Genomic DNA, 72,089 nt, shown 5'->3' with positions numbered 1-72,089 from the left:
GGTGTCTGCACAAAAATATGACGGTAATGTAATTCATGGCACGATTTCTAGTAAAATTCAACTTCAAAAACCGTTGCAAATCAAAATTACATGATATCACATATAGGAATTTATTTATAAAATAGTGAAATACCAGTAATCCTACTCAATGTGAGCTGATTGGAACACCAGGTCCCCATTATTCACCATTCGAAATGTCATCACTAGGATTCTCTTCTGGAATTACGTGATATGTTTTGAATTGGATGTTGGTTTTTGTAGTATCTGCCTACAAGGCCACACTTCAGTATTCCATTTGACACATCCACTATTGGGCATTCACACCTTTTTCTTGTACATGAATCACGATTTCTGACAGAAATCTGTCTTGCGGCATTGCTACTCTGTTGAATACCTATTATCCGAGGTAGCGGTTTTGTTCTTGTATTGAGGAGAACCAGTACGTTGGTTAAGGGCTTGTTTTTTGTTCTCTGTGATCTTCACTATAACATGCTACTCTCAGGCTTTTGTTAATTGTAGTATTCCCGACGGCGCCAAAAAAGGCGTCCTTACTGATGGTGTTTTGAATGCCATTTCTTCAGCTACGCATTGCCCGCCTCTGATCCCGATTGAACTATTAGCGAATAAAAGATTTGGGCCATGGAAGAGGTCACGGTATGTACATGTCAAAACCAGGATTTTCGAACCAAACTTCAGATCTCGACTTGTACTCTTGAATTTACGATAGATCTATAGTTACTCTCCCTTTAACTGTGATTTTTGTTATTGAAAGTTGGAAAAATTAGTTTCAAATTTAGAAATGCTGTAGTACAAAACGTAGATTTTTTTGGCAGATTGGAAGCACATTTCAACACTAACTACCTAGCACATCAGAATTTTAAGCAGAGAAAATATGGAAATCTAAGAGTTGTGTGCACGTGTACATAATTAAGAAAGCAACTCTTGAAAGTTTGCATTGTGTTAGATTATGTATAACTTGTGATAAGCATGTTAGGTTGAGAATCGTGCTGCCTTTTACCAAAATGTCAACTTAGAGCTAGTAGTGCGATGTAATTTCTTTTTCTCTTTTTATGACATGATTTTCAGCTATTTGATTGTGATATAAGATAGGTATGATTGAAGAATTTGACAATATGTAAGAGGCAACAATAGCTGATTGACTATGTATTTTTAAAAGAGTGTACGCGCTAATTCAAACAAGCTTATAAAGGAAATTGAAAAGGCAGGCTGCTCGCATACTTCTAGATCAACTAAAACTTACAAAATCTTATCGTTTAATTTTTCATTAAGTATCTGCACGGCGTTTCTTAAAGCTTTGGAACAATCTGCAATAGCATTAGCAGTGCTTCTCATTTACCTGCGTATATAGCTGTTTGCACATATAGCGTCTCATCAGAAAGGTTAACCTCCAAGTAAATAACTCGACTAATGCGGAGTTGTTAGCTTACAGTTTGTTATTATTTTTTAATGGATATGTCCAAGTTTGTGTTTTTTGCTACATGAGATTTACTAATTAATTTACCGCATTGCTATTCTACAACAACTCTTTTTAAATTTCAAATTATTAAAATGATAATTCAGCATAAGAACAATGCGACTAGGACATTAGTTGCTTCTGAAGAAACTTACTATTAGCGCAACCCTAAATATGATATGCTTGTGCATTTTTCATAATATGCCAATATGAAGTTGCAGCCTTATAGGAAGCTCAGTTATGAAGCCATTAAATAAAAAGCTGATTAGGATGATTTTGAAAATATGGTGGTTGTGCACTCTTGTATCCACCTGTGCCTATTATGAGGAATCGCGATTCCAAAAACTTGAATGAGTGGACAATATTACATTATTATAGAGTGCCCACAAATAGTGAAAAGAAAAGTATTGCTGGTACTATTTCATGTATCTAGCAAGTGACACTGTGATGTGGCAGATCAACCTCGATGTTCATAATTACTTTGTTAACAGGTTGTTGCCATATTTAGTTTATACTCATATTTGCTTTGTTTGTATTCTGTACTTTTTAGCAGTTCTCATCTGCTAATATAAATGCTTCTTCACATTTCAGGGCTTAAAGGATTGTACTGTAATCTGAATTGTTTGATGAAAGAACAGCTTTCGCCACCACAATCCAAGGACGGACGAGCTGGAAAAACTTTAGTCTAATGTGGTAAAGCATTTGGTGGACTGTAGCATTATTCACAAATATGATCATAGCTTTGCTTGTTTGTCTCTGTGTATCATTGATATATAATTTATTCTGGTGTAAAGGTTGTGGTATTTTTCTGCCATGTTTTGATGATGACAATATATATAGAGTTTAGTCATTTTATAGCTATATTTTTATTGTGTTTCATATTATTTTTTGTTATTATATCATGCAACTGTTTGTACCAAAATATACAGCTTCGGAACCATGCCCTAACTATTGAGATGCTCACAAAGATTATTTTAAGAATAATCTAGTAAAAGTCTTTGTATATATCTAAAGTGCAATATTTGTTGAATGTCCGTCAGCCTTGAGAAGAGATGTTGTGTGAAGGTCAAGCATGGCACATTATAGAAAAATTAGGTTGCTTCGGAGACGTAATGTTGGCGGAATGTTGTATAGCTTAAGGAAAGAATATTGTCGACGGTTATGCTCGGTACATTATAGTAACATTGTACGCAATTCATTAGAGGAACATTCTGTGAAACATCAAAATGTTAGAAATTGTCTACACAGTTACATCCCACTAATGTTCTGCACGAAAACGTTCCTGGGATGTTGGCTAATATCTTTGAGGCAACATCATGAAAGGCATGCTTGTGGAATGTTCTGTAACATTCTCCCCATGTCGCAGGAATTTTGCACCAGATCATCTGCTGAATGTTCCATAATGGTGTAATGCCATACTGTTCCGAATATATTAGAAGACAATATTATGTGAATGCTTATACCCAGACATTTCAAAGTAGCAATCCTGTAACATTGCTGGGACATTCGATAACAATGTTTTGTAACAACGTTATAATAACGTTAGCAAACCTTTTCCTCGTTCTAACGTTCTAGCTAGAATGGTACAAAACGCATGATTCATTTTTTGGAAGTTGTCCCCCTTTCATAACAAAAAATTATTTAAAATGTAACAAATTAAAAATGTTATAGATTTTTTATTACAGATATAAAAACAAACAAAATAATGAAAAAAATTAATGATAAATTTGAATGATTTATGTAAATAAAATGAAAATTCACTACAAATTTCAATTTTCGCACTTCATTAGACATATCGCAAAAATGACTAGGGTCCATTAGCTCTGTCTATCCGTTAAACGGGTCAAAGTAAGACGCGCCAGTGGGAACTCATCGCAACTGACCAAGTCGCCACACATACATGTTGTGTCAGATGGTTGGTGGTAGTCTATCTACCGATTGACTAACGCTCCGTGTCGTCTGACAAGCCGATGCGTATGTAAATCATTTCGTTAGTAGAGCGAAGCCAATGCCCATATACTTGTTTGCCCTTATAATTATATTTCGTTTTAGCTCAACGAGATTACCGCGGCATGGAAAGCGATTCTCAGTAGCTTGGAATATTGTACAATAAAGATGGAAATCCCTACGCATCAATGTCCCACCAATGTTCTATGCGTAACCTTCCTGGGATGTTAGCTAATAGCCTTGAGACAATATTATGTAAGAAATGTTCGTGGAATATTATGCAATGTTCTCCCAATATTGTGGGAATGTTATGCAGGATCATTTGCTAACATTCCAGCAACGTAATTCCCACATCGTTGCTGGGACGTTGTGGGAAATACGTCCCAGCAACGTATTTCCCACAACGTTGTAGGGACATTATGGGAAATATGTTCCAGCAAAGTAATTCCCACAACATTGATGGAACGTTTTGAGAGTTACGTTCCAGCAATGTTTTTCCCACAACGTTGCTGGAACGTTGAAAATGTGTCTACAAATAATCTTGTGACAACGTTACGATGTAACGTTTCTGGGACTTTTCGGAACCTCCCTGGAACGTTCTGGGAACGTAAAATTGTTAGTTGGGTCTGTCATACAGAGTGATCACTCTGTATGACAGGCCTTAACTCACTCTGTATGACCGGCCTTAACTTACTCTGTATGACAGGCTTTAACTTACTCTGTATGACAGGCTTTAACTTACTCTGTATGACAGCCCTTAACTTGCTTCGTATGGCAGGCCTTAACTTACTCCGTATGACAGGCTTTAACTTACTCTGTATGACAGGCCTTAACTTACTCCGTATGAAAGGCCTTAACTTGCTCCGTATGACAGGCTTTAACTTACTCTGTATGACAGCCCTTAACTTACTCTGTATGACAGGCTTTAACTTACTCTGTATGACAGGCTTTAACTTACTCTGTATGACAGCCCTTAACTTGCTTCGTATGGCAGGCCTTAACTTACTCCGTATGACAGGCTTTAACTTACTCTGTATGACAGGCCTTAACTTGCTCCGTATGACAGGCTTTAACTTACTCTGTATGACAGCCCTTAACTTACCCTGTATGACAGGCCTTAACTTACTCTGTATGACAGGCCTTAACTTGCTCCGTATGACCGGCCTTGACCTACTTTTTCTGCCCGCAGAGATCTAGAACGGTATAGCTGTGGCACTAGTGGTGATAGTTCTGTGCAAACACTTCCTACTGAAATGGATAACAATTCCGTTTCTTCAATACCTCAGGTAATACTGACCTTTATTGATTTATTGAACAGGCATTTATTATTAATTTCAATAACTCTGCACGCATTGTTCAATCATTGTTAAGTGTCAGTAAGATGCGAATGGATATTTGAATAAATTACAAAGACAATTTGAATCAATGTCGTTGTTTATTTGGCAAAAGACAGTTTTGTTAACCTAATAATTATATTACAGGTTTTATATAGAATGCTTTTAAGTTGTTGTTTTGTTAAGGCAGAAAAAAACTAGCTGGATTCTGTAAAGTCTGACCTTTTTAACCAATCAATTTATTCTCTCTCAAAACCAACAGTAAAATTTACACAACAAAATTTCCTTAAAAACGCTAATAATAACAACTAATGATAATAAAAAATCTAACAAGAATGTCATGGCCTTCGCCTGGTAAAGGCTAATTCGCACTCGTCCATTTATTTGTCAATGTGACGTGTTATTTTGTGTGTCTAGCCACAACAGCCTCAACTCTTACACATTTTGACACATTTTTTAAATGTAAGTCAGTGGCTGTCATTTGTTGCTTTTCTTCTTAACGCCGCAAAAAACGTAGCGTTCATGTATCTTTTGTAATTAACTTGAAACTTTCAGAGCTACAAACTATTTGATACATTTTACATGATTAACTTATGTTTTAGCTCTGTCACAACTGCTAGTTACATTTTTCTTCGTCAAATAGTATTTGAACATTGTGCTTTACCAACTTATGTAAACTTTGTTGAACGCAAATAATATTGAAAGTTAGCCTATCTATAAATTATTTATCTGTAATTTTTAAAAAAGAATTGAATTCTATGTTAGAGTATTAAATGAGGTGTCTCTAGACTATTGTTCACTTGGGGGCAAAATCTGAGTTTTTAAGAAGTATTAAAGACCACCAACTAAGGTGAAATCTACAGTTTGTTAACAGTAATGGTATACAACTTGTTAAGTGAGTTATTGCCATAATAAGTCTATGCCATAATAAGCTAAGGCGGGTAAGGTATATCATGTAACAATTAATTCGATAATGTTTTGCTAGACTAACACAAGGAAGAGCAGCTCGCTAGAAGCAGTAAGCGTAGTGTGCAAGTCTAGATTACTTTCATTGATCGCTTACTAGCATCATATTTTGACATATATAACAGCTGCTATATCATATATAACAGCTACTATAACATATATAACAGCTGCTATAACATATATAACAACTGCTATAACATATATAACAACTGCTATAACATATATAACAACTGCTATAACATATATGACAGCTGCTTTCAGTTAATTTCTTTTGCCGCCTTGATCAGTTGATCACCCTTGGTTGATGCAACCGTTTAAAGGTCAAGGCCAAGATTACCCATATAGATACTATTCTACCCAGTATCTATACTAGGTAGAATAGCACCCATATAGATACCGGTACAATTCTACCCATATACGTATAGATACCGGTAATATTCTACCCATATACGTATCTACACTGGTAACTATTCTACCCATATACGTATATACACTGGTGCTATTCTACCCATATGAATACTGGTCGAAAGCATTGCTAAAACCTTCATATGCTCATCAGGACTTGATATAATCAGCTGGTTTTTATCATTTCTAATTCTTGTAGAGTCTGACCATCTTCAAGAAGACCTGGCAGAGCTGTCAGGAGAGATTTCACTTAAACAAAGAATGATTGAAGAACTCGAAAGGAGCCAGCGACAACTGCAAACAATTCGTCAGCATTACGAGGATAAAATGCGCAACTTGCAGGACCAAATAATGGCTGTTGGACGAGAACGAAACCAGGTCCTAAGCAGCTTAGGTAACCTCCTGTTATAGCTAGTATATGTTAGATCAGCTGTTATAGCTAGTATATGTTAGATCAGCTGTTAATAGTTAATCAGCTAGCTCTTAACAAGTTATAAAGTTCAGTCCATACAGTGCTATGGCTTCGGTGTAATAATCTGTCATTTAGATAGTAATTGGTATGAGTTTGATAATCTTAACGTGTAGCTAGCTTTGCAACCAGCTAATTCGTAACCGGACAGCAGTTACCAGGATAGCAAATACAAATGAAATAAACTGTTATGTGAGTTCTGTTTTCAGGCAGCAAGAAGCAGCAGTCGGAGGAGCAGGTGCGCAAAGTTAAAATGGAGTTTGAGAAACGGCTGGATACCATGCAACAGGAGCTCAATAAGGTAAATACTGCCAAAAAGGAGCACGCCAAAATGATGAAGAACCAAGTTGTCTACGACCGGCGCATCAGGGACCTTAGTACTGAACTGAATGAGATGAAGAAGATAAAGGTAGGCTTGCTGACCGATACAAAAGCTGTGTTAGTTAATCCTACAAAGAGAGAAATCTCCGCTATATTTATACCTGTGTTAGTTAATCCTACACAAAGAGATATCACCACTATATTTATATGTGTTAGTTAATCCTACACACAGAGATATCACCACTATATTTATATGTGTTAGTTAATCCTACACAGAGATATCACCACTATATTTATATGTGTTAGTTAATCCTACACACAGAGATATCACCACTATATTTATATGTGTTAGTTAATCCTACACAGAGATATCACCACTATATTTATTTGTGTTAGTTAATCCTACACAAAGAGATATCACCACTATATTTATATGTGTTAGTAAATCCTACACACAGAGATATCACCACTATATTTATATCTGTGTTAGTTAATCCTACACAGAGATATCACCACTATATTTATATGTGTTAGTTAATCCTACACAGAGAGATATCACCACTATATTTTTATGTGCTAGTTAATCCTACACAGAGATATCACCACTATATTTATATGTGTTAGTTAATCCTACACAGAGAGACATCACCACTATATTTATATATGTGCTAGTAAATCCTACACACAGAGATATCACCACTATATTTATATCTGTGTTAGTTAATCCTACACACAGATATCACTACTATATTTATATGTGTTAGTTAATCCTACACAGAGATATCACCACTATATTTATATGTGTTAGTTAATCCTACACAGAGAGATATCACCACTATATTTATATGTGCTAGTTAATCCTACACAGAGAGACATCACCACTATATTTATATGTGCTAGTTAATCCTACACAGAGATATCACCACTATATTTATATGTGTTAGTTAATCCTACACAGAGAGATATCACCACTATATTTATATGTGCTAGTTAATCCTACACAGAGATATCACCACTATATTTATATGTATTAGTTAATCCTACACAGAGAGATATCACCACTATATTTATATGTGCTAGTTAATCTTACACAGAGAGATATCACCACTATATTTATATGTGTTAGTCAATCCTACACAGAGATATCACCACTATATTTATATGTGCTAGTTAATCCTACACAGAGATATCACCACTATATTTATATGTGCTAGTTAATCCTACACAAAGAGATATCACCACTATATTTATTTATGTCTTACTTAATCCTACACAGAGAGACATCACTACTATATTTATATCTGTGTTAGTCAAGGAAAAGTTTGAATGGGAAATAATTGTTTGGCGTATGAGTTTTTTGGGATCTTCGTAATGTGTTGTGTTGACTATTGCACCACCACATGATCTTGGTTTTGGAGATCTCGACAACTATGGTGATGCTATTGCAGGTGCGACTGATGGCACAAATGAAGACGGAATCAGAGAAGAATAAGATTAGTGACCAACGAAAGAATAAGGAGCTGCTACAGCTGAAAAAAGAGAAGCGGCAACGAGACAATCAGGTGCGCATGTTGGAGTTGCAAAACAGACAGAAAGATGCCATACTCAAGGTTGGTCTTTAACAACACTCAAATGTTGGTCTCTAAGTTTTCAAAGAGTGCCTTCATTAATTACAGGACGAATATAACAGTCTACTGATGTTTTAATTAATTCTGTCGTAAAAAGTAGGTGGCTTGGGATAGCCATCGACATTTTATGTATCCTTGACATATAAATCATTTTTATTTTATCCTAGCGTTTGCATAAGTCAGCGTATTGTGTTGCCAGCGCAAGCACGAAGAGGTCAGTCAGTTGAGGAAAAGACAAAGAGACTCGTCCGCCTCTTCCAGGATGATGGCCAAAAATAGGGCAAACCTCTCCCATGAAAATTCATCTGGCAAGACTTCATCATCTTCTGCTTCTAGGCACAAGTCAGCAGCTCTTCTCTTCTCTCCCAAGGTAACTGTTTGCATCGTCTTTTTTAACCTCTTTGTCCCAATCAATCTGCCAAATTTGCTTCAGAATGATTTTCATTTTTGGACAGTATTCTGGTAGCGAATGTTAGTTACTGAAGAACAACTTATAGCTGGGCCATAGCACTAACTGGGTCGTAACTTATAGCTGAGATAAAACTAGACAATGTTAAATGAGCAATTGCAGAGTAGATAACTGCTTGTTGCTCAGACGGCGATTTACTATTTGCCTTTTGTTGATACGTCTAGCACATGTTATCTCATGTTATCTCATGTCACCTCATGTTATCTCACGGCACCTCATGTTATCTCATGTCACCTCATGTTATCTCATGGCACCTCATGTTATCTCATGTCACCTCTTATATCAAAGTTTCTCACAGCCTGTTGTTATAATCTCAACTTACTAGTGACTTTTTCTACTGATTACAGCTAAACCTAAAGTAATATAAAATAATCTGCCACTTAAATTGGAAGAGTATTTTTTTTGTGTATGGCATGTTTCTTATATATACACATATTATGTTGTCTTGTCCTCTGTGCTAATGGACACTACGTTTTACTCGATTACTCTAACTCAGGTGGCGAAAAGCAAGTTGGACAAGCTTGAGCGGTACATTACATCCGTTGTTGTGCGGAAACAGACAATTGCCAACATGGAAGCTGAGATGGATCTTCACATTAACAAGCGAGAACAGCTCAGCAAGAAGATAGATGCGTACAGTAAAAGGCTGGACACTGCCATTAGGAGAAATGAGGTCGGACACATGTATAGTCATTACTCTTAGGCTCTTAAAATGGGCAAATTTCTTAGCTGACATGTGGCATAAACATCTGCTGCGACTACACAGATCGAGACTACTGAATAACTAGTTATGTTTTACAAGTATCAACCTAGGTCAAGTAAAGATCAAAACATCTATTGGATGTTGTCATTACCCTTATTGGAACATGATTGTATTAATTATATATATATATATATATATATATATAGTAGATATGGGTAAACCATAGTTTATCATTGCACTAATGTTTGTACAGCTATTTACACTTGTGTTTTCTTAAAAAAAAGATCCATCAACTTATAATCTAAAATCGTCCAACTACAACTTGAACTCAGGCTGATGAATTGTATCAAACTGCAAGTAAAACTTAGGTCTTTAAAATATTTAATCTAACATATCCTGAAAATTTATGCAAGCAGTTCCAATTTACACCAGTGTTCATCACATATCTTTTACAGCAAGTAACAGCCTTTTTCATATATAAATACTTGTTGGTCATCGTTGTCACTAGTTCAAAGCAACTTTAAAAAAAAATCGGTTTACTGTGAAAATGAACAAATTGGTGTCATGATTATGTTAATCAGGGATCAACACTTTTAACCAATCACAAATACATCAGTTTCTTCTATTACTACACAGCCATCAGGGGTGTGTGGTGTCTTTGCAAATAATAATTTTGCCAGCGTAAATAGCCAATGCCTTATTCCTTGTGTTTCTCTAATGTTTTCTGTTCTGTTGAACAGAAAACTCTCTACAGACTCTTATTTGATAATTGCTGGCATAATCATTACATTGCATAGAGTAATCAGTAATGTCACGGTTACACTATATTGCGCTGAAATTTTGTTGATGATATGTTCAACTCATCTTCATAGCTGCTAAAGTCTGGTTTCCATATCGATTGCGAGACTCCGGCGGTAACTTGCGCAGCAAAACGCTTGCGACGTTAGGATCGGCAGCTTCTGTTCACATCTAAAGCTGCATTGCTAAACATAATCGCAGCTTCACATAAAATGTTCGCTCGCCACGCCATTTTGATAATGGTGATCTTTACCTGTACAGTGCATTTCAGGAAGGTTTTGCTTGCGGCTATTTGCGAAATTTGAACAGCGCTAAACTCTTGTGTTAACTGCCGGCAACTACCGGTGGTACTCGGCGGTACCCGGCGTGTAGGCTCACATTTCACCGCCATAGCCTGCGGTGCTGTTGCCGGTGCTTTGCGGCATATATGAGAACCACGCTTAAGGTAGTCGTTGTGTAACTCCTATTCATTTGCAGACGACTGTCGCCATGAACCTAGAAGATCAGCTGGAGACGATGAGCACCAATATGACATACATTCAGAGTAACGTGTCTGAGTGCCAAAACAATATCATGCAGATGGAAGAGGAGGCGAAGGTTTGTTCATTTGCTTTTGCTATGCGTCTGCTTAGGCTTGTAGTGGCTACTGCTAGCATTTACTAACTTTGCATTGTTTCCTGTCTAAGCATTTACTAACCTCGCATTGCTTCCTGTCTAAGCATTTACTAACCTCTCATTGCTTCCTGTCTAAGCATTTACTAACCTCGCATTACTTCTTGTCTAAGCATTTACTAACCTCGCATTGCTTCCTGTCTAAGCATTTACTAACCTCGCATTGCTTCCTGTCTAAGCATTTACTAACCTCGCATTGCTTCCTGTCTAAGCATTTACTAACCTTGCATTGCTTCCTGTCTAAGCATTTACTAATCTCGCATTGATTTCTGTCTAAGCATTTACTAACCTCGCATTGCTTCCTGTCTAAGCATTTACTAATCTCACATTGCTTCCTGTCTAAGCATTTACTAACCTCGCATTGCTTCCTGTCAAAGCATTTAGTAACCTCGCATTGCTTCCTGTCTAAGCATTTACTAACCTTGCATTGCTTCCTGTCTAAGCATTTACTAATCTCGCATTGATTTCTGTCTAAGCATTTACTAACCTCGCATTGCTTCCTGTCTAAGCATTTACTAACCTCGCATTGCTTCCTGTCTAAGCATTTACTAATCTCGCATTGATTTCTGTCTAAGCATTTACTAACCTCGCATTGCTTCCTGTCTAAGCATTTACTAATCTCACATTGCTTCCTGTCTAAGCATTTACTAACCTCGCATTGCTTCCTGTCTAAGCATTTAGTAACCTCGCATTGCTTCCTGTCTAAGCATTTACTAACCTTGCATTGCTTCCTGTCTAAGCATTTACTAATCTCGCATTGATTTCTGTCTAAGCATTTACTAACCTCGCATTGCTTCCTGTCTAAGCATTTACTAACCTCGCATTGCTTCCTGTCTAAGCATTTACTAACCTCGCATTACTTCTTGTCTAAGCATTTACTAACCTCGCATTGCTTCCTGTCTAAGCATTTACTAACCTCGCATTGCTTCCTGTCTAAGCATTTACTAACCTCGCATTGCTTCCTGTCTAAGCATTTACTAACCTTGCATTGCTTCCTGTCTAAGCATTTACTAATCTCGCATTGATTTCTGTCTAAGCATTTACTAACCTCGCATTGCTTCCTGTCTAAGCATTTACTAATCTCACATTGCTTCCTGTCTAAGCATTTAGTAATCTCGCATTGCTTCCTGTCTAAGCATTTACCTAATATATTTCATCAGTGTGTTGTATGTTTAGTAATTATTCATTGCTTTATTTATCCTTTTTAATGTTACAGCGGGCTTAGCTAACAATTCCCATTTATCGGCCCGTTCCCATAGATGGCTATACTCGAATTTACGTAAGCGCATGTAAATCAGTAAAGTTATCTTCTACAGTCATGCAGCAACATTTGATTTTGTTAATTCAGAATCTATAATCTTTCACCTTTATTTGACATCCACAATGAGTTCATCTCCTATCGACTGGAAACATTTTCTCAATAATTCACTAGAAGCAGTTCATGTTATGTTTAAAACGCTACCCCTCTAACAACCTCTAAACCTCATCGTACGACTTGCATGCCCTTTCATATCTATCTTGTCTCTCATATAAAATATTATTATGAGCCAAGATAATCTTTTAACCTGTCGTTATTCACTAGAAGAAATGACACTTTTATTCCTATATCAATAATTTTATTATGGCTCAAATTCTTCTCATAGATTCAAGAAACAGTTAACATGTTATATATTCTTATAGAATGAACCCCTGCTGTTTTTTTCTTGAGTCCTTTTTCATTAGTTTTTATCAGTTTATATTACGACAAAACAAGTTACATTTACATATTGCGATAGCTCTTTGGTTTGAGCATCAAATTTGGTCATTGCTTTTGCAATCACAACGCAACTCGAAGAACTGGTTGTTATATTGCTTGTAATGATGTCTCTGAACCATATTACAAAATGTGCTCATTACACATACTACCTTACTTGTTAGGATGAGACTAGTTTGACAAAAGCTTTGGATGTCTCCTCTGTTGATGAAAGCAAGTATCTGTTGGAGCACCTTCTCTCACTCGCTCTCACTCAGGGCTTTGCTTGTACTCAGAAAGAATCTCAATTCAAGGAGTTGACTGCTCGCTACGATAAAATGCAGATGGATTACAGGTTACGGGATCAGCTTTTAGACCAGGTTTTGCAGGATTCCGGGATAACTATACAGTCGCAACAAGAATGTAAGCCGGCCAAATATTTTAAACACTCTACGTTTACTACCATAGTGTTAAGGATTATCAAAGAGAATGTGAAATGTCTTGCAGATGGTTGTAGTTATAAGCTGTGTTACCTTCTCTTGTGTTAAGGTCTACCTGTAGTTATAAGCTGTGGTACCTTCTCTTGTGTTAAGATCTACCTGTAGTTATAAGCTGTGTTACCTTCTCTTGTGTTAAAATCTACCTGTAGTTATAAGCTGTGGTTCACCTTCTCTTGTGTTAAGATCTACCTGTAGTTATAAGCTGTGGTACCTTCTCTTGTGTTAAGATCTACCTGTAGTTATAAGTTGTGTTACCTTCTCTTGTGTTAAAATCTACCTGTAGTTATAAGCTGTGGTTCACCTTCTCTTGTGTTAAGATCTACCTGTAGTTATAAGCTGTGGTACCTTCTCTTGTGTTAAGATCTTCTCTTGTGTTAAGGTTAATGTGATTGTTTCTATTTGCATCAGTTTACTGGACATTTAATCTTTTTCGAAATTTTTTTAAAGCACTAGTGCAATAAAATGATTATTAAAATACATGACTACGGACATTGCATTAATTCATGTTTGTGAATGCAAGTAAAATTTTATAAGGTGAGCTCCAGCAAATCTATCTATGACAGCTACAGGTTCACATACACAGTAAATAGTATTTATAGTAAATAGCTACTATCAGTTTTAGTAGCTTTTAGCTCTCTGTATGACAGGCCTTAACTCACTCTGTATGACAGGCCTTAACTCACTCTGTATGACAGGCCTTAACTCACTCTGTATGACCGGCCTTAACTTACTCTGTATGACAGGCTTTAACTTACTCTGTATGACAGGCTTTAACTTACTCTGTATGACAGCCCTTAACTTGCTCCGTATGGCAGGCCTTAACTTACTCCGTATGACAGGCTTTAACTTACTCTGTATGACAGGCCTTAACTTACTCCGTATAAAAGGCCTTAACTTCCTCCGTATGACAGGCTTTAACTTACTCTGTATGACAGCCCTTAACTTACTCTGTATGACAGGCCTTAACTTACCCTGTATGACCGGCCTTAACTTACTCTGTATGACAGGCTTTAACTTACTCTGTATGACAGGCTTTAACTTACTCTGTATGACAGGCCTTAATTCACTCTGTATGACAGCCCTTAACTTACCCTGTATGACAGGCCTTAACTTACTCTGTATGACAGGCCTTAACTTGCTCCGTATGACCGGCCTTGACCTACTTTTTCTGCCTGCAGAGATCTAGAACGGTATAGCTGTGGCACTAGTGGTGATAGTTCTGTGCAAACATTTCCTACTGAAATGGATAACAATTCCGTTTCTTCAATACCTCAGGTAATACTGACCTTTATTGATTTATTGAACAGGCATTTATTATTAATTTCAATAACTCTGCACGCATTGTTCAATCATTGTTAAGTGTCAGTAAGATGCGAATGGATATTTGAATAAATTACAAAGACAATTTGAATCAATGTCGTTGTTTATTTGGCAAAACACAGTTTTGTTAACCTAATAATTATATTACATGTTTTATATAGAATGCTTTTAAGTTGTTGTTTTGTTAAGGCAGAAAAAAACTAGCTGGATTCTGTAAAGTCTGACCTTTTTTAACCAATCAATTTATTCTCTCTCAAAACCAACAGTAAAATTTACACAACAAAATTTCCTTAAAAACGCTAATAATAACAACTAATGATAATAAAAAATCTAACAAGAATGTCATGGCCTTTGCCTGGTAAAGGCTAATTCGCACTCGTCCATTTATTTGTCAATGTGACGTGTTATTTTGTGTGTCTAGCCACAACAGCCTCAACTCTTACACATTTTGACACATTTTTTAAATGTAAGTCAGTGGCTGTCATTTGTTGCTTTTCTTCTTAACGCCGCAAAAAACGTAGCGTTCATGTATCTTCTGTAATTAACTTGAAACTTTCAGAGCTACAAACTATTTGATACATTTTACATGATTAACTTATGTTTTAGCTCTGTCACAACTGCTAGTTACATTTTTCTTCGTCAAATAGTATTTGAACATTGTGCTTTACCAACTTATGTAAACTTTGTTGAACGCAAATAATATTGAAAGTTAGCCTATCTATAAATTATTTATCTGTAATTTTTAAAAAAGAATTGAATTCTATGTTAGAGTATTAAATGAGGTGTCTCTAGACTATTGTTCACTTGGGGGCAAAATCTGAGTTTTTCAGAAGTATTAAAGACCACCAACTAAGGTGAAATCTACAGTTTGTTAACAGTAATGGTATACAACTTGTTAAGTGAGTTATTGCCATAATAAGTCTATGCCATAATAAGCTAAGGCGGGTAAAGTATATCATGTAACAATTAATTCGATAATGTTTTGCTAGACTAACACAAGGAAGAGCAGCTCGCTAGAAGCAGTAAGCGTAGTGTGCAAGTCTAGATTACTTTCAGTGATCGCTTACTAGCATCATATTTTGACATATATAACAGCTGCTATATCATATATAACAGCTACTATAACATATATAACAGCTGCTATAACATATATAACAACTGCTATAACATATATAACAACTGCTATAACATATATAACAACTGCTATAACATATATGACAGCTGCTTTCAGTTAATTTCTTTTGCCGCCTTGATCAGTTGATCACCCTTGGTTGATGCAACCGTTTAAAGGTCAAGGCCAAGATTACCCATATAGATACTATTCTACCCAGTATCTATACTAGGTAGAATAGCGCCCATATAGATACCGGTACAATTCTACCCATATACGTATAGATACCGGTACTATTCTACCCATATACGTATATACACTGGTAACTATTCTACCCATATACGTATATACACTGGTGCTATTCTACCCATATGAATACTGGTCGAAAGCATTGCTAAAACCTTCATATGCTCATCAGGACTTGATATAATCAGCTGGTTTTTATCATTTCTAATTCTTGTAGAGTCTGACCATCTTCAAGAAGACCTGGCAGAGCTGTCAGGAGAGATTTCACTTAAACAAAGAATGATTGAAGAACTCGAAAGGAGCCAGCGACAACTGCAAACAATTCGTCAGCATTACGAGGATAAAATGCGCAACTTGCAGGACCAAATAATGGCTGTTGAACGAGAACGAAACCAGGTCCTAAGCAGCTTAGGTAACCTCCTGTTATAGCTAGTATATGTTAGATCAGCTGTTATAGCTAGTATATGTTAGATCAGCTGTTAATAGTTAATCAGCTAGCTCTTAACAAGTTATAAAGTTCAGTCCATACAGTGCTATGGCTTCGGTGTAATAATCTGTCATTTAGATAGTAATTGGTATGAGTTTGATAATCTTAACGTGTAGCTAGCTTTGCAACCAGCTAATTCGTAACCGGACAGCAGTTACCAGGATAGCAAATACAAATGAAATAAACTGTTATGTGAGTTCTGTTTTCAGGCAGCAAGAAGCAGCAGTCGGAGGAGCAGGTGCGCAAAGTTAAAATGGAGTTTGAGAAACGGCTGGATACCATGCAACAGGAGCTCAATAAGGTAAATACTGCCAAAAAGGAGCACGCCAAAATGATGAAGAACCAAGTTGTCTACGACCGGCGCATCAGGGACCTTAGTACTGAACTGAATGAGATGAAGAAGATAAAGGTAGGCTTGCTGACCGATACAAAAGCTGTGTTAGTTAATCCTACAAAGAGAGAAATCACTACTATATTTATACCTGTGTTAGTTAATCCTACACAGAGATATCACCACTATATTTATATGTGTTAGGTAATCCTACACAGAGAGATATCACCACTATATTTATATGTGCTAGTTAATCCTACACAGAGAGACATCACCACTATATTTATATGTGCTAGTTAATCCTACACAGAGATATCACCACTATATTTATATGTGTTAGTTAATCCTACACAGAGAGATATCACCACTATATTTATATGTGCTAGTTAATCCTACACAGAGAAATATCACCACTATATTTATATGTGCTAGTTAATCCTACACAGAGATATCACCACTATATTTATATGTGTTAGTTAATCCTACAAAGAGAGAAATCACCGCTATATTTATACCTGTGTTAGTTAATCCTACACAAAGAGATATCACCACTATATTTATATGTGTTAGTTAATCCTACACACAGAGATATCACCACTATATTTATATCTGTGTTAGTTAATCCTACACACAGATATCACCACTATATTTATATGTGTTAGTTAATCCTACACAGTGAGATATCACCACTATATTTATATGTGCTAGTTAATCCTACACAGAGATATCACCACTATATTTATATGTGTTAGTTAATCCTACACAGAGATATCACCACTATATTTATATGTGTTAGTTAATCCTACACAGAGAGACATCACCACTAAATTTATATATGTGCTAGTAAATCCTACACACAGAGATATCACCACTATATTTATATGTGCTAGTTAATCCTACACAGAGATATCACCACTATATTTATATGTGTTAGTTAATCCTACACAAATAGATATCACCACTATATTTATATGTGTTAGTTAATCCTACACAGAGAGATATCACCACTATATTTATATCTGTGTTAGTTAATCCTACACACAGATATCACCACTATATTTATATGTGTTAGTTAATCTTACACAGAGAGATATCACCACTATATTTATATGCGCTAGTTAATCCTACACAGATATATCACCACTATATTTATATGTGTTAGTTAATCCTACACAGAGATATCACCACTATATTTATATGTATTAGTTAATCCTACACAGAGAGATATCACCACTATATTTATATGTGCTAGTTAATCCTACACAGAGAGATATCACCACTATATTTATATGTGTTAGTCAATCCTACACAGAGATATCACCACTATATTTATATGTGCTAGTTAATCCTACACAGAGATATCACCACTATATTTATATGTGCTAGTTAATCCTACACAAAGAGATATCACCACTATATTTATTTATGTCTTACTTAATCCTACACAGAGAGACATCACTACTATATTTATATCTGTGTTAGTTAATCCTACACACAGATATCACCACTATATTTATATGTGTTAGTTAATCCTACACAGAGAGATATCACCACTATATTTATATGTGCTAGTTAATCCTACACAGAGATATCACCACTATATTTATATGTGTTAGTTAATCATACACAGAGATATCACCACTATATTTATATGTGTTAGTTAATCCTACACAGAGAGTTATCACCACTATATTTATATGTGCTAGTTAATCCTACACAGAGATATCACCACTATATTTATATGTGTTAGTTAATCCTACACAGAGAGATATCAACACTATATTTTTATGTGCTAGTTAATCCTACACAGAGATATCACCACTATATTTATATGTGTTAGTTAATCCTACACAGAGAGACATCACCACTATATTTATTTATGTGCTAGTAAATCCTACACACAGAGATATCACCACTATATTTATATCTGTGTTAGTTAATCCTACACACAGATATCACTACTATATTTATATGTGTTAGTTAATCCTACGCAGAGATATCACCACTATATTTATATGTGCTAGTTAATCCTACACAGAGATATCACCACTATATTTATATGTGCTAGTTAATCCTATACAGAGAGACATCACCACTATATTTATATGTGTTAGTTAATCCTACACAAAGAGATATCACCACTATATTTATATGTGTTAGTTAATCCTACACACAGAGATATCACCACTATATTTATATGTGTTAGTTAATCCTACACAGAGAGATATCACCACTATATTTTTATGTGCTAGTTAATCCTACACAGAGATATCACCACTATATTTATATGTGCTAGTTAATCCTACACAGAGATATCACCACTATATTTATATGTGCTAGTTAATCCTACACAGAGATATCACCACTATATTTATATGTGTTAGTTAATCCTACACAAAGAGATATCACCACTATATTTATATGTGTTAGTTAATCCTACACACAGAGATATCACCACTATATTTATATCTGTGTTAGTTAATCCTACACACAGATATCACCACTATATTTATATGTGTTAGTTAATCTTACACAGAGAGATATCACCACTATATTTATATGTGTTAGTTAATCCTACACAGAGAGATATCACCACTATATTTATATGTGCTAGTTAATCCTACACAAAGATATCACCACTATATTTATATGTATTAGTTAATCCTACACAGAGAGATATCACCACTATATTTATATGTGCTAGTTAATCCTACACAGAGAGATATCACCACTATATTTATATGTGTTAGTCAATCCTACACAGAGATATCACCACTATATTTATATGGGCTAGTTAATCCTACACGGAGATATCACCACTATATTTATATGTGCTAGTTAATCCTACACAAAGAGATATCACCACTATATTTATTTATGTCTTACTTAATCCTACACAGAGAGACATCACTACTATATTTATATCTGTGTTAGTCAGGGAAAAGTTTGAATGGGAAATAATTGTTTGGCGTATGAGTTTTTTGGGATCTTCGTAATGTGTTGTGTTGACTATTGCACCACCACATGATCTTGGTTTTGGAGATCTCGAAAAACTATGGTGATGCTATTGCAGGTGCGACTGATGGCACAAATGAAAACGGAATCAGAGAAGAATAAGATTAGTGACCAACGAAAGAATAAGGAGCTGCTACAGCTGAAAAAAGAGAAGCGGCAACGAGACAATCAGGTGCGCATGTTGGAGTTGCAAAACAGACAGAAAGATGCCATACTCAAGGTTGGTCTTTAACAACACTCAAATGTTGGTCTCTAAGTTTTCAAAGAGTGCCTTCATTAATTACAGGACGAATATAACAGTCTACTGATGTTTTAATTAATTCTGTCGTAAAAAGTAGGTGGCTTGGGATAGCCATCGACATTTCATGTATCTTTGACATATAAATCATTTTTATTTTATCCTAGCCTTTGCATAAGTCAGCGTATTGTGTTGCCAGCGCAAGCACGAAGAGGTCAGTCAGTTGAGGAAAAGACAAAGAGACTCGTCCGCCTCTTCCAGGGTGATGGCCAAAAATAGGGCAAACCTCTCCCATGAAAATTCATCTGGCAAGACTTCATCATCTTCTGCTTCTAGGCACAAGTCAGCAGCTCTTCTCTTCTCTCCCAAGGTAACTGTTTGCATCGTCTTTTTTAACCTTATAACAACTTAATAACAACCTAATAACAACCTTTTAACAACTTAAAGCTGGGCCATAGCACTAACTGGGTCGTAACTTATAGCTGAGATAAAACTAGACAATGTTAAATGAGCAATTGCAGAGTAGATAACTGCTTGTTGCTCAGACGGCGATTTACTATTTGCCTTTTGTTGATACGTCTAGCACATGTTATCTCATGTTATCTCATGTCACCTCATGTTATCTCACGGCACCTCATGTTATCTCATGTCACCTCATGTTATCTCATGGCACCTCATGTTATCTCATGTCACCTCTTATATCAAAGTTTCTCACAGCCTGTTGTTATAATCTCAACTTACTAGTGACTTTTTCTACTGATTACAGCTAAACCTAAAGTAATATAAAATAATCTGCCACTTAAATTGGAAGAGTATTTTTTTTGTGTATGGCATGTTTCTTATATATACACATATTATGTTGTCTTGTCCTCTGTGCTAATGGACACTACGTTTTACTCGATTACTCTAACTCAGGTGGCGAAAAGAAGGTGGGACAAGCTTGAGCGGTACATTACATCCGTTGTTGTGCGGAAACAGACAATTGCCAACATGGAAGCTGAGATGGATCTTCACATTAACAAGCGAGAACAGCTCAGCAAGAAGATAGATGCGTACAGTAAAAGGCTGGACACTGCCATGAGGAGAAATGAGGTCGGACACATGTATAGTCATTACTCTTAGGCTCTTAAAATGGGCAAATTTCATAGCTGACATATGGCATAAACATCTGCTGCGACTACACAGATCGAGACTACTGAATAACTAGTTATGTTTTACAAGTATCAACCTAGGTCAAGTAAAGATCAAAACATCTATTGGATGTTGTCATTACCCTTATTGGAACATGATTGTATTAATTATATATATATCTATATATATATATATATATATACATATATATATATATATATATATATATATATATATATATATATATATATATATATATATATATAGTAGATATGGGTAAACCATAGTTTATCATTGCACTAATGTTTGTACAGCTATTTACACTTGTGTTTTCTTAAAAAAAAGATCCATCAACTTATAATCTTAAATCGTCCAACTACAACTTGAACTCAGGCTGATGAATTGTATCAAACTGCAAGTAAAACTTAGGTCTTTAAAATATTTAATCTAACATATCCTGAAATTTTCTGCAAGCAGTTCCAATTTACACCAGTGTTCATCACATATCTTTTACAGCAAGTGACAGCCTTTTTCATATATAAATACTTGTTGGTCATCGTTGTCACTAGTTCAAAGCAACTTTTTAAAAAAATCGGTTTACTGTGAAAATGAACAAATTGGTGTCATGATTATGTTAATCAGGGATCAACACTTTTAACCAATCACAAATACATCAGTTTCTTCTATTACTACACAGCCATCAAGGGTGTGTGGTGTCTTTGCAAATAATAATTTTGCCAGCGTACATAGCCAATGCCTTATTCCTTGTGTTTCTCTAATGTTTTCTGTTCTGTTGAACAGAAAACTCTCTACAGACTCTTATTTGATAATTGCTGGCATAATCATTACATTGCATAGAGTAATCAGTAATGTCACGGTTACACTATATTGCGCTGAAATTTTGTTGATGATATGTTCAACTCATCTTCATAGCTGCTAAAGTCTGGTTTCCATATCGATTGCGAGACTTCGGCGGTAACTTGCGCAGCAAAACGCTTGCGACGTTAGGATCGGCAGCTTCTGTTCACATCTAAAGCTGCATTGCTAAACATAATCGCAGCTTCACATAAAATGTTCGCTCGCCACGCCATTTTGATAATGGTGACCTTTACCTGTACAGTGCATTTCAGGAAGGTTTTGCTTGCGGCTATTTGCCAAATTTGAACAGCGCTAAACTCTTGTGTTAACTGCCGGCAACTACCGGTGGTACTCGGCGGTACCCGGCGTGTAGGCTCACATTTCACCGCCATAGCCTGCGGTGCTGTTGCCGGTGCTTTGCGGCATATATGAGAACCACGCTTAAGGTAGTCGTTGTGTAACTCCTATTCATTTGCAGACGACTGTCGCCATGGACCTAGAAGATCAGCTGGAGACGATGAGCACCAATATGACATACATTCAGAGTAACGTGTCTGAGTGCCAAAACAATATCATGCAGATGGAAGAGGAGGCGAAGGTTTGTTCATTTGCTTTTGCTATGCGTCTGCTTAGGCTTGTAGTGGCTACTGCTAGCATTTACTAACTTTGCATTGTTTCCTGTCTAAGCATTTACTAACCTCGCATTGCTTCCTGTCTAAGCATTTACTAACCTCGCATTGCTTCCTGTCTAAGCATTTACTAACCTCGCATTGCTTCCTGTCTAAGCATTTACTAACCTCGCATTGCTTCCTGTCTAAGCATTTACTAACCTCGCATTGCTGCCTGTCTAAGCATTTACTAACCTTGCATTGCTTCCTGTCTAAGCATTTACTAATCTCGCATTGTTTTCTGTCTAAGCATTTACTAACTTTGCATTGCTTCCTGTCTAAGCATTTACTAACCTCGCATTGCTTCCTGTCTAAGCATTTACTAACCTTGCATTGCTTCCTGTCTAAGCATTTACTAATCTCGCATTGCTTTCTGTCTAAGCGTTTACTAACCTCGCATTGCTTCCTGTCTAAGCATTTACTAACCTCGCATTGCTTCCTGTCTAAGCATTTACTAATCTCACATTGCTTCCTGTCTAAGCATTTAGTAATCTCGCATTGCTTCCTGTCTAAGCATTTACCTAATATATTTCATCAGTGTGTTGTATGTTTAGTAATTATTCATTGTTTTATTTATCCTTTTTAATGTTACAGCAGGCTTAGCTAACAATTCCCATTTATCGGCCCGTTCCCATAGATGGCTATACTCGAATTTACGTAAGCGCATGTAAATCAGTAAAGTTATCTTCTACAGTCATGCAGCAACATTTGATTTTGGTAATTCAGAATCTATAATCTTTCACCTTTATTTGACATCCACAATGAGTTCATCTCCTATCGACTGGAAACATTTTCTCAATAATTCACTAGAAGCAGTTCATGTTATGTTTAAAACGCTACCCCTCTAACAACCTCTAAACTTCATCGTACGACTTGCATGCCCTTTCATATCTATCTTGTCTCTCATATAGAATATTATTATAAGCCAAGATAATCTTTTAACCTGTTGTTATTCACTAGAAGAAATGACACTTTTATTCCTATATCAATAATTTTATTATGGCTCAAATTCTTCTCATAGATTCAAGAAACAGTTAACATGTTATATATTCTTATAGAATGAACCCCTGCTGTTTTTTTCTTGAGTCCTTTTTCATTAGTTTTTATCAGTTTATATTACGACAAAACAAGTTACATTTACATATTGCGATAGCTCTTTGGTTTGAGCATCAAATTTGGTCATTGCTTTTGCAATCACAACGCAACTCGAAGAACTGGTTGTTATATTGCTTGTAATGATGTCTCTGAACCATATTACAAAATGTGCTCATTACACATACTACCTTACTTGTTAGGATGAGACTAGTTTGACAAAAGCTTTGGATGTCTCCTCTGTTGATGAAAGCAAGTATCTGTTGGAGCACCTTCTCTCACTCGCTCTCACTCAGGGCTTTGCTTGTACTCAGAAAGAATCTCAATTCAAGGAGTTGACTGCTCGCTACGATAAAATGCAGATGGATTCTAGGTTACGGGATCAGCTTTTAGACCAGGTTTTGCAGGATTCCGGGATAACTATACAGTCGCAACAAGAATGTAAGCCGGCCAAATATTCTAAACACTCTACGTTTACTACCATAGTGTTAAGGATTATCAAAGAGAATGTGAAATGTCTTGCAGATGGTTGTAGTTATAAGTTGTGTTACCTTCTCTTGTGTTAAGGTCTACCTGTAGTTATAAGCTGTGGTACCTTCTCTTGTGTTAAGATCTACCTGTAGTTATAAGCTGTGTTACCTTCTCTTGTGTTAAAATCTACCTGTAGTTATAAGCTGTGGTTCACCTTCTCTTGTGTTAAGATCTACCTGTAGTTATAAGCTGTGGTTCACCTTCTCTTGTGTTAAGATCTACCTGTAGTTATAAGCTGTGGTACCTTCTCTTGTGTTAAGATCTTCTCTTGTGTTAAGGTTAATGTGATTGTTTCTATTTGCATCAGTTTACTGGACATTTAATCTTTTTCGAAATTTTTTTAAAGCACTAGTGCAATAAAATGATTATTAAAATACATGACTACGGACATTGCATTAATTCATGTTTGTGAATGCAAGTAAAATTTTATAGGGTGAGCTCCAGCAAATCTATCTATGACAGCTACAAGTTCACATACACAGTAAATAGTATTTATAGTAATTAGCTACTATCAGTTTTAGTAGCTTTTAGCTCTCTGTATGACAGGCCTTAACTCACTCTGTATGACAGGCCTTAACTCACTCTGTATGACAGGCCTTAACTCACTCTGTATGACCGGCCTTAACTTACTCTGTATGACAGGCTTTAACTTACTCTGTATGACAGGCTTTAACTTACTTTGTATGACAGCCCTTAACTTGCTCCGTATGGCAGGCCTTAACTTACTCCGTATGACAGGCTTTACCTTACTCTGTATGACAGACCTTAACTTACTCCGTATGAAAGGCCTTAACTTGCTCCGTATGACAGGCTTTAACTTACTCTGTATGACAGCCCTTAACTTACTCTGTATGACAGGCCTTAACTTACTCTGTATGACAGGCCTTAACTCACTCTGTATGACAGCCCTTAACTTGCTCCGTATGACAGGCTTTAACTTACTCTGTATGACAGCCCTTAACTTACCCTGTATGACAGGCCTTAACTTACTCTGTATGACAGGCCTTAACTTGCTCCGTATGACCGGCCTTGACCTACTTTTTCTGCCTGCAGAGATCTAGAACGGTATAGCTGTGGCACTAGTGGTGATAGTTCTGTGCAAACACTTCCTACTGAAATGGATAACAATTCCGTTTCTTCAATACCTCAGGTAATACTGACCTTTATTGAACAGGCATTTATTATTAATTTCAATAACTCTGCACGCATTGTTCAATCATTGTTAAGTGTCAGTAAGATGCGAATGGATATTCGAATAAATTACAAAGACAATTTGAATCAATGTCGTTGTTTATTTGGCAAAACACAGTTTTGTTAACCTAATAATTATATTACATGTTTTATATAGAATGCTTTTAAGTTGTTGTTTTGTTAAGGCAGAAAAAAAACTAGCTGGATTCTGTAAAGTCTGACCTTTTTTAACCAATCAATTTATTCTCTCTCAAAACCAACAGTAAAATTTACACAACAAAATTTCCTTAAAAACGCTAATAATAACAACTAATGATAATAAAAAATCTAACAAGAATGTCATGGCCTTCGCCTGGTAAAGGCTAATTCGCACTCGTCCATTTATTTGTCAATGTGACGTGTTATTTTGTGTGTCTAGCCACAACAGCCTCAACTCTTACACATTTTGACACATTATTTAAACGTAAGTCAGTGGCTGTCATTTGTTGCTTTTCTTCTTAACGCCGCAAAAAACGTAGCGTTCATGTATCTTTTGTAATTAACTTGAAACTTTCAGAGCTACAAACTATTTGATACATTTTACATGATTAACTTATGTTTTAGCTCTGTCACAACTGCTAGTTACATTTTTCTTCGTCAAATAGTATTTGAACATTGTGCTTTACCAACTTATGTAAACTTTGTTGAACGCAAATAATATTGAAAGTTAGCCTATCTATAAATTATTTATCTGTAATTTTTAAAAACGAATTGAATTCTATGTTAGAGTATTAAATGAGGTGTCTCTAGACTATTGTTCACTTGGGGGTAAAATCTGAGTTTTTCAGAAGTATTAAAGACCACCAACTAAGGTGAAATCTACAGTTTGTTAACAGTAATGGTATACAACTTGTTAAGTGAGTTATTGCCATAATAAGTCTATGCCATAATAAGCTAAGGCGGGTAAGGTATATCATGTAACAATTAATTCGATAATGTTTTGCTAGACTAACACAAGGAAGAGCAGCTCGCTAGAAGCAGTAAGCGTAGTGTGCAAGTCTAGATTACTTTCATTGATCGCTTACTAGCATCATATTTTGACATATATAACAGCTGCTATATCATATATAACAGCTACTATAACATATATAACAGCTGCCATAACATATATAGCAACTGCTATAACATATATAACAACTGCTATAACATATATAACAATTGCTATAACATATATAACAATTGCTATAACATATATAACAACTGCTATAACATATATGACAGCTGCTTTCAGTTAATTTCTTTTGCTGCCTTGATCAGTTGATCACCCTTGGTTGATGCAACCGTTTAAAGGTGAAGGCCAAGATTACCGATATAGATACTATTCTACCCAGTATCTATACTAGGTAGAATAGCACCCATATAGATACCGGTACAATTCTACCCATATACGTATAGATACCGGTACTATTCTACCCATATACGTATATACACTGGTAACTATTCTACCCATATACGTATATACACTGGTGCTATTCTACCCATATGAATACTGGTCGAAAGCATTGCTAAAACCTTCATATGCTCATCATGACTTGATATAATCAGCTGGTTTTTATCATTTCTAATTCTTGTAGAGTCTGACCATCTTCAAGAAGACCTGGCAGAGCTGTCAGGAGAGATTTCACTTAAACAAAGAATGATTGAAGAACTCGAAAGGAGCCAGCGACAACTGCAAACAATTCGTCAGCATTACGAGGATAAAATGCGCAACTTGCAGGACCAAATAATGGCTGTTGAACGAGAACGAAACCAGGTCCTAAGCAGCTTAGGTAACCTCCTGTTATAGCTAGTATATGTTAGATCAGCTGTTATAGCTAGTATATGTTAGATCAGCTGGTAATAGTTAATCAGCTAGCTCTTAACAAGTTATAAAGTTCAGTCGATACGGTGCTATGGCTTTGGTGCAATAATCTGTCATTTAGATAGTAATTGGTATGAGTTTGATAATCTTAACGTGTAGCTAGCTTTGCAACCAGCTAATTCGTAACCGGACAGCAGTTACCAGGATAGCAAATACAAATGAAATAAACTGTTATGTGAGTTCTGTTTTCAGGCAGCAAGAAGCAGCAGTCGGAGGAGCAGGTGCGCAAAGTTAAAATGGAGTTTGAGAAACGGCTGGATACCATGCAACAGGAGCTCAATAAGGTAAATGCTGCCAAAAAGGAGCACGCCAAAATGATGAAGAACCAAGTTGTCTACGACCGGCGCATCAGGGACCTTAGTACTGAACTGAATGAGATGAAGAAGATAAAGGTAGGCTTGCTGACCGATACAAAAGCTGTGTTAGTTAATCCTACAAAGAGAGAAATCACCGCTATATTTATACCTGTGTTAGTTAATCCTACACGAAGAGATATCACCACTATATTTATATGTGTTAGTTAATCCTACACACAGAGATATCACCACTATATTTATATCTGTGTTAGTTAATCCTACACACAGATATCACCACTATATTTATATGTGTTAGTTAATCTTACACAGAGAGATATCACCACTATATTTATATGTGCTAGTTAATCCTACACAGAGATATCACCACTATATTTATATGTGTTAGTTAATCCTACACAGAGATATCACCACTATATTTATATGTGTTAGTTAATCCTACACAGAGAGATATCACCACTATATTTATATGTGCTAGTTAATCCTACACAGAGATATCACCACTATATTTATATGTGTTAGTTAATCCTACACAGAGAGATATCACCACTATATTTATATGTGTTAGTTAATCCTACACAGAGAGATATCACCACTATATTTTTATGTGCTAGTTTATCCTACACAGAGATATCACCACTATATTTATATGTGTTAGTTAATCCTACACAGAGAGACATCACCACTATATTTATATATGTGCTAGTAAATCCTACACACAGAGATATCACCACTATATTTATATCTGTGTTAGTTAATCCTACACACAGATATCACCACTATATTTATATGTGTTAGTTAATCCTACACAGAGATATCACCACTATATTTATATGTGTTAGTTAATCCTACACAGAGAGATATCACCACTATATTTATATGTGCTAGTTAATCCTACACAGAGAGACATCACCACTATATTTATATGTGCTAGTTAATCCTACACAGAGATATCACCACTATATTTATATGTGTTAGTTAATCCTACACAGAGAGATATCACCACTATATTTATATGTGCTAGTTAATCCTACACAGAGATATCACCACTATATTTATATGTATTAGTTAATCCTACACAGAGAGATATCACCACTATATTTATATGTGCTAGTTAATCCTACACAGAGAGATATCACCACTATATTTATATGTGTTAGTCAATCCTACACAGAGATATCACCACTATATTTATATGTGCTAGTTAATCCTACACAGAGATATCACCACTATATTTATATGTGCTAGTTAATCCTACACAAAGAGATATCACCACTATATTTATTTATGTCTTACTTAATCCTACACAGAGAGACATCACTACTATATTTATATCTGTGTTAGTCAGGGAAAAGTTTGAATGGGAAATAATTGTTTGGCGTATGAGTTTTTTGGGATCTTCGTAATGTGTTGTGTTGACTATTGCACCACCACATGATCTTGGTTTTGGAGATCTCGACAACTATGGTGATGCTATTGCAGGTGCGACTGATGGCACAAATGAAGACGGAATCAGAGAAAAATAAGATTAGTGACCAACGAAAGAATAAGGAGCTGCTACAGCTGAAAAAAGAGAAGCGGCAACGAGACAATCAGGTGCGCATGTTGGAGTTGCAAAACAGACAGAAAAATGCCATACTCAAGGTTGGTCTTTAACAACACTCAAATGTTGGTCTCTAAGTTTTCAAAGAGTGCCTTCATTAATTACAGGACGAATATAACAGTCTACTGATGTTTTAATTAATTCTGTCGTAAAAAGTAGGTGGCTTGGGATAGCCATCGACATTTCATGTATCCTTGACATATAAATCATTTTTATTTTATCCTAGCCTTTGCATAAGTCAGCGTATTGCGTTGCCAGCGCAAGCACGAAGAGGTCAGTCAGTTGAGGAAAAGACAAAGAGACTCGTCCGCCTCTTCCACGGTGATGGCCAAAAATAGGGCAAACCTCTCCCATGAAAATTCATCTGGCAAGACTTCATCATCTTCTGCTTCTAGGCACAAATCAGCAGCTCTTCTCTTCTCTCCCAAGGTAACTGTTTGCATCGTCTTTTTTAACCTCTTTGTCCCAATCAATCTGCCAAATTTGCTTCAGAATGATTTTCATTTCTGGACAGTATTCTGGTAGCGAATGTTAGTTACTGAAGAACAACTTATAGCTGGGCCATAGCACTAACTGGGTCGTAACTTATAGCTGAGATAAAACTAGACAATGTTAAATGAGCAATTGCAGAGTAGATAACTGCTTGTTGCTCAGACGGCGATTTACTATTTGCCTTTTGTTGATACGTCTAGCACATGTCACCTCATGTTATCTCACGGCACCTCATGTTATCTCATGTCACCTCATGTTATCTCATGTCACCTCATGTTATCTCATGGCACCTTATGTTATCTTATGTCACCTCTTATATCAAAGTTTCTCACAGCCTGTTGTTATAATCTCAACTTACTAGTGACTTTTTCTACTGATTACAGCTAAACCTAAAGTAATATAAAATAATCTGCCACTTAAATTGGAAGAGTATTTTTTTTGTGTATGGCATGTTTCTTATATATACACATATTATGTCGTCTTGTCCTCTGTGCGAATGGACACTACGTTTTACTCGATTACTCTAACTCAGGTGGCGAAAAGCAAGTGGGACAAGCTTGAGCGGTACGTGACATCCGTTGTTGTGCGGAAACAGACAATTGCCAACATGGAAGCTGAGATGGATCTTCACATTAACAAGCGAGAACAGCTCAGCAAGAAGATAGATGCGTACAGTAAAAGGCTGGACACTGCCATTAGGAGAAATGAGGTCGGACACATGTATAGTCATTACTCTTAGGCTCTTAAAATGGGCAAATTTCTTAGCTGACATATGGCATAAACATCTGCTGCGACTACACAGATCGAGACTACTGAATAACTAGTTATGTTTTACAAGTATCAACCTAGGTCAAGTAAAGATCAAAACATCTATTGGATGTTGTCATTACCCTTATTGGAACATGATTGTATTAATTATATATATGTATATATATATATATATATAGTAGATATGGGTAAACCATAGTTTATCATTGCACTAATGTTTGTACAGCTATTTACACTTGTGTTTTCTTAAAAAAAAGATCCATCAACTTATAATCTAAAATCGTCCAACTACAACTTGAACTCAGGCTGATGAATTGTATCAAACTGCAAGTAAAACTTAGGTCTTTAAAATATTTAATCTAACATATCCTGAAATTTTATGCAAGCAGTTCCAATTTACACCAGTGTTCATCACATATCTTTTACAGCAAGTAACAGCCTTTTTCATATATGACTTGTTGGTCATCGTTGTCACTAGTTCAAAGCAACTTTTAAAAAAAATCGGTTTACTGTGAAAATGAACAAATTGGTGTCATGATTATGTTAATCAGGGATCAACACTTTTAACCAATCACAAATACATCAGTTTCTTCTATTACTACACAGCCATCAGGGGTGTGTGGTGTCTTTGCAAATAATAATTTTGCCAGCGTAAATAGCCAATGCCTTGTGTTTCTCTAATGTTTTCTGTTCTGTTGAACAGAAAACTCTCTACAGACTCTTATTTGATAATTGCTGGCATAATCATTACATTGCATAGAGTAATCAGTAATGTCACGGTTACACTATATTGCGCTGAAATTTTGTTGATGATATGTTCAACTCATCTTCATAGCTGCTAAAGTCTGGTTTCCATATCGATTGCGAGACTCCGGCGGTAACTTGCGCAGCAAAACGCTTGCGACGTTAGGATCGGCAGCTTCTGTTCACATCTAAAGCTGCATTGCTAAACATAATCGCAGCTTCACATAAAATGTTCGCTCGCCACGCCATTTTGATAATGGTGATCTTTACCTGTACAGTGCATTTCAGGAAGGTTTTGCTTGCGGCTATTTGCGAAATTTGAACAGCGCTAAACTCTTGTGTTAACTGCCGGCAACTACCGGTGGTACTCGGCGGTACCCGGCGTGTAGGCTCACATTTCACCGCCATAGCCTGCGGTGCTGTTGCCGGTGCTTTGCGGCATATATGAGAACCACGCTTAAGGTAGTCGTTGTGTAACTCCTATTCATTTGCAGACGACTGTCGCCATGAACCTAGAAGATCAGCTGGAGACGATGAGCACCAATATGACATACATTCAGAGTAACGTGTCTGAGTGCCAAAACAATATCATGCAGATGGAAGAGGAGGCGAAGGTTTGTTCATTTGCTTTTGTTATGCGTCTGCTTAGGCTTGTAGTGGCTACTGCTAGCATTTACTAACTTTGCATTGTTTCCTGTCTAAGCATTTACTAACCTCGCATTGCTTCCTGTCTAAGCATTTACTAACCTCGCATTGCTTCCTGTCTAAGCATTTACTAACCTCGCATTGCTTCTTGTCTAAGCATTTACTAACCTTGCATTGCTTCCTGTCTAAGCATTTACTAACCTCGCATTGCTTCCTGTCTAAGCATTTACTAACCTCGCATTGCTTCCTGTCTAAGCATTTACTAACCTTGCATTGCTTCCTGTCTAAGCATTTACTAATCTCGCATTGCTTTCTGTCTAAGCATTTACTAACCTCGCATTGCTTCCTGTCTAAGCATTTACTAATCTCACATTGCTTCCTGTCTAAGCATTTACTAACCTCGCATTGCTTCCTGTCTAAGCATTTACTAACCTTGCATTGCTTCCTGTCTAAGCATTTACTAACCTTGCATTGCTTCCTGTCTAAGCATTTAGTAATCTCGCATTGCTTCCTGTCTAAGCATTTACCTAATATATTTCATCAGTGTGTTGTATGTTTAGTAATTATTCATTGCTTTATTTATCCTTTTTAATGTTACAGCGGGCTTAGCTAACAATTCCCATTTATCGGCCCGTTCCCATAGATGGCTATACTCGAATTTACGTAAGCGCATGTAAATCAGTAAAGTTATCTTCTACAGTCATGCAGCAACATTTGATTTTGTTAATTCAGAATCTATAATCTTTCACCTTTATTTGACATCCACAATGAGTTCATCTCCTATCGACTGGAAACATTTTCTCAATAATTCACTAGAAGCAGTTCATGTTATGTTTAAAACGCTACCCCTCTAACAACCTCTAAACCTCATCGTACGACTTGCATGCCCTTTCATATCTATCTTGTCTCTCATATAAAATATTATTATAAGCCAAGATAATCTTTTAACCTGTCGTTATTCACTAGAAGAAATGACACTTTTATTCCTATATCAATAATTTTATTATGGCTCAAATTCTTCTCATAGATTCAAGAAACAGTTAACATGTTATATATTCTTATAGAATGAACCCCTGCTGTTTTTTTCTTGAGTCCTTTTTCATTAGTTTTTATCAGTTTATATTACGACAAAACAAGTTACATTTACATATTGCGATAGCTCTTTGGTTTGAGCATCAAATTTGGTCATTGCTTTTGCAATCACAACGCAACTCGAAGAACTGGTTGTTATATTGCTTGTAATGATGTCTCTGAACCATATTACAAAATGTGCTCATTACACATACTACCTTACTTGTTAGGATGAGACTAGTTTGACAAAAGCTTTGGATGTCTCCTCTGTTGATGAAAGCAAGTATCTGTTGGAGCACCTTCTCTCACTCGCTCTCACTCAGGGCTTTGCTTGTACTCAGAAAGAATCTCAATTCAAGGAGTTGACTGCTCGCTACGATAAAATGCAGATGGATTCTAGGTTACGGGATCAGCTTTTAGAACAGGTTTTGCAGGATTCCGGGATAACTATACAGTCGCAACAAGAATGTAAGCCGGCCAAATATTCTAAACACTCTACGTTTACTACCATAGTGTTAAGGATTATCAAAGAGAATGTGAAATGTCTTGCAGATGGTTGTAGTTATAAGCTGTGTTACCTTCTCTTGTGTTAAGGTCTACCTGTAGTTATAAGCTGTGGTACCTTCTCTTGTGTTAAGATCTACCTGTAGTTATAAGCTGTGTTACCTTCTCTTGTGTTAAAATCTACCTGTAGTTATAAGCTGTGGTTCACCTTCTCTTGTGTTAAGATCTACCTGTAGTTATAAGCTGTGGTACCTTCTCTTGTGTTAAGATCTTCTCTTGTGTTAAGGTTAATGTGATTGTTTCTATTTGCATCAGTTTACTGGACATTTAATCTTTTTCGAAATTTTTTTAAAGCACTAGTGCAATAAAATGATTATTAAAATACATGACTACGGACATTGCATTAATTCATGTTTGTGAATGCAAGTATAATTTTATAGGGTGAGCTCCAGCAAATCTATCTATGACAGCTACAAGTTCACATACACAGTAAATAGTATTTATAGTAAATAGCTACTATCAGTTTTAGTAGCTTTTAGCTCTCTGTATGACAGGCCTTAACTCACTCTGTATGACAGGCCTTAACTCACTCTGTATGACAGGCCTTAACTCACTCTGTATGACCGGCCTTAACTTACTCTGTATGACAGGCTTTAACTTACTCTGTATGACAGGCTTTAACTTACTCTGTATGACAGCCCTTAACTTGCTCCGTATGGCAGGCCTTAACTTACTCCGTATGACAGGCTTTAACTTACTCTGTATGACAGGCCTTAACTTACTCCGTATGAAAGGCCTTAACTTGCTCCGTATTACAAGCTTTAACTTACTCTGTATGACAGCCCTTAACTTACTCTGTATGACAGGCCTTAACTTACTCTGTATGACAGGCCTTAACTCACTCTGTATGACAGCCCTTAACTTGCTCCGTATGACAGGCTTTAACTTACTCTGTATGACAGCCCTTAACTTACCCTGTATGACAGGCCTTAACTTACTCTGTATGACAGGCCTTAACTTGCTCCGTATGACCGGCCTTGACCTACTTTTTCTGCCTGCAGAGATCTAGAACGGTATAGCTGTGGCACTAGTGGTGATAGTTCTGTGCAAACACTTCCTACTGAAATGGATAACAATTCCGTTTCTTCAATACCTCAGGTAATACTGACCTTTATTGATTTATTGAACAGGCATTTATTATTAATTTCAATAACTCTGCACGCATTGTTCAATCATTGTTAAGTGTCAGTAAGATGCGAATGGATATTTGAATAAATTACAAAAACAATTTGAATCAATGTCGTTGTTTATTTGGCAAAACACAGTTTTGTTAACCTAATAATTATATTACATGTTTTATATAGAATGCTTTTAAGTTGTTGTTTTGTTAAGGCAGAAAAAACTAGCTGGATTCTGTAAAGTCTGACCTTTTTTAACCAATCAATTTATTCTCTCTCAAAACCAACAGTAAAATTTACACAACAAAATTTCCTTAAAAACGCTAATAATAACAACTAATGATAATAAAAAATCTAACAAGAATGTCATGGCCTTTGCCTGGTAAAGGCTAATTCGCACTCGTCCATTTATTTGTCAATGTGACGTGTTATTTTGTGTGTCTAGCCACAACAGCCTCAACTCTTACACATTTTGACACATTTTTTAAATGTAAGTCAGTGGCTGTCATTTGTTGCTTTTCTTCTTAACGCCGCAAAAAACGTAGCGTTCATGTATCTTTTGTAATTAACTTGAAACTTTCAGAGCTACAAACTATTTGATACATTTTACATGATTAACTTATGTTTTAGCTCTGTCACAACTGCTAGTTACATTTTTCTTCGTCAAATAGTATTTGAACATTGTGCTTGACCAACTTATGTAAACTTTGTTGAACGCAAATAATATTGAAAGTTAGCCTATCTATAAATTATTTATCTGTAATTTTTAAAAAAGAATTGAATTCTATGTTGGAGTATTAAATGAGGTGTCTCTAGACTATTGTTCACTTGGGGGCAAAATCTGAGTTTTTCAGAAGTGTTAAAGACCACCAACTAAGGTGAAATCTACAGTTTGTTAACAGTAATGGTATACAACTTGTTAAGTGAGTTATTGCCATAATAAGTCTATGCCATAATAAGCTAAGGCGGGTAAGGTATATCATGTAACAATTAATTCGATAATGTTTTGCTAGACTAACACAAGGAAGAGCAGCTCGCTAGAAGCAGTAAGCGTAGTGTGCAAGTCTAGATTACTTTCATTGATCGCTTACTAGCATCATATTTTGACATATATAACAGCTGCTATATCATATATAACAGCTACTATAACATATATAACAGCTGCTATAACATATATAACAACTGCTATAACATATATAACAACTGCTATAACATATATAACAACTGCTATAACATATATGACAGCTGCTTTCAGTAAATTTCTTTTGCCGCCTTGATCAGTTGATCACCCTTGGTTGATGCAACCGTTTAAAGGTCAAGGCCAAGATTACCCATATAGATACTATTCTACCCAGTATCTATACTAGGTAGAATAGCACCCATATAGATACCGGTACAATTCTACCCATATACGTATAGATACCGGTACTATTCTACCCATATACGTATATACACTGGTAACTATTCTACCCATATACGTATATACACTGGTGCTATTCTACCCATATGAATACTGGTCGAAAGCATTGCTAAAACCTTCATATGCTCATCAGGACTTGATATAATCAGCTGGTTTTTATCATTTCTAATTCTTGTAGAGTCTGACCATCTTCAAGAAGACCTGGCAGAGCTGTCAGGAGAGATTTCACTTAAACAAAGAAGTGTGTTAATAAAAGGGTGACAATTCTGTAACTGGTATAGCCTTAATTTTTAGTATAAAAAAGTTCATGAAAGTGTCTCTCCAAATTTAAATATTCCATTTTGCACTATGAGCTATAATGATTCTCTTGCTCTGCAGGCTGAATTTTATTCTGCTATTTTAATTTCAGCAGAGATAAATCACAGTTGACCACTTCTGAAATAAAAGACGTGCGGTTGACACCCCCATCCTCGCCATCGCTGAGCAGGAGACGCCAGCCACTCCAGGACTCTGACAGTACTAATGTATTCATGAGGCTCACCAACACACAAACTGGCTGCACACAAAACAAATAGGCACAGAGCTTTGGCACCGTCAGCAGCTGTGACAAAGTAATGAGGCCCAAGTTTTCAAGTTTAACCCGTTGAACTACTTACGTAATTGTCTTCATGTGTTGACTAACAAATTATGAGCTGGATTTGCATGTATGTGAGTCTATACAGCCTAATACTAACTTACTGTGATACCTCCAACATCATTAAAATCATTCAAAAACAAATATTAACTGAGCATGGAAAAAACATTTCATAATCACGATGATGAACAGTCGCGTGTTTCTAGAGCATTGCTTACTGAGTACTGCTGCAAAAAGTCTCAGACTGAACAAACAGTTGCCCTAATGCCATTCCCCTAAACATATACTATTCGGCTCACGTTGGACTAAATAGGAATATTGCATCTCTTAGAAATTAGAAACTCAGGCTAGAATTAGTGTTGTTAGTCTCAAATAGCAAGAATTAACAAAGAGTGCGCACCAAATCGCAGAGTGGTTTGTTATAACAGATGCGTTTCACTGCCTTGAAGGGGCCAACTCAATTTTGGCGTTATCAGCTCTTAGATAAAAGCCCAATGCGTAAACCTTTTGAATGGCCCTACAATACGTTTTCTGTAGTCTATGATTTTTACCATGCGACAATGTATTGTAAACAACCTCGCTACATCATGTGTCTGGTACACTTGTCTACACACAATCTATACACAATCTAGGCAACTAGTTGGGCAATTGACCTTATGACCTTGTGTATCTTGACTAGAGAGGTGATACTAGCCATGGCATCCTAGGAGTAACTTGTAACTAAGCAAGTGCTTACAAATGTTTGCTTTTCAAACAACACGAGTGATGAGCCAGATGAGCAAACAATAGGCATTCCTAGTCCATAGTAGTCCCATTGTATAACGACTTGGAGAGGTTTATTTATGACGATAATATTGAGTGATGCTGCTCCAAAGTACTCCTATTGTAGCGCGTTGCTTCATGAGCCTCTATTTTGATTGCTATGAGTTGGCAAATCGCTACTCTTCCAACTAGCCCCACTTTTTGCCTTTGGTGTTCTAGTAGCACACCAAACCACGGACTGCAGCACCTCTTCTTTACAAGAAAATAATAATTTTAGGAATCGTTATGATTTTAATGTTAGTTTTTCTAGGCTAAGCGATGCACTCTTTGATATATTAAAATGGCTAGAGAGCATTAAATTAGCATTAGACTAACTACACGATATGCAAGTAAAATAATTATATGTTGAAAGCATAATTTTTATTCCCCATAAGCCTTTAAAACGATTGACGTAAAAAATTTCACTAATAGAACATTGGGGTGAAGATATTTTCGAGTCATCTTTATACCTGCAGTAGATCATTTATAGGAGGTATGATTGGTTTCTGTCTAAGAGCTATGTATGTGTAACCTTATCAAATTGTAATAGCGATGTTGTTACTAGAAGCTCAGCAACATTGTTACTTAAATTTACATGTTTTCATTTGGGTGGGTCTCTTGCAGGTGACAAGCTCCAACCAGAGTCTCATATGTGTAAAGAAGGCAGTTGGTCACACAAAGGCTGTACTATCTATATGTGCCGCCGACAATCTTTTGGTTTCTGGCAGTAAAGGTAAGTGTCAAGTTGACTCTAATCTAACGCACTAACATATTCTAATACCTCATAATTGACCTGCGTTTCCTTTTGTCTCGCAGACTTGACGTGCAAAGTGTGGAACATGTCAATTGGTTCAGAAGTTTTGTGTCTTGGTGGCCACCCTAACTATGTCTCCAAAGTTCGATATTGCGAGGTCAACCGGCTTGTCTACACTGTCTCCAATTCATTTGTCAAAATGTGGGACATCCGAGCTGGAGCTAAATGTATAACAGTGCTCAGGTAAGCCTAGCTCGACTCATACTTACTTGCTTTCAGATGCAATTACATTTATATGGCTACTTGTTACCTTCTCTACCACACATACAGTCAAACTGTCCAACATAAGATATTACAGTTAGTTCCTATCATAACGGTTAGTTCCTATCATAACAGTTAGTTCCTATCGTAATGGGTAGTTCCTATAATAACTGTTAGTTCCTATCGTAACGGTTAGTTCCTATCGTAAAGGTTAGTTCCTATCATAACGGTTAGTTCCAATCGTAACGGTTAGTTGCTATCGTAACGGTTAGTTCCTATTGTAACGGTTAGTTCCCATCGTAACGGTTAGTTCCTATCGTAACGGTTAGTTCCTATTCTTTCGGTTAGTTCCTATCAAAACGGTTAGTTCCTATCATAACCGTTAGTTCCTATCATAACGGTTAGTTCCTATCGTAACGGTTAGTTCCTATCCTTGCGGTTAGTTCTTATGATAACGGTTAGTTCCTATCCTTACGGTTAGTTCCTGTCAAAACGGTTAATTCCTATCCTTACGGTTAGTTCCTATCCTTACGGTTAGTGCCTATCATAACGGTTAGTTCCTATCGTTACGGTTAGTTCTTATCATAACGGTTAGTTCCTATCGTAATGGTTAGTTTCTATCATAACGGTTAGTTCTTATCCTTACGGTTAGTTCCTATCATAATGGGTAGTTCCTATAATAACTGTTAGTTCCAATCGTAACGGTTAGTTCCTATCGTAACGGTTAGTTCCTATCGTAACGGTTAGTTCCCATCGTAACGGTTAGTTCCTATCAAAACGGTTAGTTCCTATCATAACCGTTAGTTCCTATCATAACGGTTAGTTCCTATCGTAACGGTTAGTTCCTATCGTAACGGTTAGTTCCTATCCTTGCGGTTAGTTCTTATGATAACGGTTAGTTCCTATCCTTACGGTTAGTTTCTATCAAAACGGTTAATTCCTATCCTTACGGTTAGTTCCTATCCTTACGGTTAGTGCCTATCATAACGGTTAGTTCCTATCGTTACGGTTAGTTCCTATCATAACGTTTAGTTGCTATCGTAATGGTTAGTTCCTATCGTAACGGTTAGTTCTTATCGTAATGGTTAGTTCCTATCGTAACGGTTAGTTCTTATCCTTACGGTTAGTTCCTATCATAACGGTTAGTTCCTATAATAACTGTTAGTTTTTATCATAACGGTTAGTTCCTATCGTAATGGTTAGTTTCTATCATAACGGTTAGTTCTTATCCTTACGGTTAGTTCCTATCGTAATGGGTAGTTCCTATAATAACTGTTAGTTCCTATCGTAACGGTTAGTTCCCATCGTAAAAGTTAGTTCCAATCGTAACGGTTAGTTCCTATTGTAACGGTTAGTTCCTATCGTAACGGTTAGTTCCCATCGTAACGGTTAGTTCCTATCGTAACGGTTAGTTCCTATCGTAACGGTTAGTTCCTATTCTTACGGTTAGTTCCTATCAAAACGGTTAGTTTCTATCATAACGGTTAGTTCCTATCATAACCGTTAGTTCCTATCATAACGGTTAGTTCCTATTATAGTGAATACTATGCCAACAGAGATGGACACAATGTGAGGTTTTATATCTTATGTTGCAGTTCCTCTGGTCTGGTGCATGACAGTATCCCTGTGGAGCCAGCGTCGAGCAGTCAGGCCATTCTACAACAGGGAGAGCAGCAGATATTTGATATCCAAGTCAGCAGAGATGGTCATAAACTATACACAACTACTGGAACCACCGTTCAGCTCTGGGACCTCAATACATAAGTTGATGCGTTTTTTTCAGTTACGATCCCTAGAATAAAAATCTACATTTGTTAGTTTGTATGTTGTCCATAAATGTAATGTTGTTGCTAAGAATCCCTCTGAGAATGATGGATTTAGTTTGGATGCCGGCTTGTCTTCAATTTCCTTGTAAATATTTGTGTATATTATAGTTTGAGAATTTTCCAGTTAAAAAAAATTGAAGATTACGAAAATTAGAGAATTTTGAGGCACACACTCTCATTGACAGCTATTTCTGTTAAAAGCACTTTAAAAATATTAGTATTAGTAACTGTAGTTACCAAGGTTAACATAATATTTTCTCATTAATTTTTAGTGTTGTTCATCACATAAAATTTGAGATGGAGTGAATGATCAATTTCAGTATATCAGTTTTTCCTGGTAATTACTCAATCCAATCGTGATCCCACTTGATGGCCTGGAGATCAGAGTCGTTATAAAATACGTCAGACCTAGTCATTGCTGCATTGTTGGGCCTATCTGGTTCAGTCTCACCAGATCAATCTGTCAGTACGAAAATATAAAAGTTTGATGATTTTCACCAAGGGGTGTTTGTATTAAATAATCATGATGGGCTTCTTCACCCCTCTATACGACATTTTTATGTTACGATGCCAACACCGGAACAAATTTATTTCGTATGGCAAGGATCTAATGCAAATGTAACAAGCAAAATTATAGATAGGTAAAATAATAAAAAATATGAAAAGGTTTTTATACCACATCCAAGGTGGGATACTTCTCGATATATCTACTAGCTAGTATATTGTACTTACTGTCATTAGAGGTGGGATACTTCTCGATATATCTACTAGCTAGTATATTGTACTTACTGTCATTAGAGGTGGGATACTTCTCGATATATCTACTAGCTAGTATATTGTACTTACTGTCATTAGAGGTGGGATACTTCTCGATATATCTACTAGCTAGTATATTGTACTTACTGTCATTAGAGGTGGGATACTTCTCGATATATCTACTAGCTAGTATATTGTACTTACTGTCATTAGAGGTGGGATACTTCTCGATATATCTACTAGCTAGTATATTGTACTTACTGTCATTAGAGGTGGGATACTTCTCGATATATCTACTAGCTAGTATATTGTACTTACTGTCATTAGAGGTAGGATACTTCTCGATATATCTACTAGCTAGTATATTGTACTTACTGTCATTAGAGGTAGGATACTTCTCGATATATTTACTAGCTAGTATATTGTACTTACTGTCATTAGAGGTAGGATATTTTTCCATATATCTACTAGCTAGTATATAGTACTTACTGCCATTAGAAGTAGTGTACTTCTCCATATATCTACAAGCTAGTATATTGTACTTTCTGCCATTAGAGGTAGGATACTTATCCATATATCTACTAGCTAGTATATAGTACTTACTATTATTAGAGGTTGGTGTATGAATCTTAGAAAATCCACCACAGTTGTAACTCTCTTCTATAGGTGATTTATGTACACAACTATAACCTTCCATAGGTGGTTTATGTACACATCTATAACCATTCATCTATAGGTGGTTTATGTACACAGCTATAACCTTTCTTCTATCAGTAGTTTATGCGCACAACCATAATCTTCTTTCTTTGTATAAGTCCAAGGGTCACTCCTAATGTGTATTTGATCTACCCATGTGGCATTTTGTAACTGACAGTTATTTTTCATTGGTTGTCCGCTTGCATGCACAACATCATTTAACCATATATATATTGTTAACAGCACTTACAACTAAATCTAGCAATTTAGCTTCTGCACCTTTTTGATGACTAATTGCTATATTCATTTAAACTGTCAAGGCTGGTGATCTGTAAAATATTGTACGCTTACAGGCTATCGGCAGTCGGAAAGGTTGCTAGCGGCCACCAAGCACCGATTATTTGCCTTAGTTTATACAACGACTCAAGAGGGAAAGAACAACTCTTAACTGGCTCCAAGGATCATCTAATTAAGGGATTTGATATTTCCAATGAACAAACTTCAAATTATCCAATTCAGGCCAAATTTACTATGGACCCTCCTCACTATGATGGTGTTCAATGTCTCGCGCATCGTCAGGACATCCTTTTTAGTGGTTCTCGGGATATGCGTATCAAAAAATGGAACCTCAGTGAACCCTCTTCTCAACCACAGGTAAAATTGGTGTTTTTACAATACTAGGTGTTGCTCTATTTAATAGCAAAATAAAGGTGATAGTTATTTCCGGTAATGGTCACCAATCAAGATCACCACTTTGTAATAAATATTTTTTATTAGAAGTAATATTTGAGATGAAGTGAATGATTGATATCAGTATATCGGTTTTCCTGGTAATCACTCAATCCAATTGTGATCCTACTTGATGGCCTAGAGATCAGAGTCAATATAAAATATGTCAGACCTAGTCATTGCTGCATTGTTGAGCCCATCTGGTTCAGTCTCACCAGATCAACCTGTCATACGCAAGACATTATGCTGTGTCTCTCACCAATATTTGCAAATGTCTTGTAGGTTTGTTACAATACAGAGACTCGTTTATGATTAAAAGTTTCATATTGCAGGATTGCATTGTTGACTCATTCAAAAGGGACAAGTTGATTCGCCAGTGTTTAATCTTTACCATCTTTAATGCAGTTCACGCCGCTCCTTTCCGCTTAAGTTGAATGTCAATTTCAAACAAACTCCTGGTTCCTCATTCCTCAACTTGCATTGTTTTCAGTCAGTTAATGGCGCCCATAAGGACTGGATCACCGACATGTGCATGCTACCAGATAATGACATATTGCTAAGCTGCTGTCGCTCTGGCACTGTGAAGATTCGGTCAAACGAGACTTGCCAGCAGCTAAATGAAGTGCGTGCTCATTCATTAGCCGTCAACTCTATGGCTACCAACCGCAGCAATCTCTTTACTGCCTCTAGGTAAAGTAGTATATAGTACTTACTGTCACTAGAGGTAGGTAATTGTTCAATATATCTACTAGCTAGTATATCGTACTTACTGCCATTAGAGGCAGGATACTTTTCAGTATATCTACTAGCTAGTAAATAGTACTTACCGTCACCAAAGGTAGGTAATTGTTCACTATATCTACTAGCTAGTATATAGTACTTACTGTCACCAGAGGTAGGTAACTGTTCACTATATCTACTAACTAGTATATAGTACTTACTGTCACCAGAGGTAGGTAACTGTTCACTATATCTACTAACTAGTATATAGTACTTACTGTCACCAGAGGTAGGTAACTGTTCACTATATCTACTAACTAGTATATAGTACTTACTGTCACCAGAGGTAGGTAATTGTTCAATATACAAATTATGTAAGCTTATTGTAAATTTAATGTTACGTCTGTCACCCATGTGTTCTAATGAGACACTTGGCCAATTAGCCAAATAGTATAGATTTACTGGCTTTTCCTTAAATCCAATTAATTCACTGATTACTGTATGTATTCGAGTATAATCACAAAATTTTTTACCCATTTTTAATGATAAATCATGAGTAAGCACAAGTAGTCGCATAGCGTCTTGTTGCCTGATTTACTGAGAACCGTTCGCTTAAGCAATACTAATGATTTTTGTACTGACTGTGTGACTACTTACCTAGTCGATCGGTGTGGCAATACAGATGCCTCAAAAGTGACGTTTTACAAATTGTCTTGCGGTCAAATGATTGCGATGCTACTTTGTCAATTGGGAGCAAAACCGATTGATATTTTTAACGCGACTAGAACCCCTTAAGCATCCAACGTTGTTGATACGTCAAACAAAATCTTAAATAAATGCAATATATTGGGCTGACAGTTTCTTTTATAGTTATTCAATAGCATCATTGTGTGAATTGTGTAAATATGCCAAATGGAGAAGTTGATAACTTTGGTTGGTTGTACCAACATATCTTGTTCTTTGTCCAAGAACTTTTCATGCGCCACGATTTAGCATGTATAACAGACATGGTTCATGCTCTTTCAGTGATTGCACGATAAGGATCTGGTGGATGGACCCACATAAACTATACAGTTCATAGCCAAAGCACAGATTCATTCTCCATATTCTCATATTTTTTGTCTGTATTTATGTAGCTATTTTTGTTTTCTTTACGGTTGATGACTATGCAGGAAAATTATCTTATACATTCCTTTTTTAAATCAATGTTCAAATTGTTTGACCCATGTACTTTGCATGTGTCTATATTCCTAGTGCACATCCGACTATAAACTCTTTCGTGTCAAAGATTATCATGATGTTACATCATATCCATCGATGCAATTATTCTTCTCTTCTCGTCGATATTTATTTTAACCTTTTAAACACTTTGTCTGTTTTAACTGGCCGTAGATTTTCGAAATGCGCATTTATTTTTGGTGCAATAGGCTTTATTGTATTCAATCTTGTTCGTTGAAATTATCTAAAAAATAAACTAACTTTAAGAGTAATGGAGCTGTCTTATGTATCAACACGAATCCTTTTACTTTGCTCTAATTTTGTAAGGTACCTACATATGTTTATCATAACAACATTGGCTCACAGCTAGTCTAATTTTATTAAAACTATACAATAACATCAATAGTTGAGTGTTTCATTGTTGAGCTGCATGCGTTTGCATCCTCGGTCCAATAAAAGCATGCATTTATAGATATGATAATTCACCTTAAGGAAGGAAACACATCAAAATGATACTTTTAAAGGCAAAGTAACAGTTCTGAAGGTAGTATTGCGAAGTAACAGTTATGAAGGTAGCATTGCAAAGTAACAGTTCTGAAGGTAGTATTGCAAAGTAACAGTTATGATGGTAGTATTGCGAAGTAACAGTGATGAAGGTAGCATTGCAATGTAACAGTTATGAAGGTAGCATTGTAAAGTAACAGTTATGAAGGTAGTATTGCAAAGTAACAGTTATGAAGGTAGTATTGCAAGATAACAGTTCTGAAGGTAGTATTGCGAAGTAATAAAAAACCTCATAATGTAGTCTACCATGTGGTCTTTGAAGCCCTCTGTGATACTTGCTTACTTACTCTACAGTTAAACATTGATAATGAGTTGGTACTGTGTGGGTGGAGCATGTTATAGTATTCCCTTTTTTTCCAGTTGGTCAGTTTGAGAAAACTAATATGTTTCTCAATGACTTCTCATCTAAAGAACTTTGAGTTAAAGGTTATTATTAAGGGAACGCCATTATCAAGCTGTTAGTAGCAGTCAACGCTTTCCAAAGGCTTTTGTAACTAAACATTTTAAATATTAATAAACAAACAATTTACTTGGCATTTATTTAGTGATACCAAATAACTGACTCCACTTTCTGATTTCGCATTGCGACTGAGTCATGAATTTTGAGCGAGTTTTAAGAACTATCATTGAAATAATACCAGTCGCAGGTGCCAGTTTGCATTTGCTAACTAACGTTAATAATACACTTGAAACAAACTGCAACTAAACTTGTACTCTTGCATCACCAAATAAGGTAGTTTTGATTTGATAATGTAAGAAATATCTTTCAATGCCAGGTGCGTTTTGAACATCATTTCTATCTATGAACAGAAATCCAATTACTACACCTGGAAGACATCATTTCTATCTATGAACAGGAATCCAATTACTACACCTGGAAGACTCTTTACTAACTTAAATCTTTAATTTTTTTATCAAATAATCTTATTCAAAAAATAAACTTATTGAAGATGCTTAATTTTTTAAACATGTAAATGTGGTTAAAGTGACATCTTGTTTGTATAATATTAATCTCAACTTTATTTTACTAATTTCAGCTTTTACATTTACATCTTGAGCTCCGAAATAACTGCCATAGGTGTGACCGTGACGATAAAAATCATTACCTTGTAAGGCTGTTAGGGTAAAAACATATTTCTTTAGCAAACCATACCACCCAGGTATCGTTTGGAAGTATGGCATAAAGCAATGAGCCAGACGTTTGCACGCTTCACAATGCAGGCATGTTGAATTAGATCAATGTTATGTATATTTAACAGGAGAGTTTTCTCGCTGTGTCGAGAGCATTCACTCCCTACAAAAACACTCTAGTGAGTTTTTACACACTTAGTGATCAGAACATGAGCCAAGACTATATGTAAAATGTGCACTGTTTGGAAAGTATCTCACGTTCCATTTTACAGAATACGCAGAGATACTTCACACCTATAACCACTCACACTTCACTAATTTAGTGTTGAGCTCCACTGCTCCGTTTAAAGTAATCTGCTTCCTCATTAGTATTTTGCAAAACTGTCTTTCACCTTCTTCTAAAAATAATGGTAAGTATTATTTTAATGCCAAAGTAATGGCATTAAAATTTCACACACCGACATCACTCAGTTTTCTATGGGTCGTCTAATGTATTAAGGTAATTTCAGAGATAGGTTGAAAATATCATACCCTTTCAAGAGCTTCTGTCTAATTTGCTATTGACAGCAAAATAAAAAATTTCCATACTGCAAGATAAATTTTGAGATGATATGCAATAAGTCAAATCTTTACTGAATTCACGTAAGATACAAGATCCTCAAAAGCTCTAGTATATTTGTATTTGAGTCACTTTGTCTGCAAATATGTAATATTTAGGCCTACTGATAAAGTATAATCTAGCCACAACTGACTAAGATTTCAGAGCTTTCAGCCACTTAGAAAATAATGTGTATCAGCAATGATATATAACCACTCCCCATAGATATGGAGGGTAGCCTGGGCATGGCTCTTGTGGGGATTGGGAGAGATCCATGCCCAGGCTACCCCCTCTTTCCCAATCCCCCACAAGAGCCATGCCCAGGCTAGGGGGCATATGTCATTGGTATATCATCAGTATATAAAGAGTCTTGCTTTCAAGAATACGCTGAAAGAAGCAACAAAAACTGCTTGCTTTGCTAGAGTGAAATGCATTTTGGTTAATAGACAAACGGCTATTTCTATGATTAGTTTTACTTTTACATGGTAACTTGAAATCATCCATGCTTTAGCCAGAATTTTGCTCATGCTAGATTCTATTAAATAATCTACCTCAATGCTAAATTTTAATCAACAAACACCAGAGCATATTCAGATATTTTGTTTTTTAAGCTTGATTCCAATGTACATATGTTGAACCAATGATATACAGCCTGTGGGGCTGTATATCATTGGTTGAACTAATGTAAGAAAAATTTACAAAGATATATAATTTGTAATTACTTTCTAACTTTTCAATTGTTATTTTTTCTTACAAAAAAATTCAAACGAATCAATTCCTAGTTATTTTAACGCATCGTAAAGCAGCATCACCGCCGATGTCAATAAAAAGAGCCTCCGACTTCATCTTGTAATACATTTACACTCAAAAGCAATAATTATTCATAAATTCGTTAAAAGTTGTCGCCTTTCTCATTTTTAGACCCACGATTAGCTAGTCGAGCAAGACTTTCATTCAATAGTCTCCGAGCGTTCGAAGGAAGCTAAAGATAAGCTCGGCATGGCGGTTCGCTCCAGTTTCAGTACGAACTATTAGCCGTCTGTGATGCTTTGAGAACTAAAACACGAAGCGCTCTGCCATACTAGATTATAAGTTAATTTCCTGTTGATATAGTTCATGGTTTGATAAAAAAGAACAATTATAACTGCTATAATTGATGTTGCCACTCTTACAACAGCTAAATATGAGAGACTTTGGTTACAAAACCAACTTCATAGATAGTTTTCAGGTTTGATGTTGCATTTTATTAGATATACCTCACTTGTTCTTTTCTCTGACTTTGTAATACCATCGCAAATGCGTATTAAATACCAAATTTATTAACGCAAGATAGTTCATGATAGTTGTACTATAAACTATTATAGTTGCAGTAAGCCCATTGACAAATGTACCAACTTTGCAAATGTCTTATGCTCGCACTACTGTCGTTATGCATTCGTGCAGCTTTGAATCGTAAAATGGACGGATTTTCACGACTCGTTTCGTAGGTTATCTTTTTAACATTGCAACAATCTGGTTATTGAAATATTTATTCTACTAAGAAGCTCAGACAGTTTCTCGACGCTGTTTACTACATGTTCACACATTGAATAAGCAACTATCGACAATCTTGTTTATGCGAAGGCCTCTACGCAGAGGGGAGATTTCTCAAAAGATATTGGTACGGCCACAGAGAAAGGAGGGACTGATCATGCTCGCGAAAATATTTGAAGCCAGTCTTAAATAACACCTCAGATGCATTTTAGACTGTTTTATACAGACAGAGGTTCAAAACCGTAGTCAATGCTATCGATATAAATGCAGTTACTGCAAAATAAATGTTACAAGCTGTCCTAAATTCTTGAGAAATTTTTTTTGTACCAAATATTGGTTTTGCGGAGAAATTATAACAGCAGCGATTAAGAATAGTAATAAGAAAACTTGCTGTTAATTTCATCTTTTTTCGAGTGTGGAGAATGTTGTTGGAACCAGTTGCACAGAAACATTGTTTTCTGTGGCAGTTATGCATGTTTATGGATATGTTGTATAGGTATAATAGAAATATCAAGAAAGTATATCATGCATGATGCGTTATTTAGTTTTATTGCACTGCAAGGCTACCTTTACTTAACCCTAATTTGGATTATTTATTACACCAAGACTTCTCACTCACTTATTGGTAGGAAGCAATCTTTGCAGCCCTTCTTGCATGCCCATGTGCATACTCCTAGATGACTGTTTGCTCTTTTAGATTGTCTGTTCTCTTGTTGTGCACATGAAATGCATAATGCTGCTAAGCCGCAATTATTTCATTTATTATAATTAATATATATTAATTTTGTTTGGATATTTTCCTGCACATCATCGGAATTAGCGCTGTGCTAGTTTATGATAAAAGGGGCATCAAAATACATAAAGTGATAAGTCTGGAGCACAAGCCTATTGATGATCACAAGTCTCTGACTGACCTAGAGTGATTTTCACAAATCCTAAAACAAAGGTGCACACACTCCACAACTGAATTTGAATCAAATGACAACATTGGTGAAATGGATGATAAAATAAAATTACATAGGCATTAAAATCCAACCATATCACCATCTATTCCAGTCTATGTTCAACCTGATATAATTGTTTTATTATATTAATATTGTTTTGAAGCATTAAAATAATGGTATACCTATAATAAAAAGTGACTCAATTGATGAACGCTATTAGCAAACTAGCACGCTAGTAATAAAGTGATGACTTTCCCTTATGTAGCCTTATGTAGCCTTATGTAGCCTTATGTACCTTATGTATGGAGGAACAACAAACTGGTTTAGTCAAGTTTATGTTTATATTTAGTTTTTAATGTAGAGGGCTCATGGACTCATAGCTCCCTTTCTACCATTCAATGTTGTGGGCTACATACAAAACTTTAATGTAGTTGCTGAAAAATCATTGTAATTGCGCCAAAAATTAGAGTGGCTGAGTGCGTTAGGCTGTATCATATTTTTTAATTTCTATTTAAGAAAAGTTTTTTGTTGGTATGCTAATTTTTTAAAAGAAAAATAACTTGTTTACTTTGGATTAAATAGCTCACCACGATAATCAGATAACGGGAAAGATGACCCTCCGTTCTAGCTGTGTGATAAATAAAAATGACTAATAATAAAGCACCATGAACAATTTACTTGCAGTAAAAACATTTTGTACAATTTCTTGAGAGTAACATAGCAAATTTTTCTAAAACTGCCAATATTCATAATAAGTAGGTTTAAAAGTACCACCAGCTAAATGAGATTCTTCGTAACACCATCAGCTCGGTCAACAAGCTATACATCCAAAATGACTAGGGGCTAGTCCCCTAGTCCAAGTGACTAGGGGAATTGGTCATCTACTTTGGACCATCTGGTGACTAAGACTGTCATAAAGGTGACTAGGTAGACTGGTGGCAGTTAGCTTTCTCCTTAAAATTTTTCACTCTTGTCTCACTCTCTACTACAATCAAGTACTAATCCCGCATAATATTTAAGCTGTTTCTTTGGAGCAAACTGTTTGGTAAGGGCCAATCACTAATTGAGCTGCTAACCAAATCACGTTGTTAGTAACTATTTCTATTTAACTGAAAAATTTGGGAGTATAAAATTCAGATGCAATTTTTTTGGTGTAACTACTACTGAAAATGCACTGCTAGTCAGCTCAGTCGAGTGTTATACTGCTAGAGTCCTGCCAGGATCACATAGTTAGCAGCAGTTACAATCATCAAAAGCGCACATTGGAAATGAAATTAAACAGCAACATCAAGAGGCTGCAGTCAATGTGTACAATGATCGGGATCACACCATTTTCTTTGCTTCAATATAAACATGTATAGTATAAACAAATTATAGCAGCACTGGGTTACACATGATAGCTCTTGCATGACACCTCAAGTAGTGTGGTTACTTTAGATAGAAGTTCCATGTTATTCAGTTATTTGAATATGCAGTTCCAATTGTACCAACCGGAGCTCCGACTAGCATAAACTTAATAATCGTAGAAGAAATAAAAGTTCTCTGATCTAAGACAGCCTATTGTGGTGGCTGTGACATTTTATGCTGAAAGAATTTGGCCAATGTTTGACAGATTTATCAACGATTTTAGGATGCACTGGTCAGTGGAAATTGCTGGCCTTGTTTTTCCCTTTGACGCTATTAGTTGCAACTCCGCTTTATCGGGTATTGCCATTAGCTGCAGCATCAATGGCCGTGGCTAACAGTCCTGTATTCCCTAGTTGCAAGTTGGGGCGGCTAATGTTAGGCAACTAGTTATGTAATGTATGGCGGTGTTAGCCCCAACAGGTTTCTTTCATTTAGGGCCTCAACCGGGCATCTCATGTGAAGTTTTAAAAATTTTTATCAGAAAGTATAAACATTTTTTCTATTATTTGAGATTTGTTTGTTTTCGGTGATGTGACTGCCAGGACATTTTCAGATTAAAATAAGCTAAACTTGATTGCAGTTAAAAGAAATGCTCAAAAGAGAAATATATCTTTTTCTTTTAAGCATTTCAACATCAACAAAGATCAATTTTGCCGATTTTATTTCAAGTTCATCCGAAGGTTTCTACGCTTTCGTTGGGCCATTGCCAAGCGGATGTTTGTTAAAACTTGGCCTTTTGCAAACCTTTATAAAGTCGTTAACAAGAATATATTGCCGATGATAATAATGACGCCCAAAAACTATTAAAAGCTAACGTTTATCTCTATCGCATGGAATAAAGTGATATTATACAGCGATAAAAACCGTTCCCGTAGTCGTTGGGCAAATAACTGTTCCAGTTAATGATGTTGAGGTCGAGTTATCTAAAGCAATTTATCATTGCGTGAAAACGAACCAAACAAATCCGTTCGAGTTAACCAAGTGTTCGTGATAAAATTTTACATTTTATCCGAGAGCGAGTTATTCGAGTTTGACTGTACTTAGCCCCCAAAATTTCTTAAAAAGTTGGGGTGTCTCAGCCGGCCAGTCGCCCCAGGGAATACGGGCCTGGTTGCTAAGTACCTCAAGGTTACTATGTTCTTCCTTAAGCCCGGTCAGCATCTTTCTCTACCAGCCCTGGCCTCTCACTCTCTGTTATTGATATGTATTACCCTATCACCAACAACTCGCTTAACAACATAAAATCAGACCTCATGTTGAGGAGAGATGACTTAATCTTATTGGCCTCTGGTTGCCTCACAATCTTATCCTGCATTAGTAGCTATTCCCACTGGCCAAAACTTTTACACTTGAATCTGACTTCAAAACTACAGCTAGAACCCATTTCCTTGGTTTTGCAGGAGAGAAAGATGCTTCACTTGCTTCACACTCCGATATTGTGGGCTCTACTTTGCTGTAGTTACTTGCGGTCTTTTTTGCACTCCTTTGTCCAGTGCTCCTTGGCTCCGCACTTGTAGTTAGTGCAGGGAAAATAGTTGGTGCAGTGGTTTGCAGAATAACTTAAAAAATGCACCACAAGGCCTACATTTTTTTACTGCCTTAGTTTTTTTACCTTTCCTATTGCCTTGCTCTTGCCAGCCATGTTGTTCAGTGGGCTGCTAAAACTGTCTGAGAGTTTTACTTTTTATAACACCTAATACGCATTTGTTTCTCCACAGCGCCATCTCAGTGATTTCTATTCTCTTTAAAACCTGTGGTGTTTTACACGATGCTGTAATGGGTAGAACCACAAATTAAAATGTCATCTAATAAGTAGTGCCTTCAAAACTATTAGCTATTTAATGGCTTTATGGAAATGCTTCAACTGAACAAATTATTTGAGGATATTTGTCTAAAGCAAATACATTCTTATGGTGCAAAAAATGTATTGATAAATCGATTTTTTACTCAACTTAACCTGCCAAAACTCAGAATTGTATAGTTTTGGAGACATGGCACCACTAGACAACCGACAATATGTCTGAAATCCTATGTAGCAGGTGAATTAACACTAATTAAAATTGGTTACCTTTATATACATTAATCTTACCACCAGCTTTTGAGGCTGTTTTGAAGCTTGAACAACAGTCAGTAGGTTTTTTCTGCTGTCTTAATGACCTTTCAGCAAGCATATTATTAAGCGCTCTTGCCCTTTGGGTTCTCAATCTCTGCTATGGACTTTGGGGAACACTATCTGACAAATTTATCACTGCTCTTAAATTCATGTTAAATATACCAAGCATTGTACAAGACTATCAAATACATAGGAAACTTTCCAATAATGTGAATTTTGTTGCAAGTCAACCTTTAAAAGATTATACCTGACACCTTATAAAATGCACGCGGGAGAATCGATAGTTTGACCTGGACACAGTATTTACTTTACTGTCTATGCGACAAATCTTTCTTTATATCATTTAAGGCTATAGCTAGAGCAAATTATCTCTTTTTTACTATCAACAGAATTCAACATTTTTAATTTGATTTCCTAAAAACTATCACAATCAATGCATTACTTTCGCAAGGCTAATCTGGGGTTTGGAGCCTAAGCTTATACAATGCAGCCGAGCATGCAGAAAGACATGCATATGTAACACTCAGCATTAGATTTCACTACAGCTACGCATCAGCAAAAATATATTTTAATACTTTTAAAAAGCTATCTTGATGTTTGCAGTAATACACTACCAAAGCTTTGGTTGCCATGGCATACACGAAACATGTCCTGAACAATTCTATGAACTTGAATAATTGCACAAATACATTTATGTTGGAGGAAGCAGTGCAGTCGTCTGCAAATGAATAGGAGTTACACAACGACTACCTTAAGCGTGGTTCTCATATATGCCGCAAAGCACCGGCAACAGCACCGCAGGCTATGGCGGTGAAATGTGAGCCTACACGCCGGGTACCGCCGAGTACCACCGGTAGTTGCCAGCAGTTAACACAAGAGTTTAGCGCTGTTCAAATTTCGCAAATAGCCGCAAGCAAAACCTTCCTGAAATGCACTGTACAGGTAAAGATCACCATTATCGAAATGGCGTGGCGAGCGAACATTTTATGTGAAGCTGCGATTATGTTTAGCAATGCAGCTTTAGATGTGAACAGAAGCTGCCGATCCTAACGTCGCAAGCGTTTTGCTGCGCAAGTTACCGCCGGAGTCTCGCAATCGATATGGAAACCAGACTTTAGCAGCTATGAAGATGAGTTGAACATATCATCAACAAAATTTCAGCGCAATATAGTGTAACCGTGACATTACTGATTACTCTATGCAATGTAATGATTATGCCAGCAATTATCAAATAAGAGTCTGTAGAGAGTTTTCTGTTCAACAGAACAGAAAACATTAGAGAAACACAAGGAATAAGGCATTGGCTATTTACGCTGGCAAAATTATTATTTGCAAAGACACCACACACCCCTGATGGCTGTGTAGTAATAGAAGAAACTGATGTATTTGTGATTGGTTAAAAGTGTTGATCCCTGATTAACATAATCATGACACCAATTTGTTCATTTTCACAGTAAACCGATTTTTTTTGAAAGTTGCTTTGAACTAGTGACAACGATGACCAACAAGTATTTATATATGAAAAAGGCTGTTACTTGCTGTAAAAGATATGTGATGAACACTGGTGTAAATTGGAACTGCTTGCATAAAATTTCAGGATATGTTAGATTAAATATTTTAAAGACCTAAGTTTTACTTGCAGTTTGATACAATTCATCAGCCTGAGTTCAAGTTGTAGTTGGACGATTTTAGATTATAAGTTGATGGATCTTTTTTTTAAGAAAACACAAGTGTAAATAGCTGTACAAACATTAGTGCAATGATAAACTATGGTTTACCCATATCTACTATATATATATATATATATAGTGTTAATACAATCATGTTCCAATAAGGGTAATGACAACATCCAATAGATGTTTTGATCTTTACTTGACCTAGGTTGATACTTGTAAAACATAACTAGTTATTCAGTAGTCTCGATCTGTGTAGTCGCAGCAGATGTTTATGCCATATGTCAGCTAAGAAATTTGCCCATTTTAAGAGCCTAAGAGTAATGACTATACATGTGTCCGACCTCATTTCTCCTAATGGCAGTGTCCAGCCTTTTACTGTACGCATCTATCTTCTTGCTGAGCTGTTCTCGCTTGTTAATGTGAAGATCCATCTCAGCTTCCATGTTGGCAATTGTCTGTTTCCGCACAACAACGGATGTCACGTACCGCTCAAGCTTGTCCCACTTGCTTTTCGCCACCTGAGTTAGAGTAATCGAGTAAAACGTAGTGTCCATTCGCACAGAGGACAAGACGACATAATATGTGTATATATAAGAAACATGCCATACACAAAAAAAATACTCTTCCAATTTAAGTGGCAGATTATTTTATATTACTTTAGGTTTAGCTGTAATCAGTAGAAAAAGTCACTAGTAAGTTGAGATTATAACAACAGGCTGTGAGAAACTTTGATATAAGAGGTGACATGAGATAACATGAGGTGCCATGAGATAACATGAGATGACATGAGATAACATGAGGTGACATGAGATAACATGAGGTGCCGTGAGATAACATGAGGTGACATGAGATAACATGAGATAACATGTGCTAGACGTATCAACAAAAGGCAAATAGTAAATCGCCGTCTGAGCAACAAGCAGTTATCTACTCTGCAATTGCTCATTTAACATTGTCTAGTTTTATCTCAGCTATAAGTTACGACCCAGTTAGTGCTATGGCCCAGCTATAAGTTGTTCTTCAGTAACTAACATTCGCTACCAGAATACTGTCCAAAAATGAAAATCATTCTGAAGCAAATTTGGCAGATTGATTGGGACAAAGAGGTTAAAAAAGACGATGCAAACAGTTACCTTGGGAGAGAAGAGAAGAGCTGCTGACTTGTGCCTAGAAGCAGAAGATGATGAAGTCTTGCCAGATGAATTTTCATGGGAGAGGTTTGCCCTATTTTTGGCCATCACCCTGGAAGAGGCGGACGAGTCTCTTTGTCTTTTCCTCAACTGACTGACCTCTTCGTGCTTGCGCTGGCAACGCAATACGCTGACTTATGCAAAGGCTAGGATAAAATAAAAATGATTTATATGTCAAGGATACATGAAATGTCGATGGCTATCCCAAGCCACCTACTTTTTACGACAGAATTAATTAAAACATCAGTAGACTGTTATATTCGTCCTGTAATTAATGAAGGCACTCTTTGAAAACTTAGAGACCAACATTTGAGTGTTGTTAAAGACCAACCTTGAGTATGGCATTTTTCTGTCTGTTTTGCAACTCCAACATGCGCACCTGATTGTCTCGTCGCCGCTTCTCTTTTTTCAGCTGTAGCAGCTCCTTATTCTTTCGTTGGTCACTAATCTTATTCTTCTCTGATTCCGTCTTCATTTGTGCCATCAGTCGCACCTGCAATAGCATCACCATAGTTGTCGAGATCTCCAAAACCAAGACCATGTGGTGGTGCAATAGTCAACACAACACATTACGAAGATCCCAAAAAACTCATACGCCAAACAATTATTTCCCATTCAAACTTTTCCCTGACTAACACAGATATAAATATAGTAGTGATGTCTCTCTGTGTAGGATTAAGTAAGACATAAATAAATATAGTGGTGATATCTCTTTGTGTAGGATTAACTAGCACATATAAATATAGTGGTGATATCTCTGTGTAGGATTAACTAGCACATATAAATATAGTGGTGATATCTCTGTGTAGGATTGACTAACACATATAAATATAGTGGTGATATCTCTCTGTGTAAGATTAACTAGCACATATAAATATAGTGGTGATATCTCTCTGTGTAGGATTAACTAATACATATAAATATAGTGGTGATATCTCTGTGTAGGATTAACTAGCACATATAAATATAGTGGTGATATCTCTCTGTGTAGGATTAACTAACACATATAAATATAGTGGTGATATCTCTGTGTAGGATTAACTAGCACATATAAATATAGTGGTGATGTCTCTCTGTGTAGGATTAACTAGCACATATAAATATAGTGGTGATATATCTCTGTGTAGGATTAACTAACACATATAAATATAGTGGTGATATCTCTGTGTAGGATTAACTAACACATATAAATATAGTAGTGATATCTGTGTGTAGGGTTAACTAACACAGATATAAATATAGTGGTGATATCTCTGTGTGTAGGATTTACTAGCACATATATAAATATAGTGGTGATGTCTCTCTGTGTAGGATTAACTAACACATATAAATACAGTGGTGATATCTCTGTGTAGGATTAACTAGCACATAAAAATATAGTGGTGATATCTCTCTGTGTAGGATTAACTAACACATATAAATATAGTGGTGATATCTCTGTGTAGGATTAACTAGCACATATAAATATAGTGGTGACGTCTCTCTGTGTAGGATTAACTAGCACATATAAATATAGTGGTGATATCTCTCTGTGTAGGATTAACTAACACATATAAATATAGTGGTGATATCTCTGTGTAGGATTAACTAACACATATAAATATAGTAGTGATATCTGTGTGTAGGATTAACTAACACATATAAATATAGTGGTGATATCTCTCTGTGTAAGATTAACTAACACATATAAATATAGTGGTGATATCTGTGTGTAGGATTAACTAACACAGATATAAATATAGTGGTGATATCTCTGTGTGTAGGATTAACTAACACATATAAATATAGTGGTGATATCTCTTTGTGTAGGATTAACTAACACAGGTATAAATATAGCGGTGATTTCTCTCTTTGTAGGATTACCTAACACAGCTTTTGTATCGGTCAGCAAGCCTACCTTTATCTTCTTCATCTCATTCAGTTCAGTACTAAGGTCCCTGATGCGCCGGTCGTAGACAACTTGGTTCTTCATCATTTTGGCGTGCTCCTTTTTGGCAGCATTTACCTTATTGAGCTCCTGTTGCATGGTATCCAGCCGTTTCTCAAACTCCATTTTAACTTTGCGCACCTGCTCCTCCGACTGCTGCTTCTTGCTGCCTGAAAACAGAACTCACATAACAGTTTATTTCATTTGTATTTGCTATCCTGGTAACTGCTGTCCGGTTACGAATTAGCTGGTTGCAAAGCTAGCTACACGTTAAGATTATCAAACTCATACCAATTACTATCTAAATGACAGATTATTGCACCAAAGCCATAGCACCGTATGGACTGAACTTTATAACTTGTTAAGAGCTAGCTGATTAACTATTAACAGCTGATCTAACATATACTAGCTATAACAGCTGATCTAACATATACTAGCTATAACAGGAGGTTACCTAAGCTGCTTAGGACCTGGTTTCGTTCTCGTTCAACAGCCATTATTTGGTCCTGCAAGTTGCACATTTTATCCTCGTAATGCTGACGAATTGTTTGCAGTTGTCGCTGGCTCCTTTCGAGTTCTTCAATCATTCTTTGTTTAAGTGAAATCTCTCCTGACAGCTCTGCCAGGTCTTCTTGAAGATGGTCAGACTCTACAAGAATTAGAAATGATAAAAACCAGCTGATTATATCAAGTCCTGATGAGCATATGAAGGTTTTAGCAATGCTTTCGACCAGTATTCATATGGGTAGAATAGCACCAGTGTATATACGTATATGGGTAGAATAGTTACCAGTGTATATACGTATATGGGTAGAATAGTACCGGTATCTATACGTATATGGGTAGAATTGTACCGGTATCTATATGGGTGCTATTCTACCTAGTATAGATACTGGGTAGAATAGTATCTATATCGGTAATCTTGGCCTTGACCTTTAAACGGTTGCATCAACCAAGGGTGATCAACTGATCAAGGCGGCAAAAGAAATTAACTGAAAGCAGCTGTCATATATGTTATAGCAGTTGTTATATATGTTATAGCAGTTGTTATATATGTTATAGCAGTTGTTATATATGTTATAGCAGCTGTTATATATGTTATAGTAGCTGTTATATATGATATAGCAGCTGTTATATATGTCAAAATATGATGCTAGTAAGCGATCAATGAAAGTAATCTAGACTTGCACATTACGCTTACTGCTTCTAGCGAGCTGCTCTTCCTTGTGTTAGTCTAGCAAAACATTATCGAATTAATTGTTACATGATATACCTTACCCGCCTTAGCTTATTATGGCATAGACTTATTATGGCAATAACTCACTTAACAAGTTGTATACCATTACTGTTAACAAACTGTAGATTTCACCTTAGTTGGTGGTCTTTAATACTTCTTAAAAACTCAGATTTTGCCCCCAAGTGAACAATAGTCTAGAGACACCTCATTTAATACTCTAACATAGAATTCAATTCTTTTTTAAAAATTACAGATAAATAATTTATAGATAGGCTAACTTTCAATATTATTTGCGTTCAACAAAGTTTACATAAGTTGGTAAAGCACAATGTTCAAATACTATTTGACGAAGAAAAATGTAACTAGCAGTTGTGACAGAGCTAAAACATAAGTTAATCATGTAAAATGTATCAAATAGTTTGTAGCTCTGAAAGTTTCAAGTTAATTACAAAAGATACATGAACGCTACGTTTTTTGCGGCGTTAAGAAGAAAAGCAACAAATGACAGCCACTGACTTACATTTAAAAAATGTGTCAAAATGTGTAAGAGTTGAGGCTGTTGTGGCTAGACACACAAAATAACACGTCACATTGACAAATAAATGGACGAGTGCGAATTAGCCTTTACCAGGCGAAGGCCATGACATTCTTGTTAGATTTTTTATTATCATTAGTTGTTATTATTAGCGTTTTTAAGGAAATTTTGTTGTGTAAATTTTACTGTTGGTTTTGAGAGAGAATAAATTGATTGGTTAAAAAAGGTCAGACTTTACAGAATCCAGCTAGTTTTTTTCTGCCTTAACAAAACAACAACTTAAAAGCATTCTATATAAAACATGTAATATAATATTTAGGTTAACAAAACTGTGTTTTGCCAAATAAACAACGACATTGATTCAAATTGTCTTTGTAATTTATTCAAATATCCATTCGCATCTTACTGACACTTAACAATGATTGAACAATGCGTGCAGAGTTATTGAAATTAATAATAAATGCCTGTTCAATAAATCAATAAAGGTCAGTATTACCTGAGGTATTGAAGAAACGGAATTGTTATCCATTTCAGTAGGAAGTGTTTGCACAGAACTATCACCACTAGTGCCACAGCTATACCGTTCTAGATCTCTTCAGGCAGAAAAAGTAGGTCAAGGCCGGTCATACGGAGCAAGTTAAGGCCTGTCATACAGAGTAAGTTAAGGCCTGTCATACAGGGTAAGTTAAGGGCTGTCATACAGAGTTAGTTAAAGCCTGTCATACGGAGCAAGTTAAGGGCTGTCATACAGAGTGAGTTAAGGCCTGTCATACAGAGTAAGTTAAGGCCTGTCATACAGAGTAACTTAAGGGCTGTCATACAGAGTAAGTTAAAGCTTGTAATACGGAGCAAGTTAAGGCCTTCCATACGGAGTAAGTTAAGGCCTGTCATACAGAGTAAGTTAAAGCCTGTCATACGGAGTAAGTTAAGGCCTGCCATACGGAGCAAGTTAAGGGCTGTCATACAGAGTAAGTTAAAGCCTGTCATACAGAGTAAGTTAAAGCCTGTCATACAGAGTAAGTTAAGGCCGGTCATACAGAGTGAGTTAAGGCCTTTCATACAGAGTGAGTTAAGGCCTGTCATACAGAGTGAGTTAAGGCCTGTCATACAGAGAGCTAAAAGCTACTAAAACTGATAGTAGCTATTTACTATAAATACTATTTACTTTGTATGTGAACTTGTAGCTGTCATAGATAGATTTGCTGGAGCTCACCCTATAAAATTTTACTTGCATTCACAAACATGAATTAATGCAATGTCCGTAGTCATGTATTTTAATAATCATTTTATTGCACTAGTGCTTTAAAAAAATTTCGAAAAAGATTAAATGTCCAGTAAACTGATGCAAATAGAAACAATCACATTAACCTTAACACAAGAGAAGATCTTAACACAAGAGAAGGTACCACAGCTTATAACTACAGGTAGATCTTAACACAAGAGAAGGTGAACCACATCTTATAACTACAGGTAGATCTTAACACAAGAGAAGGTGAACCACAGCTTATAACTACAGGTAGATTTTAACACAAGAGAAGGTAACACAGCTTATAACTACAGGTAGATCTTAACACAAGAGAAGGTACCACAGCTTATAACTACAGGTAGACCTTAACACAAGAGAAGGTAACACAGCTTATAACTACAACCATCTGCAAGACATTTCACATTCTCTTTGATAATCCTTAACACTATGGTAGTAAACGTAGAGTGTTTAGAATATTTGGCCGGCTTACATTCTTGTTGCGACTGTATAGTTATCCCGGAATCCTGCAAAACCTGGTCTAAAAGCTGATCCCGTAACCTGTAATCCATCTGCATTTTATCGTAGCGAGCAGTCAACTCCTTGAATTGAGATTCTTTCTGAGTACAAGCAAAGCCCTGAGTGAGAGCGAGTGAGAGAAGGTGCTCCAACAGATACTTGCTTTCATCAACAGAGGAGACATCCAAAGCTTTTGTCAAACTAGTCTCATCCTAACAAGTAAGGTAGTATGTGTAATGAGCACATTTTGTAATATGGTTCAGAGACATCATTACAAGCAATATAACAACCAGTTCTTCGAGTTGCGTTGTGATTGCAAAAGCAATGACCAAATTTGATGCTCAAATTAAAGAGCTATCGCAATATGTAAATGTAACTTGTTTTGTCGTAATATAAACTGATAAAAACTAATGAAAAAGGACTCAAGAAAAAAACAGCAGGGGTTCATTCTATAAGAATATATAACATGTTAACTGTTTCTTGAATTTATGAGAAGAATTTGAGCCATAATAAAATTATTGATATAGGAATAAAAGTGTCATTTCTTCTAGTGAATAACGACAGGTTAAAAGATTATCTTGGCTCATAATAATATTTTATATGAGAGACAAGATAGATATGAAAGGGCATGCAAGTCGTACGATGAGGTTTAGAGGTTGTTAGAGGGGTAGCGTTTTAAACATAACATGAACTGCTTCTAGTGAATTATTGAGAAAATGTTTCCAGTCGATAGGAGATGAACTCATTGTGGATGTCAAATAAAGGTGAAAGATTATAGATTCTGAATTGACAAAATCAAATGTTGCTGCATGACTGTAGAAGATAACTTTACTGATTTACATGCGCTTACGTAAATTCGAGTATAGCCATCTATGGGAACGGGCCGATAAATGGGAATTGTTAGCTAAGCCCGCTGTAACATTAAAAAGGATAAATAAAGCAATGAATAATTACTAAACATACAACACACTGATGAAATATATTAGGTAAATGCTTAGACAGGAAGCAATGCGAGATTACTAAATGCTTAGACAGGAAGCAATGTGAGATTAGTAAATGCTTAGACAGGAAGCAATGCGAGGTTAGTAAATGCTTAGACAGAAAGCAATGCGAGATTAGTAAATGCTTAGACAGGAAGCAATGCAAGGTTAGTAAATGCTTAGACAGGAAGCAATGCGAGGTTAGTAAATGCTTAGACAGGAAGCAATGCGAGGTTAGTAAATGCTTAGACAGGAAGCAATGCGAGGTTAGTAAATGCTTAGACAAGAAGTAATGCGAGGTTAGTAAATGCTTAGACAGGAAGCAATGCGAGGTTAGTAAATGCTTAGACAGGAAGCAATGCGAGGTTAGTAAATGCTTAGACAGGAAACAATGCAAAGTTAGTAAATGCTAGCAGTAGCCACTACAAGCCTAAGCAGACGCATAGCAAAAGCAAATGAACAAACCTTCGCCTCCTCTTCCATCTGCATGATATTGTTTTGGCACTCAGACACGTTACTCTGAATGTATGTCATATTGGTGCTCATCGTCTCCAGCTGATCTTCTAGGTCCATGGCGACAGTCGTCTGTAAATGAATAGGAGTTACACAACGACTACCTTAAGCGTGGTTCTCATATATGCCGCAAAGCACCGGCAACAGCACCGCAGGCTATGGCGGTGAAATGTGAGCCTACACGCCGGGTACCGCCGAGTACCACCGGTAGTTGCCGGCAGTTAACACAAGAGTTTAGCGTTGTTCAAATTTCGCAAATAGCCGCAAGCAAAACCTTCCTGAAATGCACTGTACAGGTAAAGGTCACCATTATCAAAATGGCGTGGCGAGCGAACATTTTATGTGAAGCTGCGATTATGTTTAGCAATGCAGCTTTAGATGTGAACAGAAGCTGCCGATCCTAAGGTCGCAAGCGTTTTGCTGCGCAAGTTACCGCCGGAGTCTCGCAATCGATATGGAAACCAGACTTTAGCAGCTATGAAGATGAGTTGAACATATCATCAACAAAATTTCAGCGCAATATAGTGTAACCGTGACATTACTGATTACTCTATGCAATGTAATGATTATGCCAGCAATTATCAAATAAGAGTCTGTAGAGAGTTTTCTGTTCAACAGAACAGAAAACATTAGAGAAACACAAGGAATAAGGCATTGGCTATTTACGCTGGCAAAATTATTATTTGCAAAGACACCACACACCCCTGATGGCTGTGTAGTAATAGAAGAAACTGATGTATTTGTGATTGGTTAAAAGTGTTGATCCCTGATTAACATAATCATGACACCAATTTGTTCATTTTCACAGTAAACCGATTTTTTTTAAAAGTTGCTTTGAACTAGTGACAACGATGACCAACAAGTCATATATGAAAAAGGCTGTTACTTGCTGTAAAAGATATGTGATGAACACTGGTGTAAATTGGAACTGCTTGCATAAAATTTCAGGATATGTTAGATTAAATATTTTAAAGACCTAAGTTTTACTTGCAGTTTGATACAATTCATCAGCCTGAGTTCAAGTTGTAGTTGGACGAATTTAGATTATAAGTTGATGGATCTTTTTTTTAAGAAAACACAAGTGTAAATAGCTGTACAAACATTAGTGCAATGATAAACTATGGTTTACCCATATCTACTATATATATATATATATATATATATATATATATATATATATATATATATATATATATATATATATAGTGTTAATACAATCATGTTCCAATAAGGGTAATGACAACATCCAATAGATGTTTTGATCTTTACTTGACCTAGGTTGATACTTGTAAAACATAACTAGTTATTCAGTAGTCTCGATCTGTGTAGTCGCAGCAGATGTTTATGCCATATGTCAGCTAAGAAATTTGCCCATTTTAAGAGCCTAAGAGTAATGACTATACATGTTTCCGACCTCATTTCTCCTAATGGCAGTGTCCAGCCTTTTACTGTACGCATCTATCTTCTTGCTGAGCTGTTCTCGCTTGTTAATGTGAAGATCCATCTCAGCTTCCATGTTGGCAATTGTCTGTTTCCGCACAACAACGGATGTAATGTACCGCTCAAGCTTGTCCCACTTGCTTTTCGCTACCTGAGTTAGAGTAATCGAGTAAAACGGAGTGTCCATTAGCACAGAGGACAAGACAACATAATATGTGTATATATAAGAAACATGCCATACACAAAAAAATACTCTTCCAATTTAAGTGGCAGATTATTTTATATTACTTTAGGTTTAGCTGTAATCAGTAGAAAAAGTCACTAGTAAGTTGAGATTATAACAACAGGCTGTGAGAAACTTTGATATAAGAGGTGACATGAGATAACATGAGGTGCCATGAGATAACATGAGGTGACATGAGATAACATGAGGTGCCGTGAGATAACATGAGGTGACATGAGATAACATGAGATAACATGTGCTAGACGTATCAACAAAAGGCAAATAGTAAATCGCCGTCTGAGCAACAAGCAGTTATCTACTCTGCAATTGCTCATTTAACATTGTCTAGTTTTATCTCAGCTATAAGTTACGACCCAGTTAGTGCTATGGCCCAGCTATAAGTTGTTCTTCAGTAACTAACATTCGCTACCAGAATACTGTCCAGAAATGAAAATCATTCTGAAGCAAATTTGACAGATTGATTGGGACAAAGAGGTTAAAAAAGACGATGCAAACAGTTACCTTGGGAGAGAAGAGAAGAGCTGCTGACTTGTGCCTAGAAGCAGAAGATGATGAAGTCTTGCCAGATGAATTTTCATGGGAGAGGTTTGCCCTATTTTTGGCCATCACCCTGGAAGAGGCGGACGAGTCTCTTTGTCTTTTCCTCAACTGACTGACCTCTTCGTGCTTGCGCTGGCAACACAATACGCTGACTTATGCAAAGGCTAGGATAAAATAAAAATGATTTATATGTCAAAGATACATGAAATGTCGATGGCTATCCCAAGCCACCTACTTTTTACGACAGAATTAATTAAAACATCAGTAGACTGTTATATTCGTCCTGTAATTAATGAAGGCACTCTTTGAAAACTTAGAGACCAACATTTGAGTGTTGTTAAAGACCAACCTTGAGTATGGCATCTTTCTGTCTGTTTTGCAACTCCAACATGCGCACCTGATTGTCTCGTCGCCGCTTCTCTTTTTTCAGCTGTAGCAGCTCCTTATTCTTTCGTTGGTCACTAATCTTATTCTTCTCTGATTCCGTTTTCATTTGTGCCATCAGTCGCACCTGCAATAGCATCACCATAGTTGTCGAGATCTCCAAAACCAAGATCATGTGGTGGTGCAATAGTCAACACAACACATTACGAAGATCCCAAAAAACTCATACGCCAAACAATTATTTCCCATTCAAACTTTTCCCTGACTAACACAGATATAAATATAGTAGTGATGTCTCTCTGTGTAGGATTAAGTAAGACATAAATAAATATAGTGGTGATATCTCTTTGTGTAGGATTAACTAGCACATATAAATATAGTGGTGATATCTCTGTGTAGGATTAACTAGCACATATAAATATAGTGGTGATATCTCTGTGTAGGATTGACTAACACATATAAATATAGTGGTGATATCTCTCTGTGTAGGATTAACTAGCACATATAAATATAGTGGTGATATCTCTGTGTAGGATTAACTAATACATATAAATATAGTGGTGATATCTCTGTGTAGGATTAACTAATACATATAAATATAGTGGTGATATCTCTGTGTAGGATTAACTAACACATATAAATATAGTGGTGATATATCTGTGTAGGATTAACTAGCGCATATAAATATAGTGGTGATATCTCTCTGTGTAAGATTAACTAACACATATAAATATAGTGGTGATATCTGTGTGTAGGATTAACTAACACAGATATAAATATAGTGGTGATATCTCTCTGTGTAGGATTAACTAACACATATAAATATAGTGGTGATATCTATTTGTGTAGGATTAACTAACACATATAAATATAGTGGTGATATCTCTGTGTAGGATTAACTAGCACATATAAATATAGTGGTGATATCTCTGTGTGTAGGATTTACTAGCACATATATAAATTTAGTGGTGATGTCTCTCTGTGTAGGATTAACTAACACATATAAATATAGTGGTGATATCTCTGTGTAGGATTAACTAACACATATAAATATAGTGGTGATATCTCTGTGTAGGATTAACTAGCACATATAAATATAGTGGTGATATCTCACTGTGTAGGATTAACTAACACATATAAATATAGTGGTGATATCTGTGTGTAGGATTAACTAACACAGATATAAATATAGTGGTGATATCTCTGTGTGTAGGATTAACTAACACATATAAATATAGTGGTGATATCTCTTTGTGTAGGATTAACTAACACAGGTATAAATATAGCGGTGATTTCTCTCTTTGTAGGATTAACTAACACATATAAATATAGTGGTGATATCTCTGTGTAGGATTAACTAGCACATATAAATATAGTGGTGATATTTCTCTGTGTAGGATTAACTAGCACATATAAATATAGTGGTGATATCTCTCTGTGTAGGATTAACTAACACATATAAATATAGTGGTGATATCTCTGTGTAGGATTAACTAGCACATATAAATATAGTGGTGATGTCTCTCTGTGTAGGATTAACTAATACATATAAATATAGTGGTGATATCTCTGTGTAGGATTAACTAGCACATATAAATATAGTGGTGATGTCTCTCTGTGTAGGATTAACTAGCACATATAAATATAGTGGTGATATCTCTCTGTGTAGGATTACCTAACACATATAAATATAGTGGTGATATCTCTGTGTAGGATTAACTAACACAGGTATAAATATAGTAGTGATTTCTCTCTTTGTAGGATTAACTAACACAGCTTTTGTATCGGTCAGCAAGCCTACCTTTATCTTCTTCATCTCATTCAGTTCAGTACTAAGGTCCCTGATGCGCCGGTCGTAGACAACTTGGTTCTTCATCATTTTGGCGTGCTCCTTTTTGGCAGTATTTACCTTATTGAGCTCCTGTTGCATGGTATCCAGCCGTTTCTCAAACTCCATTTTAACTTTGCGCACCTGCTCCTCCGACTGCTGCTTCTTGCTGCCTGAAAACAGAACTCACATAACAGTTTATTTCATTTGTATTTGCTATCCTGGTAACTGCTGTCCGGTTACGAATTAGCTGGTTGCAAAGCTAGCTACACGTTAAGATTATCAAACTCATACCAATTACTATCTAAATGACAGATTATTACACCGAAGCCATAGCACTGTATGGACTGAACTTTATAACTTGTTAAGAGCTAGCTGATTAACTATTAACAGCTGATCTAACATATACTAGCTATAACAGCTGATCTAACATATACTAGCTATAACAGGAGGTTACCTAAGCTGCTTAGGACCTGGTTTCGTTCTCGTTCAACAGCCATTATTTGGTCCTGCAAGTTGCGCATTTTATCCTCGTAATGCTGACGAATTGTTTGCAGTTGTCGCTGGCTCCTTTCGAGTTCTTCAATCATTCTTTGTTTAAGTGAAATCTCTCCTGACAGCTCTGCCAGGTCTTCTTGAAGATGGTCAGACTCTACAAGAATTAGAAATGATAAAAACCAGCTGATTATATCAAGTCCTGATGAGCATATGAAGGTTTTAGCAATGCTTTCGACCAGTATTCATATGGGTAGAATAGCACCAGTGTATATACGTATATGGGTAGAATAGTTACCAGTGTATATACGTATATGGGTAGAATAGTACCGGTATCTATACGTATATGGGTAGAATTGTACCGGTATCTATATGGGCGCTATTCTACCTAGTATAGATACTGGGTAGAATAGTATCTATATGGGTAATCTTGGCCTTGACCTTTAAACGGTTGCATCAACCAAGGGTGATCAACTGATCAAGGCGGCAAAAGAAATTAACTGAAAGCAGCTGTCATATATGTTATAGCAGTTGTTATATATGTTATAGCAGTTGTTATATATGTTATAGCAGTTGTTATACATGTTATAGCAGCTGTTATATATGTTATAGTAGCTGTTATATATGATATAGCAGCTGTTATATATGTCAAAATATGATGCTAGTAAGCGATCAATGAAAGTAATCTAGACTTGCACACTACGCTTACTGCTTCTAGAGCTGCTCTTCCTTGTGTTAGTCTAGCAAAACATTATCGAATTAATTGTTACATGATATACCTTACCCGCCTTAGCTTATTATGGCATAGACTTATTATGGCAATAACTCACTTAACAAGTTGTATACCATTACTGTTAACAAACTGTAGATTTCACCTTAGTTGGTGGTCTTTAATACTTCTGAAAAACTCAGATTTTGCCCCCAAGTGAACAATAGTCTAGAGACACCTCATTTAATACTCTAACATAGAATTCAATTCTTTTTTAAAAATTACAGATAAATAATTTATAGATAGGCTAACTTTCAATATTATTTGCGTTCAACAAAGTTTACATAAGTTGGTAAAGCACAATGTTCAAATACTATTTGACGAAGAAAAATGTAACTAGCAGTTGTGACAGAGCTAAAACATAAGTTAATCATGTAAAATGTATCAAATAGTTTGTAGCTCTGAAAGTTTCAAGTTAATTACAGAAGATACATGAACGCTACGTTTTTTGCGGCGTTAAGAAGAAAAGCAACAAATGACAGCCACTGACTTACATTTAAAAAATGTGTCAAAATGTGTAAGAGTTGAGGCTGTTGTGGCTAGACACACAAAATAACACGTCACATTGACAAATAAATGGACGAGTGCGAATTAGCCTTTACCAGGCAAAGGCCATGACATTCTTGTTAGATTTTTTATTATCATTAGTTGTTATTATTAGCGTTTTTAAGGAAATTTTGTTGTGTAAATTTTACTGTTGGTTTTGAGAGAGAATAAATTGATTGGTTAAAAAAGGTCAGACTTTACAGAATCCAGCTAGTTTTTTTCTGCCTTAACAAAACAACAACTTAAAAGCATTCTATATAAAACATGTAATATAATTATTAGGTTAACAAAACTGTGTTTTGCCAAATAAACAACGACATTGATTCAAATTGTCTTTGTAATTTATTCAAATATCCATTCGCATCTTACTGACACTTAACAATGATTGAACAATGCGTGCAGAGTTATTGAAATTAATAATAAATGCCTGTTCAATAAATCAATAAAGGTCAGTATTACCTGAGGTATTGAAGAAACGGAATTGTTATCCATTTCAGTAGGAAATGTTTGCACAGAACTATCACCACTAGTGCCACAGCTATACCGTTCTAGATCTCTGCAGGCAGAAAAAGTAGGTCAAGGCCGGTCATACGGAGCAAGTTAAGGCCTGTCATACAGAGTAAGTTAAGGCCTGTCATACAGGGTAAGTTAAGGGCTGTCATACAGAGTGAATTAAGGCCTGTCATACAGAGTAAGTTAAAGCCTGTCATACAGAGTAAGTTAAAGCCTGTCATACAGAGTAAGTTAAGGCCGGTCATACAGAGTGAGTTAAGGCCTGTCATACAGAGTGAGTTACGGCCTGTCATACAGAGTGAGTTAAGGCCTGTCATACAGAGAGCTAAAAGCTACTAAAACTGATAGTAGCTATTTACTATAAATACTATTTACTGTGTATGTGAACTTGTAGCTGTCATAGATAGATTTGCTGGAGCTCACCCTATAAAATTTTACTTGCATTCACAAACATGAATTAATGCAATGTCCGTAGTCATGTATTTTAATAATCATTTTATTGCACTAATGCTTTAAAAAAATTTCGAAAAAGATTAAATGTCCAGTAAACTGATGCAAATAGAAACAATCACATTAACCTTAACACAAGAGAAGATCTTAACACAAGAGAAGGTACCACAGCTTATAACTACAGGTAGATCTTAACACAAGAGAAGGTGAACCACAGCTTATAACTACAGGTAGATTTTAACACAAGAGAAGGTAACACAGCTTATAACTACAGGTAGATCTTAACACAAGAGAAGGTACCACAGCTTATAACTACAGGTAGACCTTAACACAAGAGAAGGTAACACAGCTTATAACTACAACCATCTGCAAGACATTTCACATTCTCTTTGATAATCCTTAACACTATGGTAGTAAACGTAGAGTGTTTAGAATATTTGGCCGGCTTACATTCTTGTTGCGACTGTATAGTTATCCCGGAATCCTGCAAAACCTGGTCTAAAAGCTGATCCCGTAACCTGGAATCCATCTGCATTTTATCGTAGCGAGCAGTCAACTCCTTGAATTGAGATTCTTTCTGAGTACAAGCAAAGCCCTGAGTGAGAGCGAGTGAGAGAAGGTGCTCCAACAGATACTTGCTTTCATCAACAGAGGAGACATCCAAAGCTTTTGTCAAACTAGTCTCATCCTAACAAGTAAGGTAGTATGTGTAATGAGCACATTTTGTAATATGGTTCAGAGACATCATTACAAGCAATATAACAACCAGTTCTTCGAGTTGCGTTGTGATTGCAAAAGCAATGACCAAATTTGATGCTCAAACCAAAGAGCTATCGCAATATGTAAATGTAACTTGTTTTGTCGTAATATAAACTGATAAAAACTAATGAAAAAGGACTCAAGAAAAAAACAGCAGGGGTTCATTCTATAAGAATATATAACATGTTAACTGTTTCTTGAATCTATGAGAAGAATTTGAGCCATAATAAAATTATTGATATAGGAATAAAAGTGTCATTTCTTCTAGTGAATAACGACAGGTTAAAAGATTATCTTGGCTCATAATAATATTTTATATGAGAGACAAGATAGATATGAAAGGGCATGCAAGTCGTACGATGAGGTTTAGAGGTTGTTAGAGGGGTAGCGTTTTAAACATAACATGAACTGCTTCTAGTGAATTATTGAGAAAATGTTTCCAGTCGATAGGAGATGAACTCATTGTGGATGTCAAATAAAGGTGAAAGATTATAGATTCTGAATTGACAAAATCAAATGTTGCTGCATGACTGTAGAAGATAACTTTACTGATTTACATGCGCTTACGTAAATTCGAGTATAGCCATCTATGGGAACGGGCCGATAAATGGGAATTGTTAGCTAAGCCCGCTGTAACATTAAAAAGGATAAATAAAGCAATGAATAATTACTAAACATACAACACACTGATGAAATATATTAGGTAAATGCTTAGACAGGAAGCAATGCGAGATTACTAAATGCTTAGACAGGAAGCAATGTGAGATTAGTAAATGCTTAGACAGGAAGCAATGCGAGGTTAGTAAATGCTTAGACAGAAAACAATGCGAGATTAGTAAATGCTTAGACAGGAAGCAATGCAAGGTTAGTAAATGCTTAGACAGGAAGCAATGCGAGGTTATTAAATGCTTAGACAGGAAGCAATGCGAGGTTAGTAAATGCTTAGACAGGAAGCAATGCGAGGTTAGTAAATGCTTAGACAAGAAGTGATGCGAGGTTAGTAAATGCTTAGACAGGAAGCGATGCGAGGTTAGTAAATGCTTAGACAGGAAGCAATGCGAGGTTAGTAAATGCTTAGACAGGAAACAATGCAAAGTTAGTAAATGCTAGCAGTAGCCACTACAAGCCTAAGCAGACGCATAGCAAAAGCAAATGAACAAACCTTCGCCTCCTCTTCCATCTGCATGATATTGTTTTGGCACTCAGACACGTTACTCTGAATGTATGTCATATTGGTGCTCATCGTCTCCAGCTGATCTTCTAGGTCCATGGCGACAGTCGTCTGCAAATGAATAGGAGTTACACAACGACTACCTTAAGCGTGGTTCTCATATATGCCG

The 72,089-nt window shown here is 36.2% G+C and overlaps 2 protein-coding genes and 1 long non-coding RNA gene across 3 annotated transcripts in view; all 3 read left to right on the top strand.

The window, feature by feature from the left end:
• Window positions 1-2,416, top strand: part of LOC137409992 (uncharacterized) — a 3,641-nt gene extending 1,225 nt beyond the window's left edge. Inside the window, exons 3-4 of the long non-coding RNA XR_010980943.1 lie at window positions 520-654; window positions 2,066-2,416. This is a non-coding gene — a long non-coding RNA (uncharacterized lncRNA). The remainder of the gene's footprint in view (window positions 1-519; window positions 655-2,065) is intronic.
• Window positions 2,417-36,865: 34,449 nt separating this feature from the next.
• Window positions 36,866-40,952, top strand: LOC137409994 (kinesin-like protein KIF21A). The gene is made up of 4 exons (XM_068095622.1): window positions 36,866-36,887; window positions 38,336-38,444; window positions 38,528-38,708; window positions 40,322-40,952. The coding sequence occupies exons 3-4, from the start codon at window positions 38,551-38,553 to the stop codon at window positions 40,488-40,490; spliced, it is 327 nt and encodes a 108-aa protein (XP_067951723.1). The 5' UTR covers window positions 36,866-36,887; window positions 38,336-38,444; window positions 38,528-38,550; the 3' UTR covers window positions 40,491-40,952.
• Window positions 40,953-42,132: 1,180 nt separating this feature from the next.
• Window positions 42,133-44,698, top strand: LOC137409993 (kinesin-like protein KIF21B). The gene is made up of 3 exons (XM_068095621.1): window positions 42,133-42,658; window positions 43,224-43,423; window positions 44,480-44,698. Exons 1-3 carry the CDS (start codon window positions 42,536-42,538, stop codon window positions 44,532-44,534), a joined length of 378 nt encoding a protein of 125 aa, XP_067951722.1. The 5' UTR covers window positions 42,133-42,535; the 3' UTR covers window positions 44,535-44,698.
• The last annotated feature ends 27,391 nt before the right edge of the window (window positions 44,699-72,089 follow it).

This window comes from Watersipora subatra, unplaced genomic scaffold (assembly GCF_963576615.1).
Source record: "Watersipora subatra unplaced genomic scaffold, tzWatSuba1.1 SCAFFOLD_45, whole genome shotgun sequence".
Lineage (NCBI taxonomy): Eukaryota > Metazoa > Bryozoa > Gymnolaemata > Cheilostomatida > Watersiporidae > Watersipora > Watersipora subatra.
The sequence above is the reverse complement of the archived record's forward strand: the minus strand, read 5'-3'. Positions and strand labels throughout refer to the sequence as shown.

What these genes read in the sequence shown, in the direction of transcription:
- LOC137409993 (XM_068095621.1), top strand. Translation starts at nt 42,536, where the DNA reads ATGGACCCTCCTCACTATGATGGTGTTCAATGTCTCGCGCATCGTCAG. An exon ending in AACCCTCTTCTCAACCACAG is followed by an intron (nt 42,659 to 43,223) that starts GTAAAATTGGTG and finishes CATTGTTTTCAG; the next exon opens with TCAGTTAATGGCGCCCATAA. An exon ending in AATCTCTTTACTGCCTCTAG is followed by an intron (nt 43,424 to 44,479) that starts GTAAAGTAGTAT and finishes ATGCTCTTTCAG; the next exon opens with TGATTGCACGATAAGGATCT.
- LOC137409994 (XM_068095622.1), top strand. Translation starts at nt 38,551, where the DNA reads ATGTCAATTGGTTCAGAAGTTTTGTGTCTTGGTGGCCACCCTAACTAT. An exon ending in AAATGTATAACAGTGCTCAG is followed by an intron (nt 38,709 to 40,321) that starts GTAAGCCTAGCT and finishes CTTATGTTGCAG; the next exon opens with TTCCTCTGGTCTGGTGCATG.